General features: G+C 47.8%; 2 protein-coding genes, 2 non-coding genes and 1 pseudogene across 6 annotated transcripts; 4 read left to right on the top strand and 1 right to left on the bottom strand.

Moving 5' to 3' along the window:
* The first annotated feature begins 25245 nt into the window (after window positions 1-25245).
* Window positions 25246-30280, top strand: LOC100127509 (Diacylglycerol kinase 1). Of its 2 annotated transcripts, none has more exons than XM_035967978.1 (8): window positions 25246-25507; window positions 25979-27117; window positions 27504-27870; window positions 27957-28033; window positions 28963-29082; window positions 29329-29493; window positions 29603-29740; window positions 29838-30280. In XM_035967978.1, the coding sequence occupies exons 2-8, from the start codon at window positions 25990-25992 to the stop codon at window positions 29985-29987; spliced, it is 2145 nt and encodes a 714-aa protein (XP_035823871.1). In that variant the 5' UTR covers window positions 25246-25507; window positions 25979-25989; the 3' UTR covers window positions 29988-30280. The 2 variants fall into 2 exon arrangements, with proteins under 2 accessions (XP_035823871.1, NP_001106237.1); NM_001112766.2 differs by having other exon boundaries at window positions 25343-25452; window positions 29838-30255.
* Window positions 30281-30340: 60 nt separating this feature from the next.
* TRNAK-CUU (transfer RNA lysine (anticodon CUU)) lies at window positions 30341-30413 on the top strand. The gene has a single exon. It is a non-coding gene; the product is annotated as a tRNA-Lys (tRNA).
* Window positions 30414-30505: 92 nt separating this feature from the next.
* Window positions 30506-30578, top strand: TRNAK-CUU (transfer RNA lysine (anticodon CUU)). The gene has a single exon. It is a non-coding gene; the product is annotated as a tRNA-Lys (tRNA).
* Window positions 30579-30830: 252 nt separating this feature from the next.
* Window positions 30831-32149, top strand: LOC109617029 (purple acid phosphatase pseudogene; annotated as a pseudogene). The gene is made up of 3 exons (NR_145672.1): window positions 30831-31130; window positions 31308-31595; window positions 31689-32149. The product of NR_145672.1 is annotated as a purple acid phosphatase pseudogene (transcript).
* A 197-nt stretch (window positions 32150-32346) lies between these two features.
* On the bottom strand, window positions 32347-36903 carry LOC103640107 (uncharacterized). The gene is made up of 5 exons (XM_008662755.4): window positions 36468-36903; window positions 35313-36171; window positions 33522-33716; window positions 33294-33430; window positions 32347-33212 (listed from the first exon to the last, which is right to left on the bottom strand). Exons 2-5 carry the CDS (start codon window positions 36100-36102, stop codon window positions 32454-32456), a joined length of 1881 nt encoding a protein of 626 aa, XP_008660977.1. The 5' UTR covers window positions 36103-36171; window positions 36468-36903; the 3' UTR covers window positions 32347-32453.
* Window positions 36904-70547: the final 33644 nt, after the last annotated feature.

Below are 70547 nucleotides of genomic sequence, written 5' to 3'. Positions count from 1 at the left end.
ACAAGAAGAAGAAGATGAGGAAGGTGGTCTACTACGAGAACGACTCCTCGTCGCCATCCACCTCCGGCTCCGACACGCCGTCCATAACTTCTAAGCGCCATGAGCGCAAGAAGTTTAGTAAGATCCCCCTACGCTATCCTCGCATTTCTAAACATACGCCATTACTTTCTGTCCCATTGGGTAAACCACCAACATTTGATGGTGAAGATTATGCTACGTGGAGTGATATGATGCGATATCACCTAACCTCACTCCACAAAAGTATATGGGATGTTGTTGAGTTTGGTGTACAGGTACCATCCGTAGGGGATGAAGATTATGATGAGGACGAAGTAGCCCAAATCATGCACTTCAACTCCCAAGCCACCACTATATTCCTCACCTCTCTAAGTCGAGAGGAGTATAACAAGGTGCAAGGATTAAAGAGCGCCAAGGAGATTTGGGACGTGCTCAAGACCGCGCACGAAGGAGACGAGGTGACCAAAATCACCAAGCGGGAGACGATCGAGGGGGAGCTCGGTCGCTTCCGGCTTTGCCAAGGTGAAGAGCCACAAGAAATGTACAACCGGCTCAAGACCTTGGTGAACCAAGTGCGCAACCTCGGGAGTAAGAAATGGGATGACCATGAGATGGTTAAGGTTATTCTTAGATCACTTGTTTTCCTTAACCCTACACAAGTTCAAATAATTCGTGGTAATCCTAGATATACACTAATGTCTCTCGAGGAAGTAATAAGTAATTTTGTGAGCTTTGAGTTGATGATCAAAGGCTCAAAGAAGATCATCGAGCTAGATGGCCCCTCCACGCCCGAAGCACAACAAGTTGCATTCAAGGCAACGGAGGAGAAGAAAGAGGAGTCTACATCAAGTAGACAACCCATCGACGCCTCCAAGCTCGACAATGAGAAGATGGTGCTCATCATCAAGAGCTTCCACCAAATCCTCAAGCAAAGGAGGGGGCAGGATTACAAGCCCCGCTCCAAGAAAGTTTGCTACAAGTGTGGTAAGCCCGGTCATTTCATTTCTAAATGTCCATTATCTAGTGATAGTGACAGGGGCGACGACAAGAAGGGCAAGAGGAGAGAAAAGAAGAGGTACCACAAGAAGAGGGGCGGCGATGCCCATGTGTGTCGCGAGTGGGACTCCGAAGAGAGCTCCTCTGACTCCTCCTCCGACGAGGACGCCGCCAACATCGCCGTCACCAAGGGCCTCCTCTTCCCCAACGTCGGCCACAAATGCCTCATGGTAAAGGACGGCAAAAAGAAGAAGGTGAAATCAAAATCCTCCACTAAATATGCATCCTCTAGTGATGAAGATAATGCTAGTGATGAGGAGGATAATTTGCGTACCCTTTTTGCCAACCTAAACATGCAACAAAAAGAAAAATTGAATGAATTAATTAGCGCTATTCATGAGAAGGATGATCTCTTGGACACCCAAGAGGACTTCCTAATTGAGGAGAATAAAAAGCATGTTAAGGTTAAGAATGCTTATGCTCTAGAAGTAGAAAAATGTGAAAAACTACCTAGTGAGCTAAGCACATGCCATGATGTTATTGTCAACCTTAGAAATGAAAATGCTAGTTTAATTGCTAAGGTTGACTCAAATGCTTTTGATGTTTCAATTCCCGATCTTAGAAATGATAATGTTAGTTTAATTGCTAAGATTGAAGAATTGAATATCTCTCTTGCTAGCCTTAGAAATGATAATGAAAAATTAATTGCTAAGGCTAAAGAATTAGATGTTTGCAATGTTACAATTTCCGATCTTAGAGATAACAATGATATTTTACGTGCTAAGATTGTTGAACTTAATGCTTGCAAACCCTCTACATCCACCATTGAGCATGTCACTATTTGCACTAGATGTAGAGATGTTAACTTTGATGCTATTCATGATCATATGGCTTTAATTAAACAACAAAATGATCACATAGCTCAACTTAATGCTAAGATTAATGAGCATGACTTAGAAAATGAAAAATTTAAATTTGCTAGAAGCATGCTCTATAGTGGGAGACGCCCTGGCATCAAGGATGGCATTGGCTTCCAAAAGGGAGACAATGTCAAACTTAATGCCCCTCCTAAAAGATTATCTAACTTTGTTAAGGGCAAGGCTCCCATGCCTCAGGATAACGAGGGTTACATTTTGTACCCTGCCGGTTATACCGAGAGCAAAATTAGGAGAATTCATTCTAGGAAGTCTCACACTGGCCCTAATCATGCTTTTATGTATAAGGGTGAGACATCTAGTTCTAGGCAATCAACCCGTGCAAAATTGCCTAAAAAGAAAACTCCTACTGCATCAAATGATCATAATATTTCATTTAAAACTTTTGATGCATCTTATGTGCTAACCAACAAATCAGGCAAGGTAGTTGCCAAGTATGTTGGGGACAAACACAAGGGCACCAAGACTTGTGTTTGGGTACCCAAAGTTCTTGTATCTAATGCCAAAGGACCCAAAACCGTTTGGGTACCTAAAGTCAAGAACTAAACTTGTTTTGTAGGTTTATGAATCCGGAGGCTCAAGTTGGATCATTGATAGCGGGTGCACAAACCATATGACAGGGGAAAAGAAGATGTTCTCCTCCTATGAGAAAAACCAGGATCCCCAACGAGCTATCACATTCGGGGATGGAAATCAAGGTTTGGTCAAAGGATTGGGTAAAATTGCTATATCTCCTGACCACTCCATTTCAAATGTTTTTCTTATAGATTCTTTAGATTACAACTTGCTTTCAGTTTCGCAATTATGTAAAATGGGTTACAACTGTCTTTTTACGGATACAAGTGTCACTGTCTTTAGAAGAAGTGATGATTCAATAGCATTTAAGGGGGTGTTAGAGGGTCACCTATACTTAGTAGATTTTGATAGAGCTGAACTCGACACTTGCTTAATTGCTAAGACTAACATGGGCTGGCTCTGGCATCGCCGACTAGCACATGTTGGAATGAAGAATCTTCACAAACTTCTAAAGGGAGAACACATTTTGGGACTAACAGATGTTCATTTTGAGAAAGACAGGATTTGTAGCGCATGTCAAGCAGGGAAGCAAGTTGGTGTTCATCATCCACACAAGAACATCATGACGACTGACAGGCCACTCGAGCTCCTACACATGGATCTATTTGACCCGATTGCTTACATAAGCATCGGCGGGAGTAAGTACTGTCTAGTTATTGTGGATGACTATTCTCGCTTCACTTGAGTGTTCTTTTTGCAGGAAAAGTCTCATACCCAAGAGACCTTAAAGGGATTCTTGAGACGAGCTCAAAACGAGTTCGGCTTAAGGATCAAGATAATAAGAAGCGACAACGGGACGGAGTTCAAGAACTCTCAAATTGAAGGCTTTCTTGAGGAGGAGGGCATCAAGCATGAGTTCTCTTCTCTCTACACTCCACAACAAAATGGTGTAGTGGAGAGGAAGAATCAAACTCTGTTGGACATGGCAAGAACCATGCTTGATGAGTACAAGACTTCGGATCGGTTTTGGGCTGAGACAGTCAACACCGCCTGCTACGCCATCAACCGGTTATATCTACACCGAATCCTCAAGAAGACATCTTACGAACTCCTCACTGGTAAAAAGCCAAATGTTTCATATTTTAGAGTCTTTGGTAGCAAATGCTTTATTCTTGTTAAAAGAGGTAGAAAATCCAAATTTGCTCCTAAGGCTGTAGAAGGCTTTTTACTAGGTTATGATTCGAACACAAGGGCATATAGAGTCTTTAACAAGTCCTCCGGACTAGTTGAAGTTTCTTGTGACATTGTGTTTGATGAAACTAACGGCTCTCAAGTAGAGCAAGTTGATCTTGATGAGATAGGTGACGAAGAAGCTCCGTGTGTCGAGCTAAGGAACATGTCCATTGGGGATGTGTGTCCTAAGGAATCCGAAGAGCCACCACAAGCACAAGATCAACCATCTTCCTCCATGCAAGCATCTCCACCAACTCAAGATGAGGATGAGGCTCAAAATAATGAAGGAGAAGATCAAGGAGTTGAGCCACCTCAAGAGGAGAGCAATGATCAAGGGGGAGATGCACATGATCAAGATGAGGAAGATGAACAAGCTCCAAGACCGCCACACCCAAGAGTCCACCAAGCAATCCAACGAGATCACCCCGTCGACACCATCCTCGGCGACATTCATAAGGGGGTAACCACTAGATCTCGTGTTGCACATTTTTGTGAGCATTACTCTTTTGTTTCCTCTATTGAGCCACACAGGGTACAGGAAGCACTTCAAGATTCAGATTGGGTGGTGGCGATGCAAGAGGAGCTCAACAATTTCACTAGGAACGAGGTATGGCATTTAGTTCCACGTCCTAACCAAAATGTTGTAGGAACCAAGTGGGTCTTCCGCAACAAGCAAGACGAGCATGGTGTGGTGACAAGGAACAAAGCTCGACTTGTGGCCAAGGGATATTCACAAGTCGAAGGTTTGGATTTCGGTGAAACCTATGCACCCGTAGCTAGGCTAGAATCAATTCACATTTTACTTGCCTATGCTACTTACCATGGCTTCAAGCTTTATAAAATGGACGTGAAAAGTGCCTTCCTCAATGGACCAATCAAAGAAGAGGTCTATGTTGAGCAACCTCCCGGCTTTGAAGATAGTGAGTATCCTAATCACGTATATAAACTCTCTAAGGCGCTTTATGGGCTCAAGCAAGCCCCAAGAGCATGGTATGAATGCCTAAGAGATTTTCTTATCACTAATGGCTTCAAAGTCAGAAAGGTCGATCCTACTCTATTCACTAAAACTCTTGATAATGATTTGTTTGTATGCCAAATTTATGTTGATGATATTATATTTGGGTCTACTAACGAATCTACATGTGAGGAATTTAGTAGGATCATGACACAGAAATTCGAGATGTCAATGATGGGGGAGTTGAAGTACTTCTTGGGATTTCAAGTGAGGCAACTCCAAGAGGGCACCTTCATTAGCCAAACGAAGTATATTCAAGACATTCTAAACAAGTTTGGGATGAAGGATGCCAAACCCATCAAGACACCCATGGGAACCAATGGGCATCTCGACCTCGACACGGGAGGTAAATCCATCGATCAAAAGGTATACCGGTCAATGATAGGTTCTTTACTCTATTTATGTGCTTCACGACCGGATATTATGCTTTCCGTATGCATGTGTGCAAGATTCCAAGCCGACCCTAAGGAAGCTCACCTTACGGCCGTAAAACGAATCTTGAGATATTTAGTTTATACTCCTAAGTTTGGGCTTTGGTACCTTCGGGGATCCACATTTGATTTAATTGGTTATTTGGATGCCGATTGGGCGGGGTGCAAAATTAATAGAAAGAGCACATCGGGGACTTGCAAGTTCTTGGGAAGATCCTTGGTGTCTTGGGCTTCAAAGAAGCAAAATTCCGTAGCTCTTTCTACCGCCGAAGCCGAGTATATTGCCGCAGGCTATTGTTGCGCGCAATTACTTTGGATGAGGCAAACCCTTAGGGACTATGGTTACAAATTAACCAAAGTTCCTCTTCTATGTGATAATGAGAGTGCAATCCGCATGGCGGATAATCCCGTTGAGCATAGCCGCACTAAACACATAGCCATTCGGTATCATTTTCTAAGGGATCACCAACAAAAGGGAGATATCGAGATTGCATACATTAACACTAAAGAACAATAAGCCGATATCTTTACCAAGCCACTAGATGAACAAACTTTTAACAAACTTAGGCATGAGCTAAATATTCTTGATTCTAGGAATTTCTTTTGATGTTTTGCACACATAGTTGATCAATATACCTTTGATCATGTCTCTTTTATGTACTATGACTAATGTGTTTTCAAGAATATTTCAAACCAAGTCATAGGTGTATTAAAAGGGAATTGGAGTCTTCGGCGAAGACAAAGGCTTCCACTCAACTCCATCCTTCGCCGTCGCTCCGAGCAACTCTCCAACTTTGGTATAATCTTCACTCATATGCTATTTACCAAAGGGGGAGAAAGTAGTTTAAAAAGCTTATATTTTACTCAAGTATCCGTTTTTGGCGATTCATGCCAAAGGGGGAGAAAGTATTAGCCCAAAGCAAAAGGACCGCACCACCACCAATTTTCAAATTGAAGTTAAGAAAAGGTTTTAAAATGATAAATTTTTCGATTGATATCTTATTATATTCAAAAGGGGGAGAAAGTAGTATTTTCAAAATTGATATCTTAAAACCCTCTTGAACACTAAGAGGAGGATTTTATTGAGGGGGAGTTTTGTTTAGTCAAAGGAAAAGCATTTGAAACAGGGGGAGAAAATTTCAAATCTTCAAAATGCTCCTCAAAATCCTATTCATTTACCTTTGACTATTTGCAAAAGTACTTTGAAAAGAATTTACAAAAGAATTTGCAAAAACAAAACATGTGGTGCAAGCGTGGTCCAAAATGATAAAGAAACATTCCATGCATATCTTGTAAGAATTTATATTGGCTAAATTCTAAGTAACCTTTGCACTTACATTATGCAAACTAGTTCAATTATGCACTTCTATATTTGCTTTGGTTTGTGTTGGCATCAATCACCAAAAAGGGGGAGATTGAAAGGGAATTAGGCTTACACCTTTTTCCTAATTGATTTTGGTGGTTGAATTGCCCAACTCAAATAATTGGACTAACTAGTTTGCTCTAGTCTATAAGTTCTACAGGTGCCAAAGGTTCACAATAAGCCATAAAAAGACCAAGAAAGGGGTCAAACAAAGAGAGCAAAAGACAACCCAAAGGTACCCTGGTCTGGCGCACCGGACTGTCCGGTGTGCCACCGGACAGTGTCCGGTGCACTAGGGTACTCGACGCTGAACTCGCTACCTTCGGGAAATTCCAAGGGCGCTCCGCTATAATTCACCGGACAGTGTCCGGTGCACACATGACTGTCCGGTGTGCCAGTGGAGCAACGGCTACTTTGCGCGCAACGGTCGTCTGCAACCGCATTCAATACGCTACAGTGCGCGCCAGAGTCAGAGCACGCGCAGTTGGCGCATCGGACAGTCTACAGGACCTGTCCGGTGCACCACCGGACAGCCCAGAGGCCCCACAAGTCAGAGCTCCAACGGCCGAACCCCAACGGTCTGCTGACGTGGCTGGCGCACCGGACAGTGTCCGGTGGCGCACCAGACTGTCCGGTGCGCCATGCGACTGCAGCCTTCCAACGGCCATTTTTGGTGGTTGGGGCTATAAATACCCCAACCACCCCACATTCAATGGCATCAAAGTTTCTACACTTCTACACCTTACAAGAGCTATAGCATTCATTACAAGACACACCAAAGAGATCAAATCCTCTCCCAACTCCACACAAAGCTTTAGTGATTAGAGAGAGAGATTTGTTGTGTTCATTTGAGCTCTTGCGCTTGGATTGCTTCTTTTCTTTCTCATTCTTCTTGTGATCAACCTCAGTTGTAACCAAGGCAAGAGACACCAATTGTGTGGTGGTCCTTGCGGGAACTTCGTGTTCCGATTGATTGAGAAGAGAAGCTCACTCGGTCTAAGTGACCGTTTGAGAGAGGGCAAGGGTTGAAAGAGACCCGGTCTTTGTGACCACCTCAACGGGGAGTAGGTTTGCAAGAACCGAACCTCGGTAAAACAAATCATCGTGTCTCGCTCTTTATTTGCTCACGATTTGTTTTGCGCCCTCTCTATCGGACTCATTTCTATTTCTAACGCTAACCCGGCTTGTAGTTGTGCTTAAGTTTATAAATTTCAGATTCGCCCTATTCACCCCCCTCTAGGCGACTTTTACTTATCAATTGTATATAGACTATGGAAGTTGAGCAAGTTGCTGCCGGTAGTACCTCAAGGACTGCCATGCGCTGGACCCCTGTGATGTCAGCCTATATCCTGAGGAAGTTTGCAGACTTGGTTGGGCAAGGAGTAAAAACGGGTAAAGGGTTCAAGGAGGTCCATGTCAACTCTGTTGCCAAGGCACTGACTGAATTCAGTGGCCAAGAAGTCACATGCACCCAGGTCTACAATCATTTGAGGAAGTGGCGTCAAAAATGGATCAGGGTTTGTAGGCTCAAGGACCTAAGTGGTGCTCATTTGGATGAGAATACATTCACAATCATCCTTGATGATGAACACCTGCTGGGCCATACAAAAGACAACCTAAAGGATGCTGAATTCCTCAATGTGCTAATTGAAAACTATGTGCAGATGCAAATTATATTTGGAGTTGGGCAGGCTACTGGCAAGTATGCCATGGCCTCAAATGAGCCCCTTGGCACCATCTCGGATATCACTGAAGGTGCTGGTGCATCTGAAGAACCATGTCTTGTTAGTACTACTGCCTCTGGTTCTGCCGGTGCCAGCCCTTCTCATAGTGGTGCTGGTGCTGGTAGTTCCTATGGATCATATGGAAAGAAAAGGAGACTCAGTGATGAAGAGCTGGGATTATGATAGGGCTTATTGGAGCTGTGAACAAATTGGCTGAAGCTGTCCAAGCACCTGTTGTAGTCCAGACCACAGATGTCCACCCTGATCTGTATCAAATTTGCATGAGTATTCCAGGTTTCACTGATGAGGACTTGATGACTTGCCTTACCTACCTATTGGACAACAAAAGGCAAGGTGATGGCTTTGTGAAGATGGAGCCTAAACACCGTGTGCTTTGGCCAAGGCAGCACCTTGCAAAGATTTGAGCAGACCAGTCTTATGTCTATGATGCCTAATACCTTGCTCTATGCGTAGTACTTTGATATGCGCCTAATACTTTGCTCTATGCCTATGGCACTGAATCTGGAACTGTGGTTGATAATTAATAATTCTGAGACTTTTCTACCGGCATGTGATGATTTTATATTGAACTTGTCGGCGTTTCGACCCGGGGGGTCCCTGGACCGACGAGTGAATTGTCGCCGCGTGCCCCAACCCAGATGGGTCGGCGCGAGGCGGAGCACAAAGGGGGGGGGGAGAAAACAGGCAAAGGGGGAAACTCGCGGCCTTCGTGTTGCCCTACGTCCAGGTCGGGTGCGCTTGCAGTAGGGGGTTACAAGCGTTCGCGTGGGAGAGAGAGCCTTATGCGCATGCCCGTTCTCCCACGCGGCCAACCTTCCCGTACGAGAGCCCTGGACCTTCCTTTTATAGGCGTAAGGACAGGGTCCAGGTGTACAATGGGGGAGTAGCAGTGTGCTAATGTGTCTAGCAGAGAGGAGCTAGAGCCCTAAGTACATGCCGTCGTGGCAGTCGGAGAGGTTTTGGCACCCTGTTCATGTGATGTTGTGGCCGTCGGAGGAGAGCTGGAGCCCTGCGGAAGGACAGCTGTCGGGGCTGTCGAATCCTTGCTGGCGTCTCCTTGCTTCCGTAAGGGGCTGAGAGCCGCCATCGTCATGGAGCACGCGGGGCGCCATCATTATTTGTTTACCGGGGCGAGCCAGATGGGACACCGGTCTTGTTCCCCGTAGCCTGAGCTAGCTAGGGGTAGGGTAATGATGGCCCCCCTGTGACGTGGTCGGTCCGAGCCCTAGGTCGAGCGAGGCGGAGGCTCCTCCGAGGTCGAGGTCGAGTCTGTCTTCCGAGGTCGAGGTCGAGTCCGAGCCCCGGGTCGGGCGAGGCGGAGACCGTCTTCCGAGGCCGAGGCTGTGTCCGAGCCCTGGGGTCGGGCAAGGTGGAGACCGTCTTCCGAAGCCGAGGCTGTGTCCGAGCCCTAGGGTCGGGCGAGGCGGAGTTCGTCGTCCAGCGTCGAGGTTGAGCCCGAGCCCTGGGGTCGGGCGAGGCGAAGTCCATCTTCCAGCGTCGAGATTGAGCCCGAGCCCTGGGGTCGGGCGAGGCAGAGCTTCCTATGGCGCCCGAGGCTGGACTTAGCTGCTGTCAGCCTCACTCTGTCGAGTGGCACAGCAGTCGGAGCGACGCAGGCGACGCTGTCTTCTTGTCAGGTCGGTCAGTGGAGCAGTGAAGTGACTGCGGTAACCTCGGCTCTGTCGACTGAAGAGCGCGCGTCAGGATAAGGTGTCAGGCGATCCTTGCATTAAATGCTCCTGCGATACGGTCGGTCGGCGTGGCGATCTGGCCAAGGTTGCTTCTCTGCGAAGACTGGGCCTCGGGCGAGCCGAAGGTGTGTCCGTTGCTTGAGGGGGCCCTCGAGCGAGACGTGAATCCTCCGGGGTCGGCTGCCTTTGCCCGAGGCTGGGCTCGGGCGAGGCGAGATCGTGTCCCTTGAGTGGACTAAGCCTTGACCTTAATTGCGCCCATCAGGCCTTTGCAGCTTTGTGCTGATGGGGGTTACCAGCTGAGATTAGGAGTCTTGGGGGTACCCCTAATTATGGTCCCCGATAGTAGCCCCCGAGCCTCGAAGGGAGTGTTGATACTCTCTTGGAGGCTTTTGTCGCACTTTTTTGCAAGGGGACCGGCCTTTCTCGGTTGCGTTTCGTTCCGGTGGGTACGCGCGAGCGCACCCGCCGGGTGTAGCCCCCGAGGCCTCGGAGGAGTGGTTTGACTCCTTCGAGGTCTTAGCGCGTTTCGTGATGCTTCGGCCGGTCTGGTTGTTCCCTCATGCGAACTGGCCGTAGCCCGGGTGCATAGTCGAGTCCCAAGTTCTCGGGCTGGTATGTTGACGCTGTCAACGATTTGGTCGGAGCCGGGTTTGCGAGAGCAGCCCCGAGCCTCCGCACAGAGCAAGAGGACGGTCAAGGATAGACTCGACTTTTTTCATACGCCCCTGCGTCGCCTTTCCGCAAGGAGGAGGGGGAAAGCGCCATGTTGCCCTTGGAGGGCGTCGAACATGGTGTCTCCAGTGAGTTGCTAATGGGTAATCCGAGTGGACGCCCGTGCCCCATTCGTTAGGGGTCGGCTAGTGGCCCAGAGGCGCGCTCCAAAAGTACCTGCGGATGATTTGCCGGACCCGAACCCTTTTGACGGGGTCCGAGGGCTCGATGCCTCCCTCTGGTGGGATTCCGTTACAAAATCGTTCCCGTCGGTCTCGGAAATGTCCTAGGGTACCTCGGGAGCGTAGCCCGAGCCTTGGTTATGTATCGAACGTACCCAGGGTCATCCCTCGCTCTGCGTGCTCTGAGGCGGCTGTCAGAATCATTCGGGGGCCAGCCTACGAACCCCTGATCAGTAGTGGGCGCGGAGCCTGAGTGTCCTGAGGCGGCCGTTGAACCCTTCCGAGAGGCCAGCCTTCGAACCTCTGACCATTAGTGGGCGCGGAGCCCGAGTGCTTTGAGGTGGCTGTTGAACCCTTCCGAGGGGCCACCCTTCGAACCTCTGATCAGTAGGGGGGCTCGGGGCCCGCTTCCTTCATGGAGAAGGATCCCTTTGGAGTATCCCCTTTCCCGGTCCCTGTGGCAAGAGAGAGAAAGAGGGAATGGAAAAGGATATGAAATCGAACGACGTGGCACACCTTTTTTGACGCGGTCATTATGGCGGAGGTGAAGCGTCGCCTGCTTCGCCTGCCAAAGGTGCCGCTTGTCCTGCTGCAGAGTTAATGCGATGGGACGAGTGGTTCGCGGGGCAGCTGTTGTGCGTGCGCGAGCCGTTCGAGGAACGGGCGTCTCGCTTTGAGTTTTGAATCTCGCGGCGGGTTCGGGCGAAGTGTTGAACGGGTCTCGCCTGGGCCTTTATATATTCGGGAGAGGGACCGGTGGCGGTTCTTTACTCTTCTGCTCGCCTCCCACTTAGGTTTTCGCAACCCGAGGGAATAGCCAGAGAAAGGAAACCGCGCACCTCGTTCTCTCCGCCCCCACCTCTTCTGTTTGGTGATGGCCGACCGGGTGACCGTTGTTTCGCCGCGCGACCCGTGGCCTTTCTCCACTGTCACGGCGGGTGATCTGGAGGCCCTTGTTGCTGAAGGTTTGCTTCGCCCTCTCTCCGGTGACTCGCAGCCGGAGTGGATGGCCCCTCCGAGCGGAGCTGCCCCGTCCCCGCCGCCGGGGTATGTGCTAAGCTTCATCTCCTTTCATGAGCGGGGGTTCGGAGTGCCGGCGAGCCGTTTTATGTGGGCGATTCTGCACGTCTACGGGGTGGAGCTGCACAATCTCAGTCCCAACTCCATCTCGCAAGCGGCCATCTTCGCGGCGGTTTGTGAAGGATATTTGGGGATTGCCCCCCACTGGGACCTGTGGACCCATCTCTTCAGCCGCGGAGCTTTTTGCCTCGTCGACGGGGGAAAGAAGAGTTCGCATGGCGGTGCGGGCCGGTGGCTGCATCATCCAGTTGAGGCAGGTGCGGTCGCTGCAGTACATCCCTGCCATCCTCGCGTCTTTGAACAAAGGGTGGCAGCGCCGGTGGTTTTATCTCCGAAATGACGACGGGAGGCTCCCGTCGTTTTCTCAATGAGTGGTGATCGCCGCCAGAGAGAACTGGCGCTACGGGGCCCTGCGCGATAAACAGAAGAATCTCCAGCCCCTTTTGAAGGCCTTGGAGGAGCTGCGAGAAAGAGGGCTCACCGCCGCGGGGGTGGTTGCTGCCATTCATCGCCGGAGGGTGCTCCCCTTGACGGAGCGGCGGTTGCCGCTTTGGGAGATGACGCCGGGGGTCGACTTGGAGGGTTTGCAGATGTCCTTGGATCCCCTTCCCGTCGACGACCTCCACAGGCGGGTAGCCGGCACGGTGGGGAAGTTAGACTCCGGCGCCTTTTCCCAGCTCTCGATGCGTCCCGATCGCGGGTGTGTGTCCCTGGTGAGTGTCCGCTCCTTCTTTCTTCTTGTATTGGATTGCCCTTGGTTCTCACAGCCGAGACTTTTTGTCCGTCTCCAGGAGGTAGGGGCTCACAAGCCTTCCCTGCCACCGGTCCCGGAGGACGCGGTGGACCGAGCTGCGCGGAGGGTCGCCGCGGAGAAGAGGAAGGAGAAGAAGGACGCGAAGAAGGCTCGGGCCCGCAAGCGGACGCGGGCTCGGGACGCCTTGGAAAGGCTTCGTCGTCGGCAGGAGAGGGATGGGCTCCCGAGGGAGCCATCGCCGGAGACGCCTGATGACGACGACGACGATGAAGACGATGAAGAAGATGACGACATGGCTGCCCGCCTCGGCCTCAGCCTGGATCTGAGGCTGGGCCAGGGGTCGTCAAGCCAGCCCCCGAGCGGGCTGGCGCCGTCGGTATCCGGGGCCGGGACGTCGGGGTCCCGATCCGAAGAACGGGGGCAGGCCGAGGGGGTACTTGACCCCTTGGCCGAGGTAGTTGAGGTGACCTCGGGGAGTCAGGCCGAGCCGCCTGTTTCCCAAGAACTGTTGCCTGTGCCGGCTACGCAGGAGGGTGATCCTCGGGTCGTCGTGGTTGTGCCTGGGCAGTCCGTCCCTCTGGTGCCTCAGGCGCCAAAGGCAAGGATGGTGCCAAAGCCGGCAGCGGGGCTGACCTCGGTGGCACCTTCAGGGATCGAGGCTCGAGAGACCTCCCCACAAACACGATTGATCATAGCCCAGAGTAGGTAAGTATCTTAGGATATCTTCGTCCTGGCTCCCCCTTCGTGTGTCCTGATCCTGCTCTTCCTTTTCTTCCTAGCAAACGGAGGCATGGTTCGACCGGTCTGGCTCCCCGGAAGGTCCTCAAAACGGTGTCGGCTTCTACAGCCAGTGCCGCACCGGGCCTCGCCAGCCAGCTGGCCTTCTTACAAGATGCCCCAAAGCAGGGGGCCCAGGCGGCACAAGTTGCCGTGGGGCGAGCTCCCGAGGCCGACTCCTCCGTCGAGGCGGCCGTCGTGCCGAAGGAGGCTGCCGGCGCGGCTGCGGCCTTGAGCCCACCAGACGCGTTGCCGGTGCTGGCACCGGCTTTTGCCGAGGTGGTTGTCGTTCCGGCCGTGGAGCCACCCGTCGCCGCCGACGCTGAGATGGCCGAGGCATCGCTACTTGGTGCCTCGGAGGAGGGGGCACGGAACCGCGACCCGTCCTGGGGAGGGGCAACCTCGTTCCCGTGCGGCGCAGTTCCGACGGGTGGCGTCAGTCGCTCCGGTTCTGGACCAGTGGGGCTTTGGATCCCCTCTTCGTTCTTGACGATGAGCGAGAGGAGCAGTCTTGGGACGGGCTTTGTGAGTGTGCCGAGGCAACGGTGGGGTCGCTTCGGTCGACCTTGGAGATCCTTTGCAGGGACGTTCCCAAGATCCTCCAGGTAATGATTTCAAGCATACCTTTCACGTGATCAAGGCATTCTTTGTGACGCCCCGCTTCCTTTCCTCAGGATCTGATGGATCTGAGCGCCGCCAAGTCGTCGTTCATCCGCCGCGAGGCCGATGTCTGGGGTTCGTTGTGGTCCCTGAGGACTACGCTTGCCAGGACTACCGAGCGCCTCTCCCAACGGAGCGCCAAGGTGGCGGACCTTCGGTTGCTCTGTGTCGATCTGAGAGCGGAGGCGTCGGTGGCACGCGCGGAGGCGCAGCGGCAGCAGTTGCAGCTTGACCAGGTCATCGGCGAGCGAGACCAATCTCGGGGCCGGGCCGCCGAGGCTGAAAGCCGGGCTGAGGCTCTTGGAGTCCAGTTAGCCGAAGCGTCTGCTCGGGCCGGAGCCCTTGCGGCAGACCTAGCCGTGGCCCAAGCCGCATCCTCGGAGCAGCGTGCCCGAGCCGAAGGTGTGTCTTGGCTGTTTTAAGATTTTGATTCACCTTTGTTCCTTAACTCATGTTTGAAGTCTTCTGCTTTGGCTGTTTGCAGAGCTCGAGTCTGCTCTCGATGAGTCCACCAAGGCACTTGCCCGGGCGGTCGAGCAAAAAAAGGTCGACCGTGCGGCCATGTCCGAGGCCATCTCGGCCTTCTGCCGGGTCTTTGGTTCCGACGACGTCCCCTCGGGAAGCTCCCCTCAGAGTCGCCTGCAGGCCTTGGGTGACCACGCGCGCGGCAGACTCCGCGAGGCGCTGCATCACGGCGTCAGGCGGGCCTTCGCCGTGCTCGCTTCCCATTACGACGTGGATCTGGAGCGGGTCAGCGAGGGGTACTGCCTTCCCGACAAAGATGAAGCTGCCCTGGCCGAAGTCCAGAGGCTTGACACGGCCGCCGCGGGCCCAAGCGCGGTGCTGGCGACCACCTTCGAAGCAGAGATCCTCCCGCTTGCGCTGTCGTCCAAGGCCGGGGCGGATCTCGCCGAGGGTGGGGACAAAGCCGAGGGCACGACTCCTTCTCCGGGCGACGCCTGATTCTGCCGGAGCAGTTTATTTTGAATGCTTATGTGTCTTTTGCGGCCGCCGAGGCCCGAACACTTTATCATCGCAATATAAGGTTGTGTTTCTTTTCCTCCTGTTTTGCGTATCCGGACTCGTTCGTCAGTAGCAGGATTGCTTACCCAAGTAAGAGTTATTTTTCGTGGTAGGCGACGAGTGAGGTATCAGTATCCCAGAGGCGTAGGAGTCCCTCAGCTCGGTCGGCCTTGCCACTTACATGTACCCTTATTCGTTTCTTGGGGTCCTATTACTGATATAGCCGGGAGACGCGAAAGTCGTTTTGATGGAAGACTTTTTTCGAGGAAAATTTTGACGCAGAGGGGGTTCCCCCTTTCTAGCCCCCGAGGGAGGGTCGGGTTTTGCCGAGGCAAGGCTGACCCTTCCTTGATGGTTAGACTTCATATGTAAACGAGGTATATGGACGGCTTGAAAACATCTTAAGGGCAGAAGTGACGTAGCTGTCGGATGTTCCAAGCGTTGTTGTAGACCTCGCCTTGACTGTTGGCCAGCTTGTCCGTTCTGGGTTTCAAAATCTTGGCGATGACGAATGGCCCTTCCTAGGGAGGCGTGAGCTTGTGGCGCCCTCGGGCGTCTTGTCGTAGCCGAAGCACCAAGTCGCCCACCTGGAGGTCTCGGGACCGAACCCCTCGGGCGTGGTAGCATCGCAGGGACTGCTGATACCGCGCCGAGTGTAGTAAGGCCATGTCCCGAGCCTCTTCCAGCTGGTCCAGTGAGTCTTCTCGGTTGGTTCGATTGCCTTGGTTGTCGTACGCCCTCGTCCTCGGGGAACCGTATTCTAAGTCTATGGGCAAGATGGCCTCGGCCCCATAGACTAGAAAGAACGGTGTGAAGCCCGTGGCTCGGCTCGGCGTTGTCCTCAGACTCCAGACCACCGAGGGGAGTTCCTTCATCCATCGCTTGCCGAACTTGTGGAGGTCGTTGTAGATCCTCGGCTTGAGTCCTTGCAGAATCATGTCGTTGGCACGCTCTACTTGCCCATTCGTCATGGGGTGGGCTACGGCGGCCCAGTCCACCCGGATGTGCTGATCCTCGCAGAAGTCCAGGAACTTTCTGCCGGTGAACTGGTGCCGTTGTCGGTGATGATGGAGTTCGGGACCCCAAAGCGATGGATGATGTTGGTGAAGAACGCCACCGCCTGTTCGGACCTGATGCTGTTTAGGGGTCGGACCTCGATCCACTTGGAGAATTTGTCGATGGCGACCAGCAGGTGCGTGTAGCCCCCGGGTGCCTTCTGCAAGGGACCGATGAGGTCTAGACCCCACACAGCAAACGACCAGGTGATGGGTATCGTCTGCAGAGCCTGAGCGGGCAGGTGGGTCTGCCTTGCGTAGAATTGACACCCTTGGCAGGTGCGGACAATTCTAGTGGCGTCGGCCACCGCGGTCGGCCAGTAGAAACCTTGTTGGAAAGCGTTTCCAACAAGGGCTCGAGGCGCTGCATGATGACCGCAAGCCCCTGAGTGTATTTCTTGTAATAACTCCTGACCTTCGGCGATGGATATGCATCGCTGGAGGATGCTGAGGGGCTGCGGTGGTAGAGCTCCTTCCCGTCCCCCAACAAGACGAACGACTTGGCGCGTCGCGCCAGTCGTCGAGCTTCGGCTCGGTCGAGGGGCAGCTCTCCTCGGTGGAGATATTGCAGGTACGGGGTCTGCCAGTCTCGATTAGGCGGGACCCCATTCCGCTCTTCCTCGACGCGCAGTGCCTCACCCTCGGGGGCCGAGGGTGCCTCGGGCTGGGCCAAGGCCTTCTCGGGCTCGGGCGTGTCGTCGGTCTTGACTGAGGGTTGATGTAGGTCTCGGCAGAAGACGTCCGGGGGAACCGTTGTCCGCCCCGAGGCTATCTTAGCCAGCTCGTCCGCAGTCTCGTTGTATCGTCGGGCGACGTGGTTGAGCTCGAGCCCGTAGAACTTGTCTTCCAGGCGCCGAACCTCGTCGCAGTAGGCTTCCATCTTCGGGTCGCGGCAGTGGGAGTTCTTCATGACTTGGTCGATGACAAGCTGCGAGTCACCGCGAGCGTCGAGGCGTCGGACCCCTAGCTCGATGGCGATGTGCAGCCCGTTGACCAGAGCCTCATACTCAGCCACGTTGTTGGACGCCGGGAAATGGAGGCGCAGCACGTAGCGGAGGTGCTTCCCGAGGGGCGAGATGAAAAGCAGGCCCGCGCCTGCCCCTGTTTTCATCAGCGACCCGTCGAAAAACATGGTCCAGAGTTCCTGTTGGATCGGAGCTGTTGGGAGCTAGGTGTCGACCCATTCAGCCACAAAGTCCGCCAAGACTTGGGACTTGATGGCCTTCCGAGGGGCAAACGAGATTGTCTCGCCCATGATTTCCACCGCCCACTTTGCAATCCTACCCGAGGCCTCTCGGCACTGGATGATCTCCCCCAGGGGGAAGGATGACACCACAGTCACCGGATGAGACTCGAAGTAGTGTCGCAACTTCCGCCGCGTCAGGATCACTACGTACAACAGCTTCTGAATTTGGGGGTAGCGGATCTTGGTCTCGGACAGTACCTCACTGATGAAGTAGACCGGCCTCTAGACGGGCAATGCATGACCTTCTTCTCGTCTCTCAACCACGATCGCGGCGCTCACCACCTGAGTGGTAGCGGCGACGTAGATCAAGAGGGATTCTCCGACAGCGGGAGGCACCAAGATGGGCGCGCTGGTGAGGAGCGCTTTTAGGTTCCCAAGGGTTTCCTCGGCCTCGGGGGTCCAAGTGAAGCGCTCGGTCTTCCTCAGGAGGCGGTACAGAGGTTGGCCTCTTTTGCCGAGGCGCGAGATGAAGCGGCTCAGAGCCGCAAGGCATCCCATGATCCTCTGTACGCCTTTCAAGTCCTTGATGGGCCCCATGTTGGTAATGGCCGCGATTTTCTCCGGGTTGGCCTCGATGCCCCGCTCGGAGACGATGAACCCCAAGAGCATGCCTCGGGGGACTCCGAAGACGCACTTCTCGGGATTGAGTTTTACGCCTTTCGCCTTGAGACACCGGAATGTCGTTTCAAGGTCGGAGAGGAGGTCGGAGGCTTTCCTCGTCTTGACTACGATGTCATCGACGTAAGCCTCGACCGTTCGACCAATGTGTTCGCCGAACACGTGGTTCATGCACCTTTGGTATGTCGCACCCGCATTCCTCAAACCAAATGGCATAGTAACATAGCAGTACATGCCAAAAGGTGTGATGAAAGAAGTCGCGAGCTGGTCGGACTCTTTCATCCTGATTTGGTGATACCCTGAGTAGGCATCGAGGAAAGACAGGGTTTCGCACCCAGCAGTGGAATCCACGATTTGATCGATGCGAGGCAAAGGGTAGGGAACCTTCGGACATGCTTTGTTTAGACCAGTGTAGTCTACACACATCCGCCATTTCCCTCCTTTCTTTCTCACAAGCACAGGGTTGGCAAGCCATTCGGGATGGAATACCTCTTTGATGAACCCTGCGGCCATCAGCTTGTGGATCTCCTCGCCTATGGCTCTGCGCTTTTCTTCGTCGAATCGGCGCAGAGGCTGCTTCACGGGTCGGGCTCCAGCTCGGATATCCAGCGAGTGCTCGACGACATCCCTCGGTATGCCAGGCATGTCCGAGGGACTCCACGCAAAGACTTCGGCGTTCGCGTGGAGAAAGTCGACGAGCACTGCTTCCTATTTGGGGTCGAGCTCGGAGCCGATCCGGATCTGCTTGGAGGCGTCGTTGCTGGGGTCGAGAGGGACAGATTTGACCGTCTCTGCTGGCTCGAAGTTGCCGGCGTGGCGCTTCACGTCTGGCGCCTCCTTGGAGAGGCTCTCCAGGTCGGCGATGAGGGCCTCGGATTCGGCGAGGGCCTCGGCGTACTCCACGCACTCCACGTCGCATTCGTACGCGTGTCGGTACGTGGGGCCGGCGGTGATGACCCCGTTGGGGCCCGACATTTTGAGCTTGAGGTAGGTGTAGTTGGGGACGGCCATGAACTTGGCGTAGCATGGCCTCCCCAGTACTGCATGGTAGGTTCCTCGGAACCCGACCACCTCGAACGTGAGGGTTTCCCTTCTGAAGTTGGAGGGAGTCCCGAAGCAGACGAGCAGATCGAGTTGTCCGAGGGGTTGGACGTGCTTTCTGGGGATGATCCCGTGAAAAGGCGACGCGCCTGCCCGGATCGAGGATAGATCGATCTGCAGGAGCCCGAGGGTCTCGGCGTAGATGATGTTGAGGCTGCTGCCTCCGTCCATGAGGACCTTGGTGAGCCTGACGTTGCCGATGACGGGGTCGACAACGAGCGGATACTTCCCCGGGCTCGGCACGCGGTCGGGGTGGTCGCCCTGGTCGAAGGTGATGGGCTTGTCGGACCAGTCTAGGTAGACTGGCGCCGCCACCTTTACCGAGCAGACCTCCCGACGCTCTTGCTTGCGGTGCCGAGCCGAGGCGTTCGCCACTGGCCCACCGTAGATCATGAAGCAGTCGTGGACCTCGGGGAACTCCTCTGCCTTGTGATCCTCCTTCTTGTCGTTGTTGTGGGCCCTGCCACCTTCCGCAGGTGGCCCGGCCTTGTGAAAGTGGCGCCGAAGAATGACACACTCCTCAAGGGTGTGCTTGACGGGCCCCTGATGATAGGGGCACGACTCCTTGAGCATCTTGTCGAAGAGATTGGCACCTTCGGGAGGTTTCTGACGGTTCTTGTACTCAGCGGCGGCGACAAGGTCCGCGTCGGTGGCGTCGCGTTTCGCTTGCGACTTCTTCTTGCCCTTCTTCTTGGCGCCGCGCTGAGTGGACGCCTCGGGGACGTCTTCCGGCTGATGGCCCTGGGGCTGCTTGTCCTTCCGGAAGATGGCCTCAACCGCCTCCTGGCCAGAGGCGAACTTGGTGGCGATGTCCATCAGCTCGCTCGCCCTGGTGGGGGTCTTGCGACCCAGCTTGCTCACCAGGTCGCGGCAGGTGGTGCCGGCGAGGAACGTGCCGATGACATCCGAGTCAGTGACGTTGGGCAGCTCGGTGCGCTGCTTCGAGAATCGCCGGATGTAGTCCCGGAGGGACTCTCCCGGCTGCTGGCGGCAGCTTCGGAGATCCCAGGAGTTCCCAGGGCGCACATACGTGCCCTAGAAGTTGCCGGCGAAGGCTTGGACTAGGTCGTCCCAGTTGGAGATCTGCCCCGGAGGCAGATGCTCCAGCCAGGCTCGAGCGGTGTCGGAGAGGAACAGGGGGATGTTGCGGATGATGAGGTTGTCATCGTTCGTTCCACCCAGCTGGCAGGCCAGCCGGTAGTCCGCAAGCCACAGTTCCGGCCTCGTCTCCCCCGAGTACTTTGTGATGGTAGTCGGGGTTCAGAACCGGGTCAGGAACGACGCCCGTCGTATGGCCCAGCTGAAAGCCTGCGGACCGGGTAGTTCGGGCGAGGGACTCCGATCCTCCCCGCTGTCGTAGCGTCCCCCACGCCTGGGGTGGTAGCCTCGGCGCACCCTCTCGTCGAGGTGGGCTCGACGGTTGCGGTGGTGGTGCTCGTTGCTGAGGCGACCCGGGCCGCAGGCGCCGTGTTGCGCGTGCGCCCGGTGTGGACCGAGGCTTCCCGCATAAATCGGGAAGTCGCGGCGCGATGCTCCGAGGGGTACCCCTGCCTTTGGGAGGCAGAGCTTTCGGCCCGTCGGACCGCGGCATCCTCCAGGAAATTCTTGAGCTCTCCCTGGATACGCCGCCCTTCGGTGGTCGATGGTTCCGGCATCGCGCGGAGTAGTATTGCTGCTGCAGCCAGGTTCTGGCCGACCCCACTGGAAGTCGGTGGCGGCCTTGCCCTGACGTCGTCGGCAATGCGGTACTGGATGCCCTGGGGTAGATGGCGCGCTTCTCCGGTCGGAGCTTGGTCTGCCCATTCCTGCTCGATGTTCCGCCGGAACGGCTCAAGTGTTCCTGCTCCCTCGTCGAGCCTGGCCTGCATCTCGCGGATTTGCTCGAGCTGTGCGTCCTGACCCCCCGCAGGGACTGGGACCACAGCTAGCTCCCGAAGGATGTCAATGCGAGGCGCAGGCCTAGGGGGATCGCCGTTTTCCGGCATACCAAGATGGTTGCCTTCGCCGGGACCCCCTAGATCGACGTGGAAACATTCGCGACTTGGGCCGCAGTCCTCGTCGCCGATGCTGCGGCTACCATCGGAACAATCGGAGAGGCAGTAGTCGCATGCGGTCATGAAGTCCCGCATGGCACTGGGGTTACCGAGCCCGGAGAAATCCCAACAAAAGTCGGGCTCGTCATCTTCCTCGGAACCCGAGGGCCCGTAGGTCGAGACGGCCGTCAGTCTATCCTAGGGCGACCGCATATGGTACCCTGGAGGGTTGGTACATGCCTCTATGAAGGCTTCCACCGAAGCGAGGTCGCTTGGTGGGTCGAAGCTGAATCCAAAAGGCACGAGATGGGAATCGGTCGGTACCTCTTGGTCGACGGGCGGTGACGAAGTCGCGTCAGGGGCGGACTGCACCGTTGTCTCAGGTACGAGGGCGACGCCCAGCAAGTCCTTTGCGAGCGTGCTGGCGTCGTCCGTCTACTTGGAGTTGGCGTGTTGTGGGGAAATGGCGCTCGTCTTTGTCTCAGACGCAAGGTCGAAGCCCGACGTGTCCCCCGCTAGGGCGCCGGCGTCGTCGACTTGCTCGACAGCCGACGAGGTGTCGCCTCCTACTTGGCCATGGTTGCCCCGCCTCCTCCTCCGTCGGCGGGGGAGGTGACGGGACAAACCCGGATGTTGTTCTTCCGCCACGTGGGGAAGACGTCGTCGATTCCGCCGCCGACGGGCGGGCTGACGGCCGCCATTGTCGTTGTCGCGCGGCAGAGGAAGGAGTATCATGTTGTAGCTGCCGTCGAGGGACATGAACTCAAGACTCCCGAAACGGAGCACCGTCCTGGGCTGGAAAGGTTGCTGGAGACTACCCATCTGGAGCTTGACGGGAAGCTGTTCGTCAACACGCAGCAGGCCCCTACCTGGCGCACCAACTGTCGGCGTTTCGACCCCGGGGGGTCCCTAGACCGACGAGTGAATTGTCGCCGCGTGCCCCAGCCCAGATGGGTCGGCGCGAGACGGAGCACGAAGGGGGAAGAAAATAGGCAAAGAGGGAAACTCGCGGCCTTCGTGTTGCCCTGCACCCAGGTCGGGTGCGCTTGCAATAGGGGGTTACAAGCGTCCGCGTGGGAGAGAGAGAGAGGGCCCGTTCTCCCGCGCGACCAACCTTCCCGTACGAGAGCTCTGGACCTTCCTTTTATAGGCGTAAGGAGAGGGTCCAGGTGTACAATGAGGGAGTAGCAGTGTGCTAACGTGTCTAGCAGAGAGGAGCTAAAGCCCTAAGTACACGCCGTCGTGGCAGTCGGAGAGGTTTTGGCACCCTGTTCATGTGATGTCGTGGCCGTCGGAGGAGAGCTGGAGCCCTGCGGAAGGACAACTATCGGGGCTGCCGAATCCTTGCTGACGTCTCCTTGCTTCCGTAAGGGGCTGAGAGCCGCCGTCGTCATGGAGCACGCGGGGCGCCATCATTATTTGTTTACCGGGGCGAGCCAGATGGGACGCCGGTCTTGTTCCCCGTAGCCTGAGCTAGCTAGGGGTAGGGTAATGATGGCCCCCCTTGTGACGTGGTCGGTCCGAGCCCTAGGTCGGGTGAGGCAGAGGCTCCTCCGAGATCGAGGTCGAGTCTGTCTTCTGAGGTCGAGGTCGAGTCCGAGCCCCGGGTCGGGCGAGGCGGAGACCGTCTTCCGAGGCCGAGGCTGTGTCCGAGCCCTGGGGTCGAGCAAGGCGGAGACCGTCTTTCGAAGCCGAGGCTGTGTCCGAGCCCTAGGGTCGGGCGAGGTGGAGTTCGTCGTCCAGCGTCGAGGTTGAGCCCGAGCCCTGGGGTCGGGCGAGGCGAAGTCCATCTTCCAGCGTCGAGATTGAGCCCGAGCCCTGGGGTCGGGCGAGGCGGAGCTTCCTATGGCGCCCGAGGCTGGACTTAGCTGCTGTCAGCCTCACTCTGTCGAGTGGCACAACAGTCGGAGCGACGCAGGCAGCGCTGTCTTCTTGTCAGGTCGGTCAGTGGAGCGGCGAAGTGACTGCGATCACTTCGGCTCTGTCGACTGAAGAGCGCGCGTCAGGATAAGGTGTCAGGCGATCCTTGCATTAAATGCTCCTGCGATACGGTCAGTCGGCGTGGCGATCTGGCCAAGGTTGCTTCTCTGCGAAGAGTGGGCCTTGGGCGAGCCGAAGGTGTGTCCGTTGCTTGAGGGGGCCCTCGGGCGAGACGTGAATCCTCCGGGGTCGGCTGCCTTTGCCCGAGGCTGGGCTCGGGCGAGGCGAGATCATGTCCCTTGAGTGGACTAAGCCTTGACCTTAATCGCGCCCATCAGGCCTTTGCAGCTTTGTGCTGATGGGGGTTACCAGCTGAGATTAGGAGTCTTGGGGGTACCCCTAATTATGGTCCCCGACAGAACTGTTGTCTTTACTTGCCTATGATGATATGTTTTATAATGATGATCAATCAAGGGAGTATGACTTGTTGCTTTGTTTTCCTTGCTCATTTTGTGAATTTTGCCTATGATGAAATATGTTTGACTGATGACCATTCATGGGAGGTTGACTTACTGCTTTGTTTTCCTTGCTCTTGGTTTTTTTCCAGTCTTTTGTTTTTTTTGGGTCAGACAACCAAACATACTCTATCCTTTAATCTGATTTCTCCATCTGCCCTATGTTTTCCCATGTATGGTCAAATGAGGTGTTTATTCATACAAATCTGAGGCAATTTATTGTAGTACTCTCATGAGTTGATCAAGTGATTTGAATTGATAATAATTTCTGAGGCAAAGTATAAAAGAACCCACTCCCCATGTATGGTCAAAAGTTGGGTTCTTTTCTTCTGTTTATGTTGTTACCATATTTCATAACTGTTTATGGTTATGATCTGTTTACAATACTAAATGGTTGTTTCTGTTATCAGTGCCATATGTTGTTTCCATATATAGATGTTCCTATAAATGTTCCTATATATGGCACTGAGAAGGTTCTTTCTTCTCAGTGATCTTCTCAGTGCCATCATTTATAGGAACCCATCTGATGATATTCTCTGTTCCACTCCCCATTGATTTCCTTCTGTTTATGTTCTTTTCTTCTCTTTTTCAGTTTATGTTTCTGTTTATGATCTGTTTACAATGATCTGTTTACCATGATCTGTTTACAACTAGCAGGAGGTGTTTACCATGATCTGTTTACAATCATATCAACTAATTACAACTAGCATGGTAACACAAGCTCCTGTTTAATTCATATTATTGTAATTCATTGTCATTTTTCTCTAATGGTAAGTTGCTATGGTTGTAAATCATATTCAAATGATTTTAATTAGTTCAATTTATGTTTCAAAATCAGATTTTTAGTTCAAATTTGTTCAATTTATTATTTCAAAATCATATTCAAATGATTGTATTACAAAGGATCTGTTGTAATTTATTTCAATTTATGTTTATGTGAGTTGCTCCTACTGTACAGAGACCTGATGGGGTATTATTCAAAATCTGTTGTAATCTATGGGTGTAAATCATATTTAGATGACTGTAATTAGTTCAATTTATGGGTCAAAATCATATTTTTAGTTCAAATCTGTTGTAATTTGTCTAATAACGCTTAAAATTTTGAAATTTGGCGGGAACGACATCTAACACATCAAAATTGGCGGTAATCCAATTGGGTCAAGCTAAAAAAATGAGAACCAAACAATGTATCATATGGGCCAGATTTATTTTGACCAGCCAACCCAAATATCTTAGGTTAGCTCATTACATACGAGCTCTCTTAAGTCTAGTCCTCTCACTGAGCCAGACTCAGGCTAGACTAGGCAACCAAACATATCCATACTCACTCTTCTAACTAAAATTTAGTAACAAGCAAACGGCCTTACTCTAATAAATGAAATATTTTCGTGGCCCGAGAATCGAATGTCGGCGCGTCAAGCACGCTATCGTGAAGCGTCTCGACTCGGCGTCCCATGACACTGCAGGTGTGCCCCCCAAGACAGCCTGAAAAAACCTGCTCCCCTCCCCACGCGTGATCCCCAAATCTCCTCCGTCCGTTCCTCCCTCAACGGTCGTGGTCGCGCATCGTGACGTGGCTCGGGACATGCGTGCCCACGACGTGGTTCGGGGGAGTCGGGGACATGCGAGCCCACACATCGGCGCAATTACCTCGCTAACCCCCCACAAATTTAGCATTTTCATTTTAATTTTCTATTAATTATTATTACTACAGGCTCCGTGGCTTTTGCCTGTCCTGTGGCAGCGAATCGGAGAGCGGAGGGGAGGGGAAAGCGCAGCAACGCCGGCGAGCGAGCGGGCCGTTCGAGGATCGCAATGTGAGCACGAGCAGGTTGGTTCTGATCCCGATTCCCGAGCCGCATCCTCTCCCCGGGTGTCCTGATCTCGTAATATCCCTCTCCCCGCTCTATTTTATGCAACAAACAGCAAGTTCTGCCTGCCTTTTTGCTGTTCATTGCGATTGCCACGGTGAGAATAGCGATTAGGGTTTCGAGGGGGATTATTTGGTGTCCAACTTGCTGGCTCATTCGAGGCTCTATCTGGCTGAGGCCTTCATTCGATCATTTTGTGCGTACAAGGATTCGATAAGCTGTATTGGGTGTGGGATTTGTGACTTTTTGTTTTGTTTTGTTGGCAAGCCGCTGAATGGGCGCTTACAAGTTCGGAACTCCCAAATCCCAAGTCCCAACCCTATGAAATGAAAAGTTAACAGCAGTACAGGACTAGAGAATCATAACTAGAGTCTAGATGATAGGCACACAAAAATTTTCTTATTAGTATTATAGAACCATCGGTCTCCCCACCACTAAACTGAATTTGTTTCAGTTAATTGCCTCCTTATCTGATGGTTGTTGCAGGGACACACAAGATGCTTCATCCTAGCTGGGTCGGTGTCTCGGCACACGTCTCGGAGTATTGGTCTGTGATAATCGCCACTGTTGTTTTCGCATTTGTTGGCGCGGTGACAATTTACTATACAGTCAATCAGTTGAACAAGAACATCAGCTTGAGCCTGATAAGGGCTATCAAGGCCAGGGCCAAGAGGTACAAGAAATCGAAGGACAAGGTGCCCGCTGCATCCCACATCTGGAGGAAAGAAGTTGTCTCCCGCAGCAAAGGCCTGAAATGCTGCGTGTGCTTGAAGTCCGTTTCACCTCCTCAGTACTCTGGGGGGACCATCCATCAGTGCGATATCTGCGGGGCCGCTGCGCATCCGAGCTGCTCGGGGAATGCACACAAGGATTGCAAGTGTGTATCTATGGCTGGTTTGGGCCATGTGCTTCACCAGTGGGCTGTACAATGGATTGACAGCGCGGATCACTCTGAAGAAGACTCTTTCTGTTGCCACTGTGATGAATCTTGCAATGGAGCTTTCCTTGCAGGCTCACCAGTTTGGTACTGTATGTGGTGTCAGCGACTGGTGCATGTTGATTGTCACAGCAGCTTGGCCAAGGAAACTGGTGATATCTGTGACTTGGGACCATTGAAACGATTGATATTATCACCTCTTTGTGTTAAGGAGCTTCATTGGACAGGTGCTGGGATTTTGAGTTCTATCACAAATGGGGCTAATGAATTGGCTTCCAGTGTCCGAGAGACAATTCGGATTCGTAGTAAAAGGTACAAAAGGGGTAGCGCTTCTGCTGATTCAGATAGCTCTGGGGCTATTGAGCTACCATCTGATGCTGAAGGAGATTCACAAGAAGTAAACAGCAAAGCAAAGGTGAGGGATGATCATGCCAATTGCAAACTCAATGAGGTACACCAAAGCTCTGAATCAGAGAAAGATAAGCAACTTGTACCAGATAACGCAGCAACAACCAATATGTCAGATGTACAACGTGAAAATTCTCATGTACAGAACAATCAGAAGTACGAAATTATCAATGTGCCTTCTGATTCTAGGCCACTTCTAGTTTTCATTAACAAGAGAAGTGGGGCACAGAGTGGTGATTCACTGAGACAGCGTCTGCAAATTCTTCTTAATCCTGTGCAGGTTGGTATGCTTCAAGCTCTTTAATCGGTTTTCAGTTGTGCAAGTTTCCTTGTAGATTTGCTCTGTTTACTTGACACATCTAGCACCCCTTTTTATTTTATATGTTTTTTGTCTGTGAGCATAAATTAAGTAATGTTATTGTGTGGCTCTGTATATATCTTTAAGCCTGACTGTAGCTTTAATAAATCCTCTTATACTCGACTTATCCAAATCTTCGTTCTGTGCACAACCTTTTGAATTGGTAAAGTTTAGTTCATGTTGCTTAGTCACGTTCAGTTAATCCTCCACATTGTCTTTTTAAACTGATTCATTTTATTGGTTCTGGTGGTTATTGATGATATAACTGGAGTCGACTTTCTATTATGGCACTAACTCATTTCCGTTAGGTTTTCGAGTTGAGCAAACAGCAAGGTCCAGATGTTGGTTTAGCTTTATTTCGGAAGGTAACCCATTTCAGAGTTCTTGTATGTGGTGGAGATGGCACTGCTGGTTGGGTTTTGGATGCCATTGAGAAACAGAAGTTTGAAACCCCGCCTCCTGTAGCCATCCTTCCAGCTGGTACTGGTAATGATCTTGCGAGGGTTTTATGTTGGGGTGGTGGCCTTGGTGTTATTGAGAAGCGGGGAGGTCTATTCTCAGTTTTGCAAGATGTAGAGCATGCTGCAGTCACTGTTCTTGACAGATGGAAGATCACAATAAAGGACAACCAAGGGAAACTTATGAGACCACCAAAATTTATGAACAACTACTTTGGTATGTCGATGCAACTATTTTCATAGCTAGAATTCTTTAGTAGATTCCTGCATAGTCAGATAACCATAATACTGGCGCTTTTTCAGGGGTTGGCTGTGATGCAAAGGTTGCCTTAGATATACACAACCTGAGGGAAGAGAACCCTGAACGGTTTTATAGCCAGGTAATACCTGCTTGCTTTCTCCATGACTCCCTGCTATGTTTCCTGACTTCTTTGCATTTGTTGGTGGACTTGCGTGTTTGCAAGGATGACAATGCCCTATTGTTCTTTAGTTTCCCTGTTTCTACTGGACGAATTATGCTACGAAAAGTTAGTGTTCATAGTAGCATAAGGCAATGTGTACAAGCTTGGGGGCTTTAACTTCTGTACATATTGTTTGTTGATTATTATATCTGTATAGAGTATAATAGATGTTATTACATCAAATATACATACAAGTATATGTTTTAAACTTGGTTTGTTGGGTCTTGGAAGGAAATGGATTCCTTTTAACATAGTGTTGGCAATCAATTTTGCCTACAGTCATCATGACATTCGGGGAGTTGAAAATGGAGTGCCTGCTCCTATTGCGAACATCCATACAACCTGGATTCCTGGATGATTTATGGATGGTTATTTTGGTTTAACTAATGTTTGATCACACATATATCTGAAAATATCTAGTAGTGCTGGTTTGAAATTGTTGAATAGGTCTATCTTATACACTGATTTGGTAATCTGAAAATGGGCTTTACTCAAATCTTGATTATCTATTTTCTTTGCTAACATTTTGAGTCCTCGGTGTGGCTGTACTGTAATCTACTTGCGTGTGTGTGTGCTTGGGGGGGGTGCTTTACTCGGTAAGGTTCTTGCCAGACTTGTGTACTTTTTATCTACCTTAATGAAATGATACATAGCTCTCCTGCATATTTTGAGAAAAAAGGCTCATGTATGCAACTACGCATTACTAATTGCTACAGTAGAACTTTCATATGGTAATCATGTTCCCATGCTTGACAATTTTTCATGCTGTTTATTCTGCACATGCACCATTCTATGTATTAGTTACACAGTTTTTTCCTATCCTGAATAGGATACAACTATTTTTGTAGTTTATGAACAAGGTGCTGTATGCAAGAGAGGGAGCAAAGAACATAATGGATAACACATTTGATTGTTTTCCTTGGGATGTCAAGCTTGAGATAGATGGATCCAAAATTGATATTCCTCAGGCAAGTGCATCCCATTTTGACTATTCTTCTATGCTCTTTTTTATGTTTTGGCATAAACACATTATTTTGACTGGGATATCTGCAAGAAAGAATTTATAAGAAACCCAGTTATGCACAACAATGACAAAATATAGTAACTACACTTCTAAGGAACTCTTTGCAAGGGTCTTATGACCTTTGGATGTATTGGAGAAGCATCTTCTAGCAAAACTATGTGACCTTACTTTTTATTCATTTGATTTGCAGGACTCCGAAGGTATCCTTGTTGCCAATATCAGGAGTTACATGGGAGGGGTTGACCTTTGGAAGAACGAGGATGATGTCTCTGACACTTACCTCCCTCAGTCCATGCATGACAAGAAGCTGGAAGTTGTTAGCTTCACAGGAATGCTGCATCTCGGGAAACTGCAGGTATGGAAGAAGTAATCTTCCTCATTCTAGGCTCTATGGTGTTGGCTACCTGATATAATAAAACAATGAACCACCAATTAATGGATAATGACTAATCTTTTTGCTCTAGGTTGGGCTTTCTCGTGCAAAAAGATTAGCCCAAGGCCATCATATAAAGGTTGAAGTCAGTACTACAATGCCGATCCAAGTTGATGGAGAGCCATGGTCCCAGGAGCCGGGAACCATAGAGGTTTCTCATCATAGCCAGGTTCACATCTCTGGCTCTCTCCCTTAAGTTTATGTACATTTAAGTGCATCCGCTTTTTTCCTTGCCCTTGGCCTACAACGACGCCTCTCTTCCGCAGGCCTTCATGCTTAAGAGAGTCTCCGAAGAACCGCTGGGTCATGCCGCTTCGGTAATGGCCGACATCTTGGAAAACGCTGAGAGCAGTGGCATTATCTCAGCCTTGCAGAAGAGGACTTTGCTCCAGGAGATAGCGTCTAGGCTTTTGTAGGACACAGTTCTAACGCCAGTAGTTGTGTGTAGCTCACCCTATAGCTCTCTCACGTCTTCAGCAGCCAGAGGCTTGCTTCTGGGCTACTAGAGAATTGCGCCTGGTCGTTGTACATACACCATCATGGTATTTTACCCTGATTCGGATTGTGTTGTGTATGATTCTGTAAAATTTTGTACACCCTATTGGGTGAGCACACACTGACACTGTTGCGGTCGGAAATTCTGGTACCAGTTGTCTGGATTGCTGAAACTTAGACAACAGTCTTTCTGCTTTGTGAGTTTGGTTTTTCATCTCATTATGTACTTCGTACAGTATGTTTTGTATTCACTATTAAAGACAAAAACAAAAGAGCCCGTCTAGCTCAGTCGGTAGAGCGCAAGGCTCTTAACCTTGTGGTCGTGGGTTCGAGCCCCACGGTGGGCGAAGTTTTTTACTTATTTTTGGATATTCTGTCATTTTGTATAGTTTTTTACTTTAACATTTTTATCATTTTGTACTAAAACAAAAACATAAAAGCCCGTCTAGCTCAGTTGGTAGAGCGCAAGGCTCTTAACCTTGTGGTCGTGGGTTCGAGCCCCACGGTGGGCGAAGTTTTTTCTTATTTTTGGATTTTATATTTCTGTCATTTCGTATAGTTTTTTATTTTAAACATTTTTGTCTGTACTCCATCAGCTCCAGTACTGTTCGTTGATTTTTCTTTTTGTATTTTTAGCATGTCTTCATTTTTTTTTTTGTCATTTTGTAATCGATCAGCTCCACCCCTGTCCTTTTGTATTTTGAAAATGTCTTCATATGTGTCATTTTGTACTCGACCAGCCCCAGTCCTGTTCGTTGTTTTTTCTCTCACTTTGTAATCGATCAGCTGCAATGAAGTGGGTAGAGTGGGTAGCCGCTGTCGAGGATCGCCATCGAGAGGGCGACGGCCGCGCTCTCGACGGTTCGGCCAGCATCAGTGCTCACCCCACGGTTCTTGGCCTCAAGGTTTACCTCCTCTGCCCTCCCTCACCTTATCTTCTTCGGTATGCACTTGTGTTGTGTTGTGTTGCAGGGCCAGAGCAGCAACTGGGTGGTCGTCGAGTTCAGGCATCCGAACCCCTCCAACGACGACTGGGTCGGCGTCTTCTCTCCCTCGGGTTTCAGGTGAGCTCTCTCTCTCTCTCATAGGAAAATAAAAATTACTTGAAAAATAGAGTTTCCAAACTAGCCCTCAAACATGCAAAAAATTCATACATCTCTTAAATCTTAACTAAGGCTCAATAGTTTCATACAAACTCTACATCTATTACCTATTACGGCTGAAAGTACTGTGGCCTCTAGGTACTCGACGGACTATGGCATGTTTAGGCTCTGCATAGCGAACACGGAGGAGGACTGGGGGCCGGGAACGGAGCAGTACAAGTTCATCGATCGAAGCAGCCCTGGCTCGTCTTCCTCGCGCACCGTGTTCTCGGCTACTCGTCGGGTGGCTGGTACGAGACAATGATGGGCTCGTACGGGGAGCCGATGGGCCGGGACGGGCTTCAAGACCTCTGGCAGAGGTACGATATAGCGGTCTTCGGCCACATCCACGGATACGAGCGCACGTGCCCCGTCTACCAGGCAAAGGCAAGACTGAGCTTGCATCTCTGCATCAGGCGAGATGAACTTGTGGTTTGCTGCACAGAAGCGTTAGCAGTGTGACAGTTTCTGTTCTTGCAGAGCCGGTGAGTCCAAGATGATATGGATCATTACGGCGGGCGGGGCGGTTCAACGCGACGACCCATGTCACCGTTGGCTGCGGCGGCGGCGCGAGCCTGTCTACGTTCAGAGACAGTGTGCCGTACTGGAGCTTCTTCAGGGACGCCGACACTTGATGTTCGGCAAGCTCACGGCCATCAACAGCTCGTTCCTCTTGTTTGAGTACAAGAAGAGCCGCGACGGCCATGTGTATGACCGTTTCAGTCTCGCACGACTACCGTCACCTGGTGGCCTGCTCCGTCGACAGTTGCCCCCGAAGCACCTTGGCCGTCTGATCGAGCTCCGGACTCTGGAGACATGTGTTGATAGATACACTGTTTGATATACTTTCAGCATTGTTTTTAGTTACCATTGGTTCTGAATGCACTGAACCTTCTACCTCGACACTACATGCTACATATCAAAAGGGCAATGGTGTAGAACAAATCATGTGCTTCTCACTTTCATCTGGTTCTGGTTTCCAGCGCAGATTCTGGCTGGATCTTTAGCATGTTCATATGAATGTCCTTGTTCGAGCATGCCTCAGCCTGACCCAGACGAAAATTCAGAAAATGATACCTTAAGATGGCAGCAGCAAGGGGTCCAACTTGCATTCTGTAAGCATTGAGAAGACATCACGTGAAGAAGCCTCAAAACAATCAACAATTCCCTTTTTTCTCAACAATAATTCGACACTACATACAAGCTATATATCTCTCAAAAAGCAATGGTGTATAGTGCAGTGGACTATTGGTCCACAGAAAACAGAAGTTTCTGGGCGTTAACGAGTACATGTGAACCTTGTCTAGTTCTCTCTACGATCTGCCGGATCAGCACTTCACAGTCGTCATCGTCGTCGTCGCCACCTGACTCATCCCTATCGCGCTCGTGATCTCTGCTAGGATCTGCACTCCTTAGAGCTCTCTCCCAGGTGGGCACTTCTCTCAGCTTCCTAGAGCTGTCCTCCATTCCCCAGACTAGACCACGGTCTGCCAAGCAATCTTCGGTTGCCTGTGGCTTCCCGTTTGGACTTGTGGTGTAAGGGGAGTCCGCGATCCTCATGAACTCTTCGTAAGCTTCATCGTAAGCTTCGAGCGCGTCTCCAGATAGGTTTAGACGGTACGGTTCTGCCAGCGAGCTGGTTTCTTGTATGAAAATGGGACTTCCCTGGCCTGAAGAAGAACCTGACTCGCTGTTCGAGCGTATTCGGTCGGAGACCATTTGGTCAGTCACCATCATCTGCAGTTGCGTCTGCTTCTGTCCGTGCACGATTGCTGACTCGAGCTCCTTGATTCGGTCTTCGAGCCTGTGTTGGATCACCTTGTGAAGACGGATGCTGAGATCTCTTGGCGAGACAGGACAGTTGGCTCCACATGTGTAACCTGGGGAGCTTTCCCTGCTGTCCCTGCGATGGTCAGATTCACTGCTGTACTCTGTGAGGTCGCGAGGGACCGTATCAGCTTTCAGTTCCCCGCAAACAATGTCACCAATGGAATCATCGTCGGCCTATACATGCAGAATTTCAATAAATAGAATTGTAGGCTACAAAGGATACGTATGTAAAATATTTCAGTGAAAAATAGTTACCCCATTGATTTCAGATGTTTCTTCTTCTAAACTTATCGAAGTGATATTCAGTTCCAGCCTTGCTAGCTCAGCTTCAAGCTCAGCCTCAATTTTGCTCATTGGCTCTGGATCAACTCCGTGTAGTTTGCTATTATCATCTATTATCAGCAGATAAGATACAAAAGCTTTTGGTCAATTGGTCTGAATGTGTTAAAAATGTTGTAAGAATATTATAAAGTGATACTTTACCATCATGTTCGATAGATGTTTCATTAAGTAATTCTTTCACAGTTAAACCCTCTTTCATCTCCAGCTCATCTTGTAAATCCTGAACTAAGTTCTCCATTTGTTTCAGTGTGCCCTTCAATGTATCAAATTCCTTCTTATTTGACAGAATACCGATGCTCACCCCAGTAGAGAATAGTAGGAGTCGATCACGTAGACCTGCAGATCAAATATGCACATTTAGGATGTGCCAAATGCGTCAAAGGAGAAAAATTCAAAATGGATCAAATTCATATATTACTACATAGTTGTTCTCAGAAATTAGACCACAGAACTGTACTACCTATGTTGCCAAAGGAAACATGTGCAAAAATCACTAGTAGAAATATGAATGAAAAATGAACTTAGAGAACTGATGATTAATTACAAGCATTCACAAATTATCAACAGATTCAGAACATTCAGGGTGCCCTCTTGATTGCTGCTATTTCGGAATACATGAAAATCTGGGAGTTCGTTTCTGATGCTGTTTTACAGCCTGATGTCCAGCGTGAAAGCTTACTGAGTCTGGCAATAATCTGCAAAGTCAGCTTACAAGGCTCTTTTCTTTGGTTCTGTCGTCTACTTGTTTTTGAACCTTGGGAGCTTATCTGGAGAACTTGGGCACCAAAGAAATGCCAATTTTCTTATGGCTTGCTCCACATGTTAGGTGCTGGACAGCAGACTGACTAGCTAAGAAGGTCCTTCCACACCTGAGCCACGGTCCTTTATGTGACCAAGAAGAGATCATCCAACACACCCAACATCTGAGCCACGGTCCTTCTGGGTTAATGGCTTCATTCCAGGCAGCATGAAGCAGGACCTTAATTCTCTGGTTGTCTTGGGTGCTTGTATGTTGTGGAAACACCACAATGATTGTGTTTCTCTAATGGTGCTTCCCCTAATGCTCACAGATACGAAGGTTTATCCACGAAGAGGGTGGGCTCTGGTGTCTAGCTGGAGTTGGGGGGTTTTAGGCTTTTAGCCCAACTGGGTGTAGCCGTCCCTTGAGGCTGCTAGCTGGCTTAGTGGAGGCTATTTTTCTTTGTACATGATGCAAATGTAACTTGTTGAGGGTTGGGTGTGTTTGTGTATGTCGGGGTTCTGCTTATTGCGTATTTCTTAACGCGATAAACCAGGGGATGTCAAAGCAATGAACATAGGATAATCAATGTCTTGGAAGCTGAAACCATTGTTTCAATATTTAGATTATGATGATATTAGAACTTACTAGTAAAGAGTATGGCATAACAAGTAACAATTCACAAGATAATCAGTCAAAAGGAACAGACGACATGACATGAGTCATCACAAACTCTGTACAAGTAATTAGTATTACCTGACCACATACGTTTGATTTGAGTTTATACAAAGATGGCAGATGAAAGTTTCCCATGTGATATTAATGGTACCAGTAAAAACAAGTACATCGGATAAAGGACTATGCAAATACTTATGATAAAAGTTTAAAAACCGTGTAGTCTAATTGTAAGATCTCCATTTATCTTAGAAGTTAGCACTTCATTTGGAACATTTAGTTTTTACTTCAAACTGCATTGACAGACCTAATTGATATGTGAAACATGAAATGAGAAACTATGCCTATCATGACAACATTATACATTAGGGTGTCGAAATTGCCAAGGAATGCAGTATTTGACCCACTTCCATAGTATATGATAAGGAGAAAATTTTGGAAGCTAATTATTTCAAGCATCGGATTACTCGGCTCTAATCATGTAGCAAACGTTGAGGAATGATGCTGAAAGTAAGTACCTGCTTGTTCATGCGATTTGCTACTTCGCTGAGAACCAGACAGACCAAGCCTTGCATCGTGTAAATCTCTGGCCTCATGTTTGAGTTTCTTCAGCTCAGGTAGAGGAGCAATTCCAATCATACTTCCTGGCATCAATGAGGTGCCTCTACATTCCTCGTCTAATCTAATATTAAAGGGCAGAGGTACTGGCTCATAGCGTGATTTACTAATTATCCTTGTACCGTCTGTCACAACGAATGGCCTAGTAGAAGCTGGGGAGGGAGCTGGAGCAAACGTGCATTCTTCCATTTCGAAGTTCTCACTGTAAAGCTGTGGAACGTAGGAGTTTTCCATTGGCACAAGTGGCTTCATCAAATTCCTACGAGATCTTCTGCTCCTAAGAGCTCCACAGCCTCTTCCAGGCCCAGAACCAAGACAAGGGCTCCTTGGAGAGATTTCGACAGCTTGACCCTCTCCAAGGACATCGACCAGATTCTTGCCTTTACCACTCGCGCGCACACTTTCCCTGTAGTTCTGTGAGCCGTTTCTTCTAAAAATCCACGGTTGTAAACTCAGTAGGGATCCAGGATCCCTGACATACTCGCCTGGGCTCACCGAATCAGTATTGAAGCTGCCGCTAGTAGAAGCAACTGTCCTGCCACCAAACGCGGAGTGAACGGAGTTTCTTGGAGTATTGCAAGGCACGTTCTCCTCATTGAGACATAAGTCCCCAGCAATATGATCAAGAATCATTCTGCAAAACACATTGTTCCCCACTTCCCCATTCTTGGTGTTCCTCTGTTTATCCATCGGGAGAGTGGCACTAATTCTTCAACAGCACCACAGAAGTCTGTTCAGGTCCACAGTTGCTTGGGCAATCTACATGAACAAAAACCTGATTAGAGCATCAGACTAAGCACAAAGTTTCAGCTCATCAACATAAATATAAGCATAAAGCATCTGCCGGCCTGGCTGATGAAATACGGGTTCAGTGAACCCCCAAAATCTTTGGGGGGAAAAAACTTCACCCGCGTTTTTTTGGTACCAACTAACATCGGTGCTGTAAATTTGCGCGGAAAGGGAGAAAGATTCGGACTCCCTGCTCGCGGCCGCAGTCCGTCAGGACAGAAGTACCAAGAACCATCTATACAAGCAAGCAACCTAGGATTACTCACCAGGAAAACAAGAAATGGAACCGCCACCTCCGTATGGATCGCCCCTCCCCTCCGCTCCACCAGCTCCACCAGGCCGAGGGAGCGGCGGCGTCCGAAGAGCCGGGATCCGGCTGAACTGGCCCCGAAACCTTCAGAAACAACGGTAAAGAAAAACAACCCGCTGCTTATCTTGCCCACAAGAATGGCAGAGGATAAGGCGGCGCCGCCGGCCACGAAATGCCGGCGTCGCGAAGGGAGAAAGCGAGGCGGCGCGAGCTGGGGCTACAGCAGGAGGGGAGCATCCGTCATCCCATCACTGAGAAGCAGGCATTTTGGGGTCGGATTTGGGTGCTTGGGTTTGGGTTTTGGACTCTTGGTCCGGAGGGGACAGGAAGAACATCCCGAGGAGCCAAACCACCAAATACAGGGGAGCACAGGACCACGACAACACTTGAAAACGATGGAGAAATTTACGATAAATTGCTGGAGTACAGTTAATTCTTGAGCCATGTATAAATGCGTAAAATGGTGTCTTTCATCCGCAAAAGCAACGGATTGGTCTTCGCATGTGAAAACAAATGCTACAACTACAAACGGTCAGACAGAAACTTTCATCCGCAAAAGCAACGGATTTATTGTCGTATATGAAAATGCTAGGAGAAGAAAACTGTCAAAAAGAAGAAAGAATATACTTCCTCTTTGCTAAAATATTAGTCATTTTAACTCTTGAAATTTTATACCTATATTCAAAGAATGATAATAAATCTAGATATATATATAATAAATAGATTAATTATTGTATAAATCAACGAATTTTATTTTGGAATGGAGGTCGAGACCTTGCTTTAGCCTATATTTTTTTTTCTATGCATCTAGATACATACTATTATATCTTAGTTCTAGATTAATAATTAAAATATTATCTATCTCAAAAAATCAGAATGACAAACAATTTACAATATAGGGAGTGCACGCATTAACAATTTGTTTGAATTGGCACTAATCCTTAACTTCCTGCTAATTTACCTCTCCCGATATTAATGACTATTACTTTTTTGCCATTACTCATTAGAGGTTGTCCTGGTGAGTTGTATATTAATCATTACATTTTATTGCTACACCAAGCCACCTAAGGCCCTGTTTGGGAACAAAGTTTTTGAAAACCACAGTTTTTTAAATACTACAGTGTACTTTAGTCATGACAATACCGCAGTTTACAATACCACAATTTTGGAAACTGAGGTCCAGACCTAAGTTTAGAATACCTTAAAACAACGATAGTATTTGCAATACTTCAGTTTTGAAAACAGAGATTTTAGCCAGCTTGCCAAACACCATTCTGTATATAATACTGCAGTATTTGAGAATACTGCAGTATTCTTCCAAAACTGTGAAAAAACTTTACTCACAAACACCCCCTAATATGTTAGTTTTGCAGAAAAGACACAACCTTTTTCACGCTAAGCTCGTTTTACATAACAGAAACGAGATCATATTTTTTATTTGTCGTGTTTTAGTTAAAAAATAAATTAGCGGATAACAAATATTCGAGAATAGATATAATAGTTATTAATTTATTGGAAGTGACTTTTTTTCTCATTCCAACAATGGCCAGCTCCTCTGTGTGTCCAAGGACTGCACTTTGGTTTCCGAGGAACAGATAAAAGATAATTATGTTTTATTTGTCGTGTTTTAGTTCCAAACCAAAAAGATACTCCACACAACAATGGACACATACGCGGTTGTTTGGATGGCTATATGAAAGTTGGGCCTGTCCCGGCGCATGCAAGCTCTGCTTGTTTGGATTCCTGGATTGCCTTGATAGCACCAGACTAGGGATGGCAATGGGTCGGGTTCGGATCGGGTAGAGTAAATACCCGCCCGCGACCATACCCACGGGGATTATCCATATCCGCCCATGACTATACCTACGGTTAAAATTTTGTACCCGTGCTCGTACCCATCGGGTATCGGGTATCTGTCGGGTTTAGCAGCTTGGTGCATTCTCCCTAAATGAAGTATAGTGCTATTCTGAGCGTCGCACATCGCCATGATCATCGGAGGCACACAATGTTGTTGCACAGTGCAGTCGTGTAGATGTAGCCCTGGACATGTTGAAAGGGAAATGTGCCCTTGGGCCATTTCTAAGTATTTTGGTGATTAAGTGTCCAACACAAATGGTTATGTGTTAAACTATGTCAAATGATGGACAAAGTGCAAATCAATACAAAGGTATGATTCTAGACTTAGTACATTGGTTTTTGTGTACAAACATATTTGTCTAAGTGCTAGAATCAGAGAAAAGGCAAATGGAAAAGACTTGGCTCGAGCAGCCAAGACTCTGCTCAGTCTGGGTACACCGGACTGTCCGGTGGTGCACCGGACAGTGTCAGGTGCGCCAGGCTGGCGTCTGGTGAACTGCCTGCTATCGGGTCTCGACGGCGGCGTAAGGCTATAAATCACCGGACTGTCCGGTGAGTCGGCTGCGGCGAAGTCGCCGCCCTCGGGAATCAAGTCAACAGTGTACGACTAAAATTCACCGGTGCACCGGACTGTCCGGTGAGCCAACGGTCGGCCGCGCAATCCGGGCGTGACGCGTGGCCGGGCCAACGGTCTGAAGAGGGCACCGGGCAGTGTCCGGTGCGCCAACGGCTCCAAATCGCCAACGATCGGCTGCGCCAAAACAGGAAAGAAATATGCACCGGACAGTGTCCGGTGGTGCACCGGACTGTCCGGTGCACCAGTCGACAGAAGGCAAGATTTGCCTTCCTGGATTGCTCTCAACGGCTCCTAGCTGCCTTGGGGCTATAAAAGGACCCCTAGGCGCATGGAGAAGAACACCAAGCATTCTTTGAGCATCCCTAAGCACCAAGACTCCATTTCCGCGCTTTTGATTCTTGTGATAGCAACTAGAGCTCCATTTGAGTTGAGAACTCTTCGAGTTGTGTTGCGAGCTCAAGTTGTGACTTGTGTGCGTGTTTGTGCTCTGATTTTGTGTCTTGTGTGTGTTTCTCATCCCATCCTTACTTCTGTGCTTGTTTGTGATTATCAAATTGTAAGGGAGAGACTCCAAGTTGTGGAGATTCCTCGCAAACGGGATATAGTGAAAGGAAGAGAAACACCGTGGTATTCAAGTGGGTCTTTGGACCACTTGAAAGGGTTGAGTGCAACCCTCGTCCGTTGGGACGCCACAACGTGGAGTAGGCAAGTGTTGGACTTGGCCGAACCACGGGATAAACCATTGTGCCTCTCTGTGTTGATCTTTTTGTGGTTATTGTGTTTCGCAAGAACTCCTCTCTAGCCACTTGGCTTTATTGCTCTAACACCTAATCAAGTTTGTGGCTTTAAGTTTCAAGTTTTTACAGGATCACCTATTCACCCCCCCCTCTAGGTGCTCTCAATTGGTATCAGAACCATTCTCTTCAAGAAAGGGACTAATCACCCGAAGAGATGGATCCTAAGGGAAAGGGGATGGTGGTCAACGACAATGAGAAGGAGTCCATCTTCAACGAGCCAAGGGACGATAAAGTCAATGACTCCGGCTCAAGTCAAAAGAAGAAAGACGGAAAGAAGAAGAGGCGCATCAGGAAGGTTGTCTACTACAACAGCGACAGATCTTCCTCTTCTCAAAAGGACGACGAATACGAGCAGAAAAAGAAAACAGTTAACTCGAACTTTTCTTTTGATTATTCTCGTATTCCGCATAATTCAAATGCTCATTTGCTTTCCATTCCACTTGGTAAACCCCCACACTTTGATGGAGAGGACTACGAATTTTGGAGTCACAAAATGTGTAGCCACTTGTTTTCTCTTCATCCAAGTATATGGGAGATAGTAGAAAATGGGATGCAATTTGATAGTTCCGATAACTCCATGTTTATCAATGAACAAATCCATAAAAATGCACAAGCTACTACTGTTCTTTTAGCATCCTTGTGCAGGGAAGAGTACAATAAGGTGAGCGGCTTGGACAACGCCAAGCAGATCTGGGACACCCTCAAGATCTCGCATGAGGTGAACGACGTTACCATGCTCACCAAGATGGAGTTGGTGGAAGGCGAACTAGGAAGGTTCGCAATGATCAGGGGAGAGGAGCCAACTCAAACGTACAATAGGCTCAAGACCCTGGTCAACAAGATAAGAAGCTATGGAAGCACGAGATGGACGGACCACGACGTCGTCCGACTCATGCTAAGGTCCTTCACTGTCCTTGATCCTCATCTTGTAAACTCTATTCGTGAGAATCCTAGGTACATCAAGATGACGCCCGAGGAAATACTCGGAAAGTTTGTAAGCGGGCGAATGATGATCAAGGAGGCGAGGTACAATGATGAGGCGTTGAATGGCCCAATCTACGAGCCTCAAACAGTCGCTCTCAAAGCAACAATTAGCAGGGAGACGCTACCTAGCAAGGTGGCGCAAGTTGAGGCGGCCGGGCTAAATGAAGATGAAATGGCCCTCATCATCAAGCGCTTCAAGACGGCGCTCAAAGGTCGCAAGGAGCACCCCAACAAGAGCAAGACGAAGGAGAAGCGCTCCTGCTTCAAGTGTGGTAAGATTGGTCACTTTATTGCTAATTGTCCCGATAATGATAGTGACCAGGAACAAGGGAAGAGCGGAAAGTGGGAAAAGAAGAAGACCTACAAAAAGGTGAAGGGCGAGGCACACCTTGGAAAGGAGTGGGATTCGGATTGCTCCTCGTCCGACTCCGACAACGAAGGACTCGTCGCCTCAGCCTTCAACAAGTCGGCTCTCTTCCCCAACGAGCATCACACATGCCTCATGGCAAAGGAGAAGAAGGTAAATACTAGAAGTACTATTACATATGCTTCTTCAAGTGATGATGAGTGAAAGTAGCCTAGAGGGGGGGGGGTGAATAGGCTAATCTGAAAATTTTCACAACAAACTTCGAAAGATTGTTAAATACACAGTTCGACTGGTGCAGGCCGGTTCAACAGCTACGTGCGCAAGTTGAACCACTCTGAACTAATCCAACTGTTTTATAAACTTTAGACTAAAATCTACTCGAAAAAGTATTTCGCGAGTTCTTGTGAGAAGTAAGATATAGCTAAGTTAGGATGAAAAGATGAATATGTAAAGGCTATTTCACTTCTAGATAAACTCTATGGAAAAATCTTTATGTCAATCTTGCAAGTAAAAATATCTCAAGTTAAAACAAGCAAGAACACAAGACACAAGATTTAATCCGAGGTTCAACCACACCACAAAGGTGTCCTACTCCCCGTTGAGGAGCCCACAAAGGGCCAGGTCTTTTTCAACCCTAATCCTCCAAAAGCCGACCACAAAGGTCAAGGCAATCTCTTCTTATCTTAGCTCAAAGAGCGGGTGATACAAACTTCTTGGGGTCGTCCACAACTTTGGAGACTCCCAAGCAACCTCAAAAGATCTTGAAACCTAGGGTTTCAAGAACACCAAGAAAGCACAAGAGGGGTTTGCACAAGCTCAAGTCTTTGTAAAAGAGATGGGAGAGGAAAACCAAGTCGTGAGCACAAGCACAAACCTCACACCCAAGAGCTCCTCCAACAAGGTTGAATCTTGAGGAAGATTTAAGTGTGAGAGAGATGGAGAGATGAGTGCTTTGTCTCAAGTTAGGTGAGCAATAAATGAGTGAGTGTTCAGCCGTATTGAAGAAGAGAGAGAGAGGGTTCTATTTATAGTCATGGCTCAAAAACTAGCCGTTTGACCAGAAACCTCGCCGAAAACCGGTTGAACCGCGCCCTAGGGCGGTTGAACCGCCCCCTGACAGGTCAGCAGACTGTCTGCCAGTCTGACTGCCAGACTGACTGGCAGACTGACCTGCAGGCGGGTCAGACAGGCCAGGATCGGTTGAACCGCCCCCTAGGGCGGTTGAACCACCCCCTGACACCCCTGGCGACCTGACTGCCAGTCTGACTGGCAGACTGCAGATCAGAAGTCAGAGGGTCAGAGACCAGTTGAGCTGCCCCCCAGGACCAGTTCAGCTGGTCTAGACCAGAGAGTTTTGGAGAGAAAACCCCAGCTCAGCTGCCCGGGGGCAAGTTCAGCTGGGTATGGTCAAAGAGGTCCATAGCTGAAGTTGAAGTTCAGCTGGAGTTGAAAGTTCAACTCAGCTGAAGTCCAGCTCAGCTGAAAAGCTCAGCTGCAGCTGAAGAAGCTCATCACAGCTGAAGTTAAGTTCAGCTGGAAAGCTCAGCTGCAGTTGAAGAAGTTCAGCTGCTTTTCAGCAAGAACACTCTAGGTTTCTCAACCCTAACCATGGTCAACCAAATAATGTTAAAGAGATTTTTTGTTTTCAAAAATAGATTTTGAATTTGGGGACTTGAACTATAGCAAACACCTATACCTGTGCGGAAAAGAATAAGGAAGAATTACATCATGCAACACAAGATTTTACATAAATTTTTATACGTCCTGTTGGGGACCTTCGGCTTCCGAAGGTCCTCAAAAACGTGATTTGACAATGTTTTCTAAGTATGTGAGCAGGTATCTTCGGAATCAGGAATCAGGTTGCGGGTATACAGAAGCATGGTCAAGACGAAGCTTGACTAGGATGGTGATCACGACGAAGGATAAGATGATCACGAAGCTATATGCAGAAGAGCTTCGGCATCACGGCGGGAAGGGGAAACCGACTTAAAGATGAAAAGCCAAACTAGACCTCGAAGAATTACTATAGAGTTATTGATAAATGTAAAGGGAATTAATGTAATCTTGCATGGGCTGCGACCCGTGCCTATAAATAGGTCAACAGTATTCCCGTACTGTTCACGCTGACTTGACATTCACTTTTGTGTCACACCTGTATTTTCTTTCCTTCGAGCCGAAGGTACATTTGTAATTTATCTTTGTTTATATAAGTAATATAAATAGAAATAGATTAATAATAAGATTTACAGAAATTATATTACTTTCTGTATTTTGTTTGAATGTTTTCCATTTTTTATCATGATCATGAAGGTACGTCCTTCATGACCTTCGTCCTAAATTCATTACATCCGAAGGGAAATAATGATTTGGAGGACGAAAGACTTTCGATATTTAACATTTTATGTTGCCTTGTTCTTGATTCATAGCATTTGAGAACAAGTCCCCAACACGTCCGTTGCATGAAGTCCTTGGTGCTTCTTTAAGTTTCTGTTTCTTTCTAATCATACACTGAGAACAACAACTGTTAGTACCCTTATTTGTTTTGTCATTAAATCACCAAAACCCTCACTTGGGGTTGATTGCACTTACAATCTCCCCCTTTTTGGTGATTGATGCCAAAACAATTAAGGTCAAAAAGATATACATTTGCAATAGAAAATTTCTTTTGAATGATTGTATGTAGATGGCTCCCCCTAAATGTGTGCACGATTGTGAATCCAACGTTTTGACATAATATGTCATGTGAGCAACACATTTAGAGATAGTGACAAAAACCATACTAAATACAACCATTCGAGGGGTGCAAGAGTGTCATAACAGGAGTTGTGATGCACATGACTATCTCTAAATACACATCATTTTTACTTCATAGCAAAGTAATCATTACAAACTGATAGGACAAAAGATGATGGCCAGAAGACCATCATATTACTTTGAATAACAACCCAATAGTTTTATTTCATACAATGGTAAGATGATACAAGCCACAACAGTGGCCAAAACAAAAATAATCCAAAAGAAAACCGAAAGAACCACAAACTAGAAGTTGGATTTTCTCCCCTTTTTGGCAACAAGTACCAAAAACGAAGAGAGAGACAAGGATACATGAATCAATATCCTCCAGGAGGAGGATATGACGGAGGATATGATGGAGGGTATGAAGTGTAGTCAGGGAAGAGGGTCCTCATCACGTCCTCCTCAAATGTGGAGTCCCGAGGTGGCTCATCAGCCGCAGAAAAAACAGATGCCGAAGATGTACGATGATCAGGAGGAGGTGGAGGGTGGTGATGGTAACCAGAGCCGGATGGCCTAGGGTCACCAGGAATGGGTCCCGGACCCGGGTAGGGAGGCAGGGGGTGAGAGGATGATTGACCCGGATCCCCATGGTAGGTAGGCGGGGCAAACTGCTCGCGATCATCAACATAGGCTTCTTCTTCTTCTTCTTTGTCTGCTGAAATAAAGGGCACCCCGTAGGCCTGCTGGTGCCACTCATTGATCTCCGGGGAGGAGGATGGAGAGGCACGTCAGGCGAGCGAGGGGCAAAGGGCACACCCAGAGTGGAAGCTTGACGACGAAGATTGTCGTCAGTCTCCCGCTGACGCCTTGCCACCTCATGGACATCAGCAGAAATGTTGCGGCACATGGAGAAAAACGTCGCAAACCCATGGACCAAGCGAGCACCCATCCCTCGGCCACGACCTCGACCACGACCACGAGCACGTGGCATGGGAGATCCGCGGCCAGGAGAGGGACGCGAGGCAGCGGCGGGGCGAGAGGAAGATGGATGATGGGGAGGCTGGGGAGGTGGCTCAGTGGAGGAGGCAGGGCCTCCAGACCCTCAGGGAGCCCGCTTCGTACGAGCATCTGGGTTGGAGGAATTAACCCAGTAGGGTACGTAGCGGGAGTGTTTGACTGGTTTTTCGAAGTGGGTCTGGGTGACCACTTCGATCATCTTCATGATAAAGGTTGCATGAAGACACCCTCTGAGAGGAGACCAGGAAGCACGAACGATCTCTTCCCAGATCATGTCAAACACATTGATGCGGGCGAGACTGTTTGGAGCAAGGAGGAGAAGGAAGACTCGACTCTCCCCAAGGACGTTCATTTGATTTCCGCCCTTCGGGAGAACGGTCATCCTGGACAAAGAATTAAGGTACCTGTAGTACCTATGCATGTTAGCGGTCGTCCAGAACTCCCGCTCATTAGATACATGAATAAATTCCGTCTCTTCCCGCATGGGCAGCCTAATGTTATGCACTCGCATGTTGATGCCCTGAATATCTGCATCAGAGAAGCCCAGAATATGGGCAAAATGACGATAACTGACTTTGTGCCAGTTACCCTGGATGAAGAAATACATGACTGGGTAATCATACCCATCGGCTTCCTCATCTACTTTCTTTATCCAGAGGGTGGCATAAAACTGAGCTACCACCTCGTCGTTCCAGGGGTATTCCATGGTCATAATGTTTCTTAACCCCTTTCTCTCTAAGTTTTGGAGAGCTGACGTCATGTCAGCATCTCCCATATTCTCACATCCCTCCCAGTCTATAAACCTATGTCTGACGACTGGGTGTTTCTTGGATAGAATGACAGAATTGTAGAAGTCATCCTGGAAAAGATTCCAGAACCGAGGGTCCTGGATACCAGGATGACGAGGAGTGAGAGTCGGATTGGTGAACCTCAGGCGCTGAAGGGTGTCAACTCCCTTCAGAGAGAAGTCGACATGAGGTTCATGTGGACCACGGGTGACGTTCGCCAGATGCATGTGCAGTCCAGTGACGTAGAGAGCATCTGGCGCCGGAAGGTCGATGAAGTCGTCGAAAGCCCCATCCTCCTCCTAGCAGGGAGCATACCCAGAGGAAGACGTGCCACAACGAGGTCGAGAGGCGCCAACCTTTTGGCGTCTCCCACGAGTCGGCTGAGAGGGCATGGAAGAACCCTCTCCATCCATCCTACCAGAGCCGCGTCCTCTCTTAGAGAGGGAGTGACGAGGCGGAGGAGAGGGGATGGGAGATTCCTCCTGAATCTCGTCCGAGTCGCTGCTAAACTCAATCACGGAAGGGTTGCGACGACGCACCATGATTGAAGAGGTTTTGAAACTGTGAACCGGTTGAGGTGAGTGAGAGAGAAGGCTCTAAATGTTGCGAAGAGACTAAGGCAAGAGTGGTTGGAGTGAGAGAAGAGAAGGGGAGTGTCAAATATATATAGGCAGTTGAGCTGGTCCTCAGGACCGGTTCAACCGCCCCCATGGGCCAGTTCAACTGCTTCTGACCAGTGTGGTCAGAGAGCCAGAAACGGCAGAGGGAAAACGCCAAACAATTCAAATTTCTGACGCAGGATTCTAAAAAGGTGTACTGCAGAGATTCCATGCGCCACAAAAAAAATCAAAAAGGTTCTGCGCAGATGAGACCGGATGGCAAAAGAAAAAGCTGCGCGGGAAAAAAAATTCTGCACGAGCAGACTGCTGCGCGGATGCGACCGGACAACCAAAAAATAATAATTTGCTGCGCAGCGACGATGCGACCGGATAGCAAAAGAAATTTTTTGCAGCACGGGCAGACATTTCTGCGCGGAGGCGACCCAAAAGAAAAAGCTTCACGGGCTGACACAGTTGAGTGAACAGCGACCGGACAGGCCAAAAGAAAATTTCTGCGCGCCCTGCAGCTGACCGGATGCGACCGGGCAAGCCAAAAAAACTGCGCGCCCTGACACTTGAGCGTGGCTGTGACCGGACAAAAAAAGATTCTGCATGGCGCCCTGACACTGCTTGCTCGGCTGTGACCGGACAGCTCAAAAAAAAATCTGCGCGCCCTGCAGCTGAGTGGATGCGACCGGTCAAAAAGAAAAAAAGATTCTGCGCGCCTGACGCTTGAGCGCGGCTGAAAAAGAACTGCAGCTGACAGGCCTGCGCGGACAGGCCTGCGCGGACAGACCTGCGCTGACCGGTCAAAGACCGGTTCAACCGGTTTTGGCCAGGATGGTCCTGGTAAAATCTGGTTAAAAACAGCTGAGCTGAAGTTCAGCTCCGAAGTTCAGCTGGCCTCCTCCAGCTGAACTAGAAAGTTCAGCTGGCCAAGCCAGTTGAGCTTCAAGTGAAAAGTTTTTAAAAAATCTTAGCACTAAAATTCATTCGAATTTTAACATTTCCACCAAGTTTTGAAAGATCATCACAAAGCTTTAAAATTATCAATCAAAAATAGTGAATCAAACAATCTGTGTGTCCGTTTTCAAGTTAAGTTACGAGAATCCAAGATATTTAATTCACTCCTAAGAAAGCAAAACCTAGTCTCATCGAGGGGTTTTATGAAGATATCGGCTAGTTGATTTTCGGTGCTCACATGAAATAATTCGATATCTCCTTTGGCTTCGTGGTCTCTCAAGAAATGATGTCTGATGTCAATATGTTTAGTTCTAGAGTGTTGCACTGGATTGTTTGCAAGTTTTATGGCACTCTCATTGTCACACAAAAGTGGAATTTTGTTAAACTCACAACCAAAATCTCTAAGGGTTTGCTTCATCCATAACAACTGTGCACAACATGCCCCAGCTGCTATGTACTCAGCTTCTGCAGTGGAAAGTGCAACACAATTTTGTTTCTTGGAACTCCATGATACTAAGGACCGCCCAAGGAATTGGCAAGTCCCAGTAGTGCTTTTTCGATCTACTTTGCAACCGGCATAATCTGAGTCAGAGTAGCCAAGTGATAGTCGCCTAGAGGGGGGGGGGGGGTGAATAGGGCGAAACTGAAATTTACAAATATAAACACAACTACAAGCCGGGTTAGCGTTAGAAATATAAACGAGTCCGCGAGAGAGGGCGCAAAACAAATCACAAGCAAATGAAGAGTGTGACACGTGGATTTGTTTTACCGAGGTTCGGTTCTTGCAAACCTACTCCCCGTTGAGGAGGCCACAAAGGCCGGGTCTTTTTCAACCCTTCCCTCTCTCAAACGATCCCACGGACCGAATGAGCTTTCTCTTCTCAATCACTTGGAACACAAAGTTCCCACAAGGACCACCACAAGTTTGGTGTCTCTTGCCTCAATTACAAGTGAGTTTGATCGCAATGAAGGAATCAAGAAAGAAGAAAGCAATCCAAGAGCAAGAGCTCGAAAGAACACAAGCAAATCACTCTCTCTAATCACTATGGCGTTGTGTGGAATTTGGAGAGGATTTGATCTCTTTGGTGTGTCTAGAATTGAATGCTAGAGCTCTTGTAGTAGTTGGGAAGTGGAAAACTTGGATGCAATGAATGGTGGGGTGGTTGGGGTATTTATAGCCCCAACCACCAAATGTGGCCGTTGGGAGCCTATCTGTTCGATGGCGCACCGGACAGTCCGGTGCACACCGGACATGTCCGGTGCCCCTGCCACGTCATCACTGCCATTGGATTCTGACCGTTGGAGCTTCTGACTTGTGGGCCCGCCTGGGTGTCCGGTGCACACCGGACAACTACTGTTCCTTGTCCGGTGTGCCGGAATGGGCGCGCCTGACTTCTGCGCGCGCTATGCGCGCATTTATTGCGCTGCAGGTAGCCGTTGGCGCGGAGATAGCCGTTGCTCCGGAGTCGCACCGGACAGTCCGGTGCACACCGGACAGTCCGGTGCACACCGGACAGTCCGGTGAATTATAGCGGACTAGCTGTTGGAGTTTCCCGAAGCTGGCAAGTTCCTGAGGCTGATCTTCCTTGGCGCACCGGACACTGTCCGGTGTACACCGGACAGTCCGGTGAATTATAGCGCGAGTGCCTCTGGAAATTCCCGAAGGTGGCGAGTTTGAGTTGGAGTCCTCTGGTGCACCGGACATGTCCGGTGGTGCACCGGACACTGTCCGGTGGCACACCGGATAGTCCGGTGCGCCAGACCAGAGGTGCCTTCGGTTGGCCCTTTGCTCCTTTGTTGAATCCAAAACTTTGATCTTTTTATTGGCTGAGTGTGAACCTTTTACACCTGTATAATCTATACACTTGGGCAAACTAGTTAGTCCAATTATTTGTGTTGGGCAATTCAACCACCAAAATTATATAGGAACTAGGTGTAAGCCTAATTCCCTTTCAATCTCCCCCTTTTTGGTGATTGATGCCAACACAAGCCAAAGCAAATATGAAAGTGCATAATTGAACTAGTTTGCATAATGTAAGTGTAAAGGTTGCTTGGAATTGAGCCAATATAAATTCTTACAAGATATGCATTGATTGTTTCTTTCTTATATAACATTTTGGACCACGTTTGCACCACATGTTTTGTTTTTGCAAACTCTTTTGTAAATCCTTTTCAAAGTTCTTTTGCAAATAGTCAAAGGTAGTGAATAAGAGTTTTGCAAAGCATTTTCAAGATTTCAAATTTTCTCCCCCTGTTTCGAATGCTTTTCCTTTGACTAAACAAAACTCCCCCTAAATGAGATTCTCCTCTTAGTGTTCAAGAGGGTTTTGATATACCATTTTTGAAATACTATTTTCTCCCCCTTTTGAACACAATAGGATACCAATTGAAAATATTCAACACTAAGTTTTTGAAATTGGTGGTGGTGCGGTCCTTTTGCTTTGGGCTCATATTCTCTCCCCCTTTGGCATGAATCGCCAAAAACGGAATCATTAGAGCCCTCGAAGTGCTTTTCTTCCCCTTTGGTCATAAATAAATGAGTTAAGATCATACCAAAGACGAAGTCCGGTCCTTTTGCTTTGGGCGCTTACTCTCTCCCCCAAAGACAAGGTCCTTTTCTTTGATGCTCATGCTTGGAGTGACGGCGAAAGATGAGTTACGTAGTGGAAGCCTTTGTCTTCGCCGAAGACTCCAATTCCCTTTCAATATACCTATGACTTGGTTTGAAATATACTTGAAGACATATTAGTCATAGCATATGAAAGAGATATGATCAAAGGTATATAAATGAGCTATGTGTGCAATCTAGCAAAAGAAATTGCGCGAATCAAGAATATTGAGCTCATGCCTAAGTTTGTTAAAAGATTGTTCATCAAGAGGCTTGGTAAAGATATCGGCTAATTGATCTTTAGTATTAATGTAAGAAATCTCGATATCTCCCTTTTGTTGGTGATCCCTAAGAAAATGATACCGAATGGCTATGTGTTTAGTGCGGCTATGCTCGACGGGATTATCCGCCATCTTGATTGCACTCTCATTGTCACATAGCAAAGGGACTTTGGTTAATTTGTAATCGTAGTCCCGCAGGGTTTGCCTCATCCAAAGCAATTGCGCGCAACAATGGCCTGCGGCAATATACTCGGCTTCGGCGGTGGAAAGAGCGACCGAATTTTGCTTCTTTGAAGCCCAAGACACCAAGGATCTTCCCAAGAACTGGCAAGTCCCCGATGTGCTCTTCCTATTGATTTTGCACCCCGCCCAATCGGCATCCGAATATCCAATCAAATCAAATGTGGATCCCCTAGGATACCAAAGCCCAAACTTAGGAGTATAAGCCAAATATCTCAAGATTCGTTTCACGGCCGTAAGGTGAGCTTCCTTAGGGTCGTCTTGGAATCTTGCACACATGCATACGGAAAGCATAATGTCCGGTCGAGATGCACATAGATAGAGTAAAGATCCTATCATCGACCGGTATACCTTTTGATCCACGGTCTTACCTCCCGTGTCGAGGTCGAGATGCCCATTAGTTCCCATGGGTGTCTTGATGGGTTTGGCATCCTTCATTCCAAACTTGCTTAGAATATCTTGAGTGTACTTCGTTTGGCTGATGAAGGTGCCCTCTTGGAGTTGTTTGACTTGGAATCCTAGAAAATACTTCAACTCCCCCATCATTGACATCTCGAATTTCTGTGTCATGATCCTACTAAACTCTTCACATGTAGACTCGTTAGTAGACCCAAATATAATATCATCAACATAGATTTGGCATACAAACAAGTCATTTTCAAGAGTTTTAGTAAAGAGTGTAGGATCGGCCTTTCCGACTTTGAATCCATTTGCAATAAGAAAATCTCTAAGGCATTCATACCATGCTCTTGGGGCTTGCTTAAGCCCATACAGCGCCTTAGAGAGCTTATAGACATGATTAGGGTACTCATTGTCTTCAAAGCCGGGAGGTTGCTCAACATAGACCTCTTCCTTGATTGGTCCATTGAGGAAGGCACTTTTCACGTCCATTTGATAAAGCTTAAAGCCATGGTAAGTAGCATAGGCTAATAATATGCGAATTGACTCAAGCCTAGCTATGGGTGCATAGGTTTCACCGAAATCCAAACCTTCGACTTGGGAGTATCCCTTGGCCACAAGTCGAGCTTTGTTCCTTGTCACCACACCATGCTCGTCTTGCTTGTTGCGGAAGACCCATTTGGTTCCTACAACATTTTGGTTAGGACGTGGAACTAAATGCCATACCTCATTTCTAGTGAAGTTGTTGAGCTCCTCTTGCATCGCCACCACCCAATCCGAATCTTGGAGAGCTTCCTCTACCCTGTGTGGCTCAATAGAGGAAACAAAAGAGTAATGTTCACAAAAATGTGCAACACGAGATCTAGTAGTTACCCCCTTATGAATGTCGCCGAGGATGGTGTCGACGGGGTGATCTCGTTGGATTGCTTGGTGGACTCTTGGGTGTGGCGGCCTTTGCTCTTCATCCTCCTTGTCTTGATCATTTGCATCTCCCCCTTGATCTATGCCGTCATCTTGAGGTGGCTCATTTGATCGATCTTCTTCTTCATCAACTTGAGCTTCATCCTCATTTTGAGTCGGTGGAGATGCTTTCGTGGAGGAGGATGGTTGATCTTGTGCATTTGGAGGCTCTTCGGATTCCTTAGGACATACATCCCCAATGGACATGTTCCTTAGCGCGATGCATGGAGCCTCTTCTTCACCTATCTCATCAAGATCAACTTGCTCTACTTGAGAGCCGTTAGTCTCATCAAACACAACGTCACATGAGACTTCAACTAGTCCAGTGGACTTGTTAAAGACCCTATATGCCCTTGTGTTTGAGTCATAACCAAGTAAAAAGCCTTCTACAGTCTTAGGAGCAAATTTAGATTTTCTACCTCTCTTAACAAGAATAAAGCATTTGCTACCAAAGACTCTAAAATATGAAATGTTGGGCTTTTTACCGGTTAGGAGTTCGTATGATGTCTTCTTGAGGATTCGGTGTAGATACAACCGGTTGATGGCGTAGCAGGCGGTGTTGACCGCCTCGGCCCAAAACCGATCCGAAGTCTTGTACTCATCAAGCATGGTTCTTGCCATGTCCAATAGTGTTCTATTTTTCCTCTCAACTACACCATTTTGTTGTGGCGTGTAGGGAGAAGAGAACTCATGCTTGATGCCCTCCTCCTCAAGGAAGCCTTCAATTTGAGAGTTCTTGAACTCCGTCCCGTTGTCGCTTCTAATTTTCTTAATCCTTAAGCCGAACTCATTTTGAGCCCGTCTCAAGAATCCCTTTAAGGTCTCTTGGGTTTGAGATTTTTCCTGCAAAAAGAATACCCAAGTGAAGCGAGAATAATCATCCACAATAACTAGACAGTACTTACTCCCGCCGATGCTTATGTAAGCGATCGGGCCGAATAGATCCATGTGCAGGAGTTCCAGTGGCCTGTCGGTCATCATTATGTTCTTATGCGGATGATGAGTGCCAACTTGCTTTCCTGCTTGGCATGCGCTACAAATCCTGTCTTTCTCAAAATGAACATTTGTTAGTCCTAAAATGTGTTCTCCCTTTAGAAGCTTATGAAGATTCTTCATCCCAACATGAGCTAGTCGGCGGTGCCAGAGCCAACCCATGCTAGTCTTAGCAATTAAGCAAGTGTCGAGTTCAGCTCTATCAAAATCTACCAAGTATAGCTGACCCTCTAACACTCCCTTAAATGCTATTGAATCATCACTTCTTCTAAAGACAGTGACACCTACATCAGTGAATAGACAGTTGTAGCCCATTTGACATAATTGAGATACGGAAAGCAAATTGTAATCTAAGGAATCAACAAGAAAAACATTGGAAATGGAATGGTCAGGAGATATAGCAATTTTACCCAAACCTTTGACCAAACCTTGATTTCCATCCCCGAATGTGATAGCTCTTTGGGGATCTTGGTTTTTCTCATATGAGGAGAACATCTTTTTCTCCCCAGTCATGTGGTTTGTGCACCCGCTGTCGAGTATCCAACTTGAGCCCCAGGATGCATAAACCTACAAAACAAGTTTAGTTCTTGACTTTAGGTACCCAAATGGTTTTGGGTCCTTTGGCATTAGACACAAGAACTTTGGGTACCCAAACACAAGTCTTTGAACCCTTGTGCTTGCCCCCAACATATTTGGCAACTACTTTGCCGGATTTGTTAGTCAAAACATAAGATGCATCAAAAGTTTTAAATGAAATATTATGATCATTTGATGCACTAGGAGTTTTCTTTCTAGGCAACTTGGCACGAGTTGGTTGCCTAGAACTAGATGTCTCACCCTTATACATAAAAGCATGATTAGGGCCAGAGTGGGACTTCCTAGAATGAATTCTCCTAATTTTGCTCTCGGGATAACCGGCAGGGTACAAAATGTAACCCTCGTTATCCTGAGGCATGGGAGCCTTGCCCTTTACAAAGTTGGACAATCTTTTAGGAGGGGCACTAATTTTGACATTGTCTCCCCTTTGGAAGCCAATGCCATCCTTGATGCCCGGGCGTCTCCCATTATAAAGCATGCTACGAGCAAATTTAAATTTCTCATTTTCTAAGTTGTGCTCGGCAATTTTAGCATCTAGTTTTGCTATATGATCATTTTGTTGTTTAATTAAAGCCATGTGATCATGAATAGCATTAACATCAATATCTCTACATCTAGTACAAATAGATATATGCTCAACAATAGATGTAGATGGTTTGCAAGAATTAAGTTCAACAATCTTAGCATGAAGAATATCATTTTTATCTCTAAGATCGGAAATTGTAGCATTGCAAACATCTAGTTCTTTAGCCTTAGCAATTAAATTTTCATTTTCAACTCTAAGGCTAGCAAGAGAAATGTTTAATTCTTCAATCCTAGCAAGCAAATCATCATTATTATCTCTAGGATTAGGAATTGAAACATTACAAACATGTGAATCAACCTTAGCATTTAAACTGGCATTTTCATGTCTAAGGTTGTCAATCATCTCATGGCAGGTACTTAGCTCACTAGATAGTTTTTGACATTTTTCTACTTCTAGAGCGTAAGCATTTTTAACCTTAACATGTTTCTTGTTTTCCTTAATAAGACAATCCTCTTGGGAATCCAAAAGGTCATCCTTTTCATGAATAGCACTAATTAATTCATTTAATTTTTCCTTTTGTTCCATGTTAAGATTGGCAAAAAGGGTACGCAAGTTATCCTCCTCATCACTAGCACTTTCATCACTAGAGGTTTCATATTTAGTGGAGGATCTTGATTTTACCTTCTTCCTTTTGCCGTCCTTTGCCATGAGGCACTTGTGGCCGACGTTGGGGAAGAGAAGTCCCTTGGTGACGGCGATGTTGGCGGCGTCCTCGTCGTCGGAGGAGTCGCTTGAGCTTTCGTCGGAATCTCATTCCCGACAAACATGGGCATCGCCGCCCTTCTTCTTGTAGTACCTCTTCTTCTCCTTTCTTCTCCCCTTCTTGTCGTCGCCTCGGTCACTGTCACTTGATATAGGACATTTAGCAATAAAATGACCGGGCTTACCACATTTGTAGCAAACCTTCTTGGAGCGGGACTTGTAGTCTTTCCCTCTCCTTTGCTTGAGGATTTGGCGGAAGCTCTTGATGACGAGCGCCATTTCCTCATTGTCGAGCTTGGAGGCGTCTATTGGTTGTCGACTTGGTGTGGACTCCTCCTTCTTTTCTTCCATCGCCTTGAATGCGACGGGTTGAACTTCGGATGTGGTGGGTTCGTCAAGCTCGTTGATTTTCCGCGAGCCTTCGATCATGCACTCAAAACTTACAAAATGCCCGATAACTTCCTCGGGGGTCATTTTAGTATATCTTGGATTACCACGAATTAATTGAACTTGAGTAGGGTTAAGAAAAATAAGAGATCTTAGAATAACCTTAACCACCTCATGGTCATCCCACTTTACGCTCCCGAGGTTGCGCACTTGGTTCACCAAGGTCTTGAGCCGGTTGTACATGTGTTGTGGCTCCTCTCCTTTGCGAAGCCGGAACCGACCGAGCTCCCCCTCGATCGTTTCCCGCTTGGTGATCTTGGTGAGCTCATCTCCCTCGTGCGCGGTTTTGAGCACATCCCAAACCTCCTTGGCGCTCTTCAACCCTTGCACTTTGTTATACTCCTCTCTACTTAAAGAGGCGAGGAGTATCGTTGTCGCTTGAGAGTTGAAGTGCTCGATTTGGGCCACCTCATCCTCATCATAGTCCTTATCCCCTATGGATGGTACCTGTGCACCAAACTCAACAACATCCCATATACTTTTGTGGAGTGAGGTTAGATGAAATCGCATTAAATCACTCCACCTAGCATAATCTTCACCATCAAAAGTTGGTGGTTTGCCTAATGGGACGGAAAGTAGAGGTGCATATTTAGAAATGCGAGAATAGTGTAGGGGAAGCTTACTAAACTTCTTACGCTCTTGGCGTTTAGAAGTTACGGAGGGCGCATCGGAGTCGGAGGTCGATGTTGATGAAGTGTCGGTCTCGTAGTAGACCACTTTCCTCATCCTCTTTTGTTTGTCTCCGCTTCGATGCGGCTTGTGGGAAGAAGATTTTTCCTTCTTCTCTTTGTGGTAAGAAGAAGATTTCTTCTCCTTCCCTTTGTTGGAGGAGCTCTTCTTCTTCTCCCTCCTCTTGGTGCGGGACTCTTCCGATGAAGTGCTTCCTTGGCTTGTAGTGGGCTTTTCGCCGGTCTCCATCTCCTTCTTGGCGTGATCTCCCGACATCACTTCGAGCGGTTAGGCTCTAATGAAGCACCGGGCTCTGATACCAATTGATAGTCGCCTAGAGGGGGGGTGAATAGGGCGAAACTGAAATTTACAAATATAAACACAACTACAAGCCGGGTTAGCGTTATAAATATAAACGAGTCCGCGAGAGAGGGCGCAAAACAAATCACAAGCAAATGAAGAGTGTGACACATGGATTTGTTTTACCGAGGTTCGGTTCTTGCAAACCTACTCCCCGTTGAGGAGGCCACAAAGGCCGGGTCTTTTTCAACCCTTCCCTCTCTCAAACGATCCCACGGACCGAATGAGCTTTCTCTTCTCAATCACTTGGAACACAAAGTTCCCACAAGGACCACCACAAGTTTGGTGTCTCTTGCCTCAATTACAAGTGAGTTTGATCGCAATGAAGGAATCAAGAAAGAAGAAAGCAATCCAAGCGCAAGAGCTCGAAAGAACACAAGCAAATCACTCTCTCTAATCACTATGGCGTTGTGTGGAATTTGGAGAGGATTTGATCTCTTTGGTGTGTCTAGAATTGAATGCTAGAGCTCTTGTAGTAGTTGGGAAGTGGAAAACTTGGATGCAATGAATGGTGGGGTGGTTGGGGTATTTATAGCCCCAACCACCAAATGTGGCCGTTGGGAGCCTGTCTGTTCGATGGCGCACCGGACAGTCCGGTGCACACCGGACATGTCCGGTGCCCCTGCCACGTCATCACTGCCGTTGGATTCTGACCGTTGGAGCTTCTGACTTGTGGGCCCGCCTGGGTGTCCGGTGCACACCGGACAACTACTGTTCCTTGTCCGGTGTGCCGGAATGGGCGCGCCTGACTTCTGCGCGCGCTGCGCGCGCATTTATTGCGCTGCAGGTAGCCGTTGGCGCGGAGATAGCCGTTGCTCCGGAGTCGCACCGGACAGTCCGGTGCACACCGGACAGTCCGGTGAATTATAGCGGACTAGCCGTTGGAGTTTCCCGAAGCTGGCAAGTTCCTGAGGCTGATCTTCCTTGGCGCACCGGACACTGTCCGGTGTACACCGGACAGTCCGGTGAATTATAGCGCGAGTGCCTCTGGAAATTCCCGAAGGTGGCGAGTTTGAGTTGGAGTCCTCTGGTGCACCGGACATGTCCGGTGGTGCACCGGACACTGTCCGGTGGCACACCGGACAGTCCGATGCGCCAGACCAGAGGTGCCTTCGGTTGGCCCTTTGCTCCTTTGTTGAATCCAAAACTTTGATCTTTTTATTGGCTGAGTGTGAACCTTTTACACCTGTATAATCTATACACTTGGGCAAACTAGTTAGTCCAATTATTTGTGTTGGGCAATTCAACCACCAAAATTATATAGGAACTAGGTGTAAGCCTAATTCCCTTTCACCAAGTAAATCGAAAAGGGAGCCTTTGGGATACCATAATCCTAGGTTTTGGGTGTGAACTAAGTATCTTAGAATTCTCTTAACTGCTACAAGATGACAATCTTTAGGGTTTGCTTGAAAGCATGCACACATGCAAACACTCAACATGATATCAGGTCTAGATGCACATAAGTAAAGCAGTGACCCTATCATTGATCTATATAATTTTTGATCTACAGGTTTACCTTCCTCATTTAGGTCGAGATGTCCATTTGATGACATTGGAGTCTTGGCGTGTTTTGCCTTTTCCATGCCAAACTTCTTGAGCATCTCTTGTGTATATTTGGTTTGGCATAGAAAAGTACCTTCCTTGAGCTGTTTGACTTGAAATCCCAGGAAGTATTTAAGCTCGCCCATCATAGACATCTCAAACCTGTTTGTCATTACTTTGCTAAACTCCTCACAAAAATTTTCATTAGTACTACCAAATATAATGTCATCAACATATATTTGGCACACAAATAATTCATTGTCAACTTTGCGAGTAAATAATGTAGAGTCAGCTTTTCCTATTGTAAACCCATTCTTAATTAAAAAATCTTTAAGGCAGTCATACCAGGCTCTAGGGGCTTGTTTAAGCCCGTAGAGTGCCTTGTGAAGTAAATAAACATGGTTTGGCTTCTTTGGATCTTCAAAGCCCGGTGGTTGCTCCACATAGACCCTCTCTTGTAGTGATCCATTTAGAAATGCGCTCTTGACATCCATTTGATATAGCTTGAAATCATGGTTAGTAGCATAGGCAATTAATATTCTAATTGACTCTAACCTTGCTACCGGCGCATATGTTTCACCAAAATCAAGTCCTTCCACTTGAGTGTAGCCTTGGGCAACCAACCGTGCTTTGTTTCTTGTAACTACGCCATGTTCATCTTGTTTGTTCCTAAAGACCCATTTAGTCCCAATCACATTTTGTTTGGGTCTTTGGACTAAGGACCAGACTTCATTCCAGGTGAAGTTGTTAAACTCTTCTTGCATGGCAATTATCCAATCCGGATCACCCAATGCTTCTTCAACCTTAAGTGGCTCAAGAGAGGAAACAAACGAGTAAAATTCACAAAAATTAGCTAAACGAGATCGAGTTGTTACCCCTCTCCTGATGCTACCCAGGATGTTGTCCACCGGATGATCCCTTTGAATGGTATGATGGACTCTAGGATGAGGCACTGATGGTTGTCTTTGTATTTGCTCCTCCTCATCATTCACTTGATCAAGAGGCACTTCACCATCAACACTTTCGTGTTCATCTTCTACCATAGTTGGCATCCTTTGGAATTGATGATTTTCTTCAAGACTTGGATGACTTGAGGTTGATGGGTTTGCTTGGGTGGAGGATTTGTCACCCACCACCTTTACACCCACATCAACAACCTCATTGGTCATCCACAAAGTTCCTTCCTCATCATCATTTTCTTGAGGTCTCACTTCGCCTATTGCAAGTTTCTTTATGGCCTCACAAGGTAGTTCTTCATTTCCTGCAGTGCCATTAGAAACATGCCCTTGCGAGCCATTAGACTCATCAAATGTCACGTCTATCGCTATTTCAACAAGACCGGTGGTATTGTTGAAAATGCGATATCCATGCGCATTTGATGCATAACCAAGCAAGAAACCCTCGTCCACTCTAGGAGCAAACTTTGAGCTCTTGACTTTCTTGTTAAGAATAAAACACTTACAACCAAATACTCTAAAATAATCAACTTTAGGTTTGTTACTAGTGAGAAGCTCATAAGCAGTTTTTTTGTAGATCTTGTGAAGATAGAGACGGTTGATTGCATGACAGGCGGTGTTGACCGCCTCTGCCCAAAAATTGTCAGGTGTCTTGTACTCATCCAACATGGTTCTAGCTGCTTCAATTAAAGTTCGGTTCTTTCTCTCCACAACACCATTTTGTTGTGGAGTGTAAGGAACTGAGAACTCATGTTTGATTCCTTCTTCGCCTAAAAATTCTTCGACACCTGTGTTCTTGAATTCCGTCCCATTGTCACTTCTCACTTTCTTGATTTTGAGCTCAAACTCATTTTGAGCTCTCCTCATGAATTTCTTCAATATTTCTTGAGTTTCACCTTTATCACTCAGAAAGAAAACCCAGGTGAATCGAGAAAAATCATCAACAATGACTAAACCATACTTACTACCACCAATGCTAATGTAAGCCACAGGTCCGAAGAGGTCCATGTGAAGAAGCTCCAATGGCCTCTTTGTTGTGACCACATTCTTTGATTGATGTGGGACTCCATGTTGCTTTCCTGCTTGGCATGCGCCACAAACCCTATCTTTCTCAAATACAACATTTGTTAGTCCAATGATGTGATTATCCTTTTGAAGCTTGGCCAAATTCCTCATACCGACATGGGCTAGCCGGCGATGCCATAGCCAACCCTTGTCGGACTTTGCCACTAAACAAGTCTCAGGCGTCACTTTACTTGTTGTGAAATCAACAAGATAAAGCTTGCCCTTCAAGCGACCCGTAAAGACAACTGAGGAGTCCTCCCTTCTAAGGATCTTCACATCCACATCAGAAAATAAACAATTATAACCCATTCCACAAAATTGTGAAACGGACAACAAATTGTAGCTTAAAGAATCTACCAATAAAACATTTGAAAGTGATTGTTGGTCAGAGATAGGAATTTTACCAATACCAATCACCTTACTCTTGCCACTATCTCCAAACACAATTTCTTGTGCTTCTTGAGTTAGTTGCAATGAATGAAACATGTCTTTCTCCCCGGTCATGTGATTTGTACATCCACTGTCAAGCACCTAACTTGACCCACCAGAGGAGTAGACCTGCAAAACAAGTTTAGGCTATGCTTTTAGGTACCCAAATTGAATTGGGTCCTACAGTGTTAGTTATAGCCTTGGGTACCCACACACTTCTTTTCATGACTTTTCTTTTAGTGTAGGCACCCACATATTTGACAACCAATTTCCCTAAATCCCAAGTCAACATGTAATCACAAAGATAAGAGTGAGAAATGGGAGCATTAAATTGTTGTCCACTTGAGGATCCCACTTCCTTCATCTTACTCTTTGTGGAACTCAAGTTTACCTTTACTTGAGGTGACTTGTCATTTGAGGAGTGAATTTTCCCCAAGGTATCATATAGGGTGGTTCCCTCTATGAACTTGGGGGATCTCCACCCCTTATGCACTGTGCTAGGGTTTTCCTTGGATGAGTTGAACCCAAGCCCCCTTCTTCCATTGTTGGGCTTTAGGGACTTGTACTTGGGTTCAACTTTCTTTAACCCATCATTGCTAGAGCATCTTTTCAAAATTCCTTTGACCTTCACTTGTGGGCTATTCTTCCTTGCATGGTTAGTTAGACAACAAGAATCATGATATTTGGCACAATGTTTGCAAAAATTATCATTTAAGGAGATAGACTTAGATTCAATCACTAAAGATGAGGCATTGATGTTCTTGCAATTTTCAAGTTGCACTTGAAGTTCTTGATTTTGAACATTCAAGCTTAACATGCTTGTTTCAAGTGCATTCTTTTCATTTGCAAGATTAGCTATAGAGGTTTTCATATTAATTACTTCTTTATCTTTATTCTCTATAGTTATCTTGACTAAAGATACTTCCTTAGTCAAGACATCTAGCATTTCATCTTTATTGTGAAGCAATTCTTGAAGCTCTAGGTTTCTTTCCTTTTCAAGAATAAGCAAGTCTTCTTGAGCATCAAGAGTTGCTTTTCTTTTATCTAGCTTCTCCATTAATTTGGTGATAACATTGTATCCATTCAAGCCAAATTCTTTAATCATTTTATTTTTCATGGCAATTTGTTCATCATCATCATCATTTGGAAAATCATTACTAAATAAGGTTACCTTTTCTCCTTTTGCCATGAGGCAAGTTGGAGTGTAGGAGTCGTCTTGTAGGTTGGTGAAGAGTTGCGAGCTTGATGTAGATTGGATGGCCACGTTTGCCACCACTTCCTCTTCCTCGGAGCTAGAACTCTCTTCATCGGAGTTCCATTCTTCACCAATATGGGCTTGACCATATTTCTTCTTCTTGAAGTATCCCTTGGTCTTGCCTCCCTTTTTGAACTTGTCCTTCTTGTATTCCTTCTTGGCTTCTTGTTCCTTCTTGTTAGGACAATCCACTATGAAATGACCGGTTTGGCCACATTCATAGCATGCCCTCTTCTTTCCTTTCCTTTGGAACTTGTCATTTTTCCTTACAAATTTCTTGAATGTTTTGATGAACATAGTTGTGTCTTCATCACTTGAGCTATCTTCATCACTTGAGGTCTCGACCACTTTCTTTGCTTTGTGGTCTTTGTTCTTCTTGGGGTTGTCTTGTTCATTAGTGATCAAGGCATGAGAGTCTCTTGTCTAGATAGGGGCTTCTTCGGACTCGTGTTGTTGAATCTTTGCAAATAATTGATGAGGCGTCATATCCTCATAGTCATCACGATCCCTAATCATCCTTGCAAGACTTTTATCCTTTTCGTTATATGCTCTCATGAATAATCTTGTGACCTTGGAGTCACTCCAATCTTCACTCCCAAGCACTCTTATTTTGTTTACTAACACCATCAACCGGTCAAAGAGTGATTGAAGCGACTCACCCTTTGTCCAATCATATCTTGCAAGCTCACTCTCCAAAGCTTCAACTCTATGTCTCTTAGCTTTGGGATCTCCCTCATATGACATTTTAAGAATATTCCAAATGTCACGGGCATCTTCTCTTCCTTGAACTTTCTGGTATTCTTCCGGACAAAGACTTCCTTTAATTATGCTCACTGCTTGAGCATTGCGATGAACCTCTTGCATCATTTCCGGAGTCATCTCTTCTCCTTGGGCGGGCTTAAACATACCTACATTGACAATCTCCCAAAGACTAGGATGCGCACCGATTAAATGCGACTTCATCTTGTCGGCCCACTCGTCATAGTTCAACTCACTAAGAGTTGGCAACTTTCCAAGTGGGACAGAAGAGAAGTTGGGGATAAAATTTCTAGAGTAATCGAATTGAACTTTACTCAATTCGTTACCTTTGCTTTTGGTAGATGATCCCTCTGTGTTGAGACTTACCTTGCTCAACACCTTCAACACCAAAAGATCCACTAGATCGTCATTGTAATCAAATTTTCCTTTACCTTTATCTTCTTCGGCCTTTCTCTTAGCATCTTCCTCTTTCATTTTGAGGAACATCTTCTCGGCAATCTTCATGGCGAGGTCGAGGACCTTGGGGTCCACTTCCTCACCGGAAGATGTGATGGGGATTTCCTCGAGGAGAGGATCCACATGGTCCCGTTGAGTAGACATGATCGTTTCCTCACGCGGTTAAGCGTAAAACGAGGTACGAAGCTCTGATACCAATTGAAAGTAGCCTAGAGGGGGGTGAATAGGCTAATCTGAAAATTTTCACAACAAACTTCGAAAGATTGTTAAATACACATTTCGACTGGTGCAGGCCGGTTCAACAGCTACGTGCGCAAGTTGAACCACTCTGAACCAATCCAACTGTTTTATAAACTTTAGACTAAAATCTACTCGAAAAAGTATTTCGCGAGTTCTTGTGAGAAGTAAGATATAGCTAAGTTAGGATGAAAAGATGAATATGTAAAGGCTATTTCACTTCTAGATAAACTCTACGGAAAAATCTTTATGTCAATCTTGCAAGTAAAAATATCTCAAGTTAAAACAAGCAAGAACACAAGACACAAGATTTAATCCGAGGTTCGGCCACACCACAAAGGTGTCCTACTCCCCGTTGAGGAGCCCACAAAGGGCCGGGTCTTTTTCAACCCTAATCCTCCAAAAGCCAACCACAAAGGTCAAGGCAATCTCTTCTTATCTTAGCTCAAAGAGCGGGTGATACAAACTTCTTGGGGTCGTCCACAACTTTGGAGACTCCCAAGCAACCTCAAAAGATCTTGAAACCTAGGGTTTCAAGAACACCAAGAAAGCACAAGAGGGGTTTGCACAAGCTCAAGTCTTTGTAAAAGAGATGGGAGAGGAAAACCAAGTCGTGAGCACAAGCACAAACCTCACACCCAAGAGCTCCTCCAACAAGGTTGAATCTTGAGGAAGATTTAAGTGTGAGAGAGATGGAGAGATGAGTGCTTTGTCTCAAGTTAGGTGAGCAATAAATGAGTGAGTGTTCAGCCGTATTGAAGAAGAGAGAGAGAGGGTTCTATTTATAGTCATGGCTCAAAAACTAGCCGTTTGACCAGAAACCTCGCCGAAAACCGGTTGAACCGCCCCCTGACAGGTCAGCAGACTGTCTGCTAGTCTGACTGCCAGACTGACCTCCAGGCGGGTTAGATAGGCCAGGATCGGTTGAACCGCCCCCTGACACCCCTGGCGACCTGACTGCCAGTCTGACTGGCAGACTGCAGATCAAAAGTCAGAGGGTCAGAGACCAGTTGAGCTGCCCCCCAGGACCAGTTCAGCTGGTCTAGACCAGAGAGTTTTGGAGAGAAAACCCCAGCTCAGCTGCCCGGGGGCAAGTTCAGCTGGGTATGGTCAAAGAGGTCCACAGCTGAAGTTGAAGTTCAGCTGGAGTTGAAAGTTCAACTCAGCTGAAGTCTAGCTCAGCTGAAAAGCTCAGCTGCAGCTGAAGAAGCTCATCACAGCTGAAGTTAAGTTCAGCTGGAAAGCTCAGCTGTAGTTGAAGAAGTTCAGCTACTTTTCAGCAAGAACACTCTAGGTTTCTCAACCCTAACCATGGTCAACCAAATAATGTTAAAGAGATTTTTGGTTTTCAAAAATAGCTTTTGAATTTGGGGACTTGAACTATAGCAAACACCTATACCTGTGCGGAAAAGAATAAGGAAGAATTACATCATGCAACACAAGATTTTACATAAATTTTTATACGTCCGTTGCATGAAGTCCTTGGTGCTTCTTTAAGTTCCTGTTTCTTTCTAATCATACACTGAGAACAACAATTGTTAGTACCCTTATTTGTTTTGTCATTAAATCACCAAAACCCTCACTTGGGGTTGATTGCACTTACAATGAGTCTAGTGATGATGAAGTAGACTATGCTAGTTTATTCAAAGGTTTAGATAGAACTAAAATTGATAAGATCAATGAATTAATTGATGCCTTGAATGAGAAAAATAGATTGTTAGAAAAACAAGAGGATCTTTTATATGAAGAGCATGATAAATTTGTTAGTGCACAAAATTCTCTTGTTCTAGAAGTTAAAAGAAATGAAATGCTTTCATGTGAACTATCTACATGTCATGAATCTATTTCTAACTTAAAGAGTATTAATGATGACTTGAATGCAAAGTTAGAAGTAGCTAATAAATCTAGCTCATGCATTGATCATGTAGTAATTTGTAATAAGTGTAAGGATTTTAATGTTGATGCTTGTAGCGAACACTTAATTTCCATTTCCAAATTAAATGATGAAGTGGCTAGTCTTAATGCCCAACTTAAGACTAGCAAGAATGAATTTGACAAACTAAAATTTGCAAGGGATGTCTACACTATTGGTAGACACCCCTCAATCAAGGATGGACTTGGTTTCAAAAGGGAAGCCAAGAACTTAACAAGCCAATGGACTCCCACTTTCACAAAGGAGAAAGGGAAGGCCCCTATGGCTAATAGTGCTCAAAAGAATCATGCGTTTATTTATGATAGAAAATTTTCTAGAAATATTCATCATGATAGGAGTTGTAATGCTTATGATTCAAATGCCATGTTTGCTTCAAGTTCTTCCTATGTGCATGGTAGAGATATGCCTAGGAAAAATGTCATTCATCATATGCCTAGGAGAAATGTTGCTCATGTTCCTAGGAAAATAATTAATGAACCTTCTACAATTTATCATGCTTGCAATGCTTCCTTTGCAATTTGTAGAAAGGATAAGAAGGTGATTGCTAGGAAATTAGGGGCAAAATGCAAGGGAGATAAAACTTGCATTTGGGTCCCTAAGACCATTGTTACTAACCTTGTAGGACCCAACACAAGTTGGGTACCTAAGACCCAAGCCTAAATTTGCCTTGCAGGTTTATGCATCCGGGGGCTCAAGCTGGATTATCGACAGCGGATGCACAAACCACATGACGGGGGAGAAGAAGATGTTCACCTCCTACGTCAAGAACAAGGATTCCCAAGATTCAATCATATTCGGTGATGGGAACCAAGGCAAGGTTAAAGGACTAGGAAAGATTGCTATTTCATCCGAGCACTCTATTTCTAATGTGTTTTTAGTTGAGTCGCTCGGGTATAACCTGTTGTCCGTTAGTCAACTTTGTAATATGGGTTATAATTTCTTATTCACAAATGTAGATGTGTCTGTCTTTAGAAGAAGTGATGGTTCATTAGCTTTTAAGGGTGTACTAGACGACAAACTTTATTTAGTTGATTTTGCAAAAGAGGAGGCCAGTCTAGATGCATGCTTAATTGCTAAGACTAGCAAGGGCTGGCTGTGGCATCGCCGTTTAGCACATGTGGGGATGAAGAACCTTCACAAACTTCTAAAGGGAGAACATGTGTTAGGTCTAACAAATGTGACTTTAAAAAAAGATAGACCTTGTGCAGCTTGTCAAGCAGGTAAACAAGTGGGAAATGTTCATCACAGCAAGAACGTGATGACTACATCAAGACCCTTGGAGCTGCTGCATATGGACCTCTTCGGACCCGTCGCCTACCTTAGCATCGGGGGAAGTAAGTATGGTTTAGTAATTGTTGATGATTTTCCCGCTTCACTTGGTTATTCTTTTTGCAGGATAAAACAGAAACCCAAGGGACCCTCAAGCGCTTCCTAAGGAGAGCTCAAAATGAGTTTGAGCTCAAAGTGAAGAAGATAAGGAGCGACAACGAGTCCGAGTTCAAGAACCTTCAAGTGGAGGAGTACCTTGAGGAGGAAGGAATCAAGCATGAGTTCTCCGCTTCCTACACACCACAACAAAATGGTGTGGTAGAGAGGAAGAACAGGACGCTCATTGACATGGCAAGGACGATGCTTGGAGAGTTCAAGACCCCCGAGCGATTTTGGTCAGAAGTCGTGAACACGGCTTGCCACGCCATAAACCGGGTCTACCTTCATCGCCTCCTCAAGAAGATGTCATATGAGCTTCTAACCGGTAACAAACCCAATGTGTCATATTTTCGTGTTTTTGGGAGCAAATGTTATATTCTAGTGAAGAAAGGAAGAAATTCTAAGTTTGCTCCCAAAGCTGTAGAAGGGTTTTTGTTAGGTTATGACTCAAATACAAAGGCGTATAGGGTCTTCAACAAATCATCGGGTTTAGTTGAAGTCTCTAGCGACGTTGTATTTGATGAGACTAATGGCTCTCCAAGAGAGCAAGTTGTTGATCTTAATGATGTAGATGAAGAAGACGTTCCAACGACCGCAATACGCACCATGGCAATTGGAGATGTGCGGCCACAAGAACAAAAGGAGCAAGATCAACCCTCTTCCTCAACAATGGTGCAACCCCAACTCAAGACGATGAACAGATTCATCAAGAAGAGGCGTGTGATCAAGGGGGAGCACAAGATGATCATGTTATGGAGGAAGAAGCACCTCAAGCACCTCCAACCCAAGTCCGAGCGACGATTCAACGGAATCATCCCGTCGACCAAATTCTGGGTGATATTAGCAAGGGAGTAACCACTCACTCTAGATTAGTTAATTTTTGTGAGCATTACTCTTTTGTCTCTTATATTGAGCCTTTCAGGGTAGAAGAGGCCTTGCTAGATCCAGACTGGGTGTTGGCCATGCAGGAGGAGCTTAATAATTTCAAGAGAAATGAAGTTTGGACACTGGTGCCACGTCCCAAGCAAAACGTTGTGGGAACCAAGTGGGTGTTCCGCAACAAACAGGACGAGCACGGGGTGGTGACAAGGAACAAGGCACGACTTGTGGCAAAAGGTTATGCCCAAGTAGCAGGTTTAGACTTTGAGGAGACTTTTGCTCCTGTGGCTAGGCTAGAGTCAATTCGCATATTGTTAGCCTATGCCGCTCACCACTCTTTCAGGTTGTTCCAAATGGATGTGAAGAGCGCTTTCCTCAATAGGCCAATCAAGGAGGAGGTGTACATAGAGCAACCCCCTAGTTTTGAGGATGAACGGTACCCCGACCACGTGTGTAAGCTCTCTAAGGCGCTCTATGGACTTAAGCAAGCCCCAAGAGCATGGTATGAATGCCTTAGAGACTTTTTAATTGCTAATTCTTTCAAGGTTGGGAAAGCAGATCCAACTTTATTCACTAAGACTTGTGATGGTGACTTATTCGTGTGCCAAATTTATGTCGATGACATAATATTTGGTTTTACTAACCAAAAGTCTTGTGAAGAGTTTAGCAGGGTGATGACTCAGAAGTTTGAAATGTCGATGATGGGCGAGTTGAACTACTTCCTTGGGTTCCACGTGAAGCAACTCAAGGACGGCACTTTCATCTCCCAAACAAAGTACACGCAAGACTTGATCAAGCGGTTTGGGATGAATGACGCCAAGCCCGCAAAGACTCCAATGGGAACTGACGGACACGTCGACCTCAACAAAGGAGGTAAGTCCGTTGATCAAAAAGCATACCGGTCTATGATAGGTTCCTTGCTTTACTTATGTGCTAGTAGACCGGATATTATGCTTAGTGTATGCATGTGTGCTAGATTTCAATCCGATCCAAGGGAGTGTCACTTAGTGGCCGTGAAGCGAATTCTTAGATATCTAGTCGCTACGCCTTGCTTCGGGATCTGGTATCCAAAGGGGTCTACCTTTGACTTGATTGGATATTCAGACTCCGATTATGCTGGATGTAAGGTTGTGAAAGGGAATTAGGCTTACACCTATTTCCTAAATGATTTTGGTGGTTGAATTGCCCAACACAAATAAATTGGACTAACTAGTTTGCTCTAGTGTATAAGTTATACAGGTGCCAAAGGTTCACACTTAGCCAATAAAAAGACCAAGTATTGGGTTCAACAAAAGAGCAAAGGGACAACCGAAGGCACCTCTGGTCTGGCGCACCGGACAGTGTCCGGTGCACCAGAGGACTCCCAGCCAAACTCGTCACCTTCGGGAAAATCCAGAGGCGCTCCGCTAAAATTCACCGGACTGTCCGGTGTACACCGGACAGTGTCTGGTGCTCCAAGGAAGAGCGGCCTCAGGAACTCGCCAGCTTCGGGAATTCGCAACGGCTAGTCCGCTATAATTCACCGGACATGTCCGGTGTACACCGGACTGTCCGGTGTGACAACGGAGCAACGAATACTTCGGCGCCAACGACTACCTGCAGCGCATTAAATGCGTGCCAGCGCGCGCAGAAGTCAGGCACGCCCATACTGGTGCACCGGACACTCTACAGTACATGTCCGGTGCGCCACCGAACATCCAGGCGGGCCCAGAAGACAGAGCTCCAACGGTCGGAACCCAACAGGTTTGGTGACGTGGCTGGCGCACCAGACATGTCCGGTGTGCACCGGACTGTCCGGTGCACCATACGATAATCAGCCCCACCAAACGGCTAGTTTGGTGGTTGGGGCTATAAATACCCCCAACCACCCACCATTCATTGCATCCAAGTTTTCACACTTCCAACCACTTACAAGAGCTAGGCATTCAATTCTAGACACACTCAAGAGATCAAATCCTCTCCCAAATTCCACACAAAGCTTTAGTGACTAGTGAGAGAGATTTGCTTGTGTTCTTTCGAGCTCTTGCGCTTGGATTGCTTTCTTCTTTCTTTGATTCTTCATTGCGATCAAACTCACTTGTAATTGAGGCAAGAGACACCAATCTTGTGGTGGTCCTTGTAGGAACTTTGTGTTCCAAGTGATTGAGAAGAGAAAGCTCACTCGGTCCGAGGGACCGTTTGAGAGAGGGAAAGGGTTGAAAGAGACCCGGTCTTTGTGACCACCTCAACGGGGAGTAGGTTTGCGAGAACCGAACCTCAGTAAAACAAATCCGTGTGTCACACCCTTTATTCGCTTGTGATTTGTTTTGCACCCTCTCTCGCGGACTTGATTATATCTCTAACGCTAACCCGGCTTGTAGTTATGATTATTTTTGAGAATTTCAGTTTCGCCCTATTCACCCCCCTCTAGGCGACTTTCAATTGGTATCAGAGCCCGGTGCTTCATTAGAGCCTAACCGCTCGAAGTGATGTCGGGAGATCACGCCAAGAAGGAGATGGAGACCGGTGAAAAGCCCACTACAAGCAACGAGAAAGCTCTATCGGGAGAGTCCCGCAACAAGGAGAAGCGGAAGGAGAAGAAGAAGGAAAAGAAGACTTCTTCCCACAAGTCGCATCGGAGTGGCGACAAAATTAAGAAGATGAGGAAGGTGGTCTACTACGAGACCGACACTTCATCACCTTCTACCTCCGACTCCGACGCGCCCTCCATAACTTCGAAGCGCCATGAGCGTAAGAAGTTTAGTAAGATCCCCCTACATTATCCTCGTACCTCTAGACATGCTCCATTACTTTCCGTTCCATTAGGCAAACCGCCAACCTTTGACGGTGAAGATTATGCTAGGTGGAGTGATTTAATGAAATTTCATCTAACCTCACTTCACAAAAGTATATGGAATGTTGTTGAGTTTGGTGTACAGGTACCATCCGTAGGGGATGAAGACTATGACTCGGACGAGGTGGCCCAAATCCACCACTTTAACTCCCAAGCCACTACTATACTCCTCGCCTCTCTAAGTCGAGAGGAGTATAATAAGGTGCAAGGGTTAAAAAGTGCGAAGGAAATTTGGGACGTACTCAAGACCGCGCACGAGGGAGACGAGGTGACAAAGATCACCAAGCGGGAAACGATCGAGGGGGAGCTTGGTCGCTTCATGCTTCACCAAGGGGAGGATCCATAAGCTATGTACAACCGCTTGAAGACCTTGGTGAACCAAGTGCGCAACCTCGGGAGCGAAAAATGGGATGACCATGAGATGGTCAAGGTTATTCTTAGATCCCTCGTATTCCTTAACCCTACACAAGTTCAATTAATTCGAGGTGATCCTAGATATAAGCTAATGTCTCCCGAGGAAGTCATAGGAAAATTTGTGAGCTTTGAGCTAATGATTAAAGGCTCAAAGAAAATCATCGAGCAAGGCACCTCCTCCACACCCGAAGCACAATCGGTCGCATTCAAGGCGACGGAGGAGAAGAAGGAGGAGTCTACATCAAGTAGACAACCAATCGACGCCTCCAAGCTCGACAATGAGGAAATGGCGCTCGTCATCAAGAGCTTCCGCCAAATCCTCA

This window comes from Zea mays, chromosome 1, assembly GCF_902167145.1.
Source record: "Zea mays cultivar B73 chromosome 1, Zm-B73-REFERENCE-NAM-5.0, whole genome shotgun sequence".
Classification (NCBI taxonomy): domain Eukaryota; kingdom Viridiplantae; phylum Streptophyta; class Magnoliopsida; order Poales; family Poaceae; genus Zea; species Zea mays.
Note: the sequence above shows the minus strand (reverse complement) of the source record. Positions and strands in the feature narration are given on the sequence as shown.

Excerpts from the sequence above, each read along its gene's own strand:
- LOC103640107 (XM_008662755.4), bottom strand. The coding sequence starts at position 36,102 with ATGGATAAACAGAGGAACACCAAGAATGGGGAAGTGGGGAACAATGTG. Across the intron at positions 33,717-35,312 it reads CAAATCGCATGAACAAGCAG|GTCTACGTGATCGACTCCTA; the intron begins GTACTTACTTTC and ends TTTGATCTGCAG. Across the intron at positions 33,213-33,293 it reads AAACATCTGAAATCAATGGG|GCCGACGATGATTCCATTGG; the intron begins GTAACTATTTTT and ends CTGCATGTATAG.
- LOC100127509 (XM_035967978.1), top strand. The coding sequence starts at position 25,990 with ATGCTTCATCCTAGCTGGGTCGGTGTCTCGGCACACGTCTCGGAGTAT. Across the intron at positions 27,118-27,503 it reads TTCTTCTTAATCCTGTGCAG|GTTTTCGAGTTGAGCAAACA; the intron begins GTTGGTATGCTT and ends CATTTCCGTTAG. Across the intron at positions 29,494-29,602 it reads TGCATCTCGGGAAACTGCAG|GTTGGGCTTTCTCGTGCAAA; the intron begins GTATGGAAGAAG and ends TTTTTGCTCTAG.